The following is a 72089-nucleotide window of genomic DNA, read 5'->3' on the forward strand; positions in this document are numbered from 1 at the left end:
ATGTTTTAGCTGCAATCCACGTCTGATAGTGCGGCGTGTAACTAATCATATTCCAATTAAGTGTTCAGATGCAACGTCAACACATCTGAGTTGTATTGTTTCCAATCGCATTGAGATGACTGCACAATACTTGCTAATAAGTAAATGTATCAGCACATGAGATGTCTCCATGTGGCTTTGGAACACAACATATTATAGATGTAGTTTATATTCACACAGCCGTGTAAAATTTTGTCTACAACCCCAAACCTCCCATACTTCCACATAGTCCCATCTTCTGTTGCAGCCCAGTCCGGGTATAAAATATCATTCTGTGGTTGCCATTTACATTCACCCAGGAAGCTCAATCAGTAGCCAATTCTGTTTTCCCTCCTTTTGTAATTAGGCTCCAGGCAGTGTGGGATGAGGCTGAGCATTTTGGCTGAGAAGACCCTTGGAGATGGGAATTTGTGGTTTGGGAAGGCTTGGCTGGAAGGAACAGCTGTGTTTTAGAGCCAGCAACTTGCCTCTCTCTCTGATTTGAACCATGTCCTACACAGTGACAAAGTTCTCAGACAAGATGGGAGCTCTGAAGAGCTCCGACATATGCATGGCCAAGGACTGTCAGAAAGCCACGGATTGAGAAGCCAGCGCATTGACTATAAAAAGGACCCAACAGACTTGTGCTGAATATCTCCGCGAAGAACATTCCAGCAGTCTGGAACCTCTCTTGTTTAAGAGGCTTTGGATGAGTTTATGCTCTGCTTAAGTCAATTCCATATTATTTGCATTGTTGCAATTACCACACTCAATCTCACACTTAAGCACATTTACTCTGCTTTGACCACACTGACACAATGACATGTCTGCATATGGTTTCTACTTTTGTAATCAGACTTTAACAACCATACATTGTGGTTCAGTCTTGCCTTGAGTGAAACACTTTCTCAAGATCAAAAGATTTGCATGTTTTTTTTTGTTTGAAGGTAGGGTAATCATGAAGAAGGGATGAGTGTTATGAAGGTTACCCATGGAAGTAGTCATATTGCACTGGTAAGGTGTGAACTGTGGAGTAACTTCCAATAAAAAGGAACATCTTCATATGCAAAGTATGTTATATACAGATGTGATGTTAATTATCATTAGTACAACTCTACTGATGACGATGTAACATCTACGTATAGAAGGGTGTAACGTTGTTGTCACACTCATATCGTTTTACCAGAGGATCAAGATCATGTGGTATGGACATTACAGAATTTGGATCAGAGCTTACCTACATACCGTATTTTTCGGAGTATAAGTCGCACCGGAGTATAAGTCGCACCTGCCGAAAATGCATAATAAAGAAGGAAAAAAACATATATAAGTCGCACTGGAGCCCGGCCAAACTATGAAAGAAACTGCGACTTATAGTCCGAAAAATACGGTAGTCTTTTCTAGAGTAAGAGAGGTGAACTTGAAGCGAGAGGACTATTTGTAGTAATTTCCGTTTGTAAATATTCAGCTTCCTAATATTTCTTCTAGGCTTATAACACACTTTATAATGAAATGCAAGGCACGTTTATCAATAGAATATAATATTTCTAAGTGCGCTACAGATGCATAAAAATCACAAGACGGCAAATACAATTATGAATAAAAATAAAATAATCATGAATTGATTTTAATTAAATCAAAGTGTATAGATAACATACTTTTAGTTGTCATATACATGGTTAAATAAAGTGTTTTCAACCTGGATTTGAATTTTGCAATTGTTGTGGCCTGTCCCACATAGTTTGGAATAAATAATCAAGATTTTAGGAGCATAACACTGAAATGAAGCCTAACCATGTCCCTCCTAACTCTGGGCACCAGCAAGAAACAATTCCCTAAGGTTCTCAGAGCATGAGGTGGTTCATGTGGTTGGTTTTAGCATGTCGGAGATGTACTTTGTAGCAAGACCATAAAAATACTTGTCCACAAGCAGATTTTTTTTAAGCCAGTGCAATGATCTAAGCACTGGACTAATACGGCCATATTTCCTGGGTTCTAATCAGGACTCGAGCAGCAGCATTCTGTTTAGAGAGCCCAACGAGATGGCCATTACAGAAGTCTAACCTACTGGAGACAAAAGCATGGATTATTCTTTCTAAACCTGGTTTAGATTTGGCAATGTTTTTCATTGGTAAAAAGCTGCTGCTGTTATTGACTTAATGTGGCTGTTAAAGGGGAACATTATCACAATTTCAGAATTGTTAAAACCATTAAAAATCTGTTCCTAGTGGCTTATTATATTTTTCGAAGTTTTTTTCAAAATTTTACCCATCACGCAATATCCCTAAAAAAAAGCTTCAAAGTGCCTGATTTTAACCACCCGTCCATTTTCCTGTGACGTCACATAGTGAAGCCAACACAAACAAACATGGCGGAAAGAACAGCAAGCTATAGCGACATTAGCTCGGATTTCAGCGGTTTAAGCGATTCAACAGATTACGAATGTATTGAAACGGATGGTTGTAGTGTGGAGGCAGGTAGCGAAAACGAAATTGAAGAAGAAACTGAAGCTATTGAGCCATATCGGTTTGAACAGTATGCAAGCGAAACCGACGAAAACGACACGACAGCCAGCGACATGGGAGAAAGCGAGGACGAATTCTAACCAACGATTGGTATGTGTTTGTTTGGCATTAAAGGAAACTAACAACTATGAACTAGGTTTACAGCATATGAAATACATTTGGCAACAACATGCACTTTGAGAGTGCAGACAGCCCAATTTTCATCAATTAATATATTCTGCAGACATACCCTCATGTCAGCAGGCCAGGGAAGCTAGGGTCGATATTCTTCTCTTGATCATCTTGGGACGGTGTGAGCCAAGACATCCAGGGGGGTTTAGCTCGCTCGTCTGCGGGAACAAACTGCCGCCATTGCTGACCGTGCTACCGAGGTCCTTTGTCCCTGAATTGCTCACACACTCCGGCAGATTCAATGGGGGTCTGGCGGCAGATTCCTTTGACTTTATCGTTGGAAATGCATCTGCTTTGAGTGTCGCAGGATATCCACACATTCTTGCCATCTCTGTCGTAGCATAGCTTTCGTCGGTAAAGTGTGCGGAACAAACGTCCAATTTCTTGCCACTTTCGCATCTTTGGGCCACTGGTGCAACTTGAATCCGTCCCTGTTCGTGTTGTTACACCCTCCGACAACACACCGACGAGGCATGATGTCTCCAAGGTACGGAAAACAATCGAAAAAACGGAAAATAACAGAGCTGTTTTGACCCGGTGTTTGAGAAAATGGCGGATTGCTTCCCGATGTGACGTCACAACGTGACGTCATCGCTCCGAGAGCAAATAATAGAAAGGCGTTTAATTCGCCAAAATTCACCCATTTAGAGATCGGAAATCGGTTAAAAAAATATATGGTCTTTTTTCTGCAACATCAAGGTATATATTGACGCTTACATAGGTCTGGTGATAATATTCCCCTTTAAAGTTAAAGTCTGAGTCAATTATTACTCCTAGATTTCTAACTTGATTATTCGGTTCCAGAGAGGGTCTCAAGATAACAGAAGATATGTTCTTCTGCGGGCCACAGACAAATATTTCTGTTTTGTCTAAGTTTAGCTGAAGACATTTGCTTTGCATCCACACATTGATCTGCTGGACACAGTGACAAAGGTTACAGATTTTTTTCGAAATCGGATTTTTTTCCAGCTGACAGTTTAGTGAAGTGAAGTGAATTATACTTATATAGCGCTTTTCTCTAGTGACTCAAAGCGCTTTACATAGTGAAACCCAATATCTACATTTAAACCAGTGTGGGTGACACTGGGAGCAGGTGGGTAAAGTGTCTTGCCCAAGGATACAACGGCAGTGACTAGGATGGCGGAAGCGGGAATCGAACCTGGAACCCTCAAGTTGCTGGCACGGCCACTCTACCAACCGAGCTATGCCGCCCCATTTACACTGCAAGTAAAATGTTATCTTTATCAGACTCCAGTGTAAATGTGCAGTGGCCTCAATGTGGCTTCGACATCACTTGCATGCGCAGTGAGGGCAAAAAAAAAATCAGATTTGGTGTGCAATGTAAACGGGGCCAAAGTAAATCAACAGGCCATCATTTAACTGCTGCTAGTGACACACAGAATAAGTGTCATCTGCATAGTTATAGTAGGTCACTTGGAAACTACGTATCAGCTGGCCTAGTGGGAGCATGTACAAGTTGAACAATAAGGGTCCCACAATTGACCCCTGAGGGACCTAACATGTCATAGCCATTTGAACACTTACCAAGTCCAACAAAGTACATCCTGTGATACACATAAGACTTTAATTAGTTAAAAGCAGAACCAGATATTGACATCCAGTTTTCTAACTGTGTCCAATGAGCACTCAGGTCCAACAGAACTAACGCTGAGACTTTGCCTTTGTCTGTGTTCAGGCATAAAAAAGGGTTACTTTAAAAAAGTGTGAAGGAAAAGCTATAGTCCATCCATCCATATTCTTCCGCTTATCCGAGGTTGGGTCGCGGGGGAAGCAGCCTAAGCAGAGAAGCCCAGACTTTCCTTTCTTCAGCCAGCCACTTCGTCCAGCTCCTCCCGGGAGATCCCGAGGCGTTTCCAGGCCAGCCGGGAGACATAGTCTTCCCAACGTGTCCTGGGTCTTCCCCGTGGCCTCTTGCCGGTCGGACGTGCCCTAAACACCTCCCTTGGGGGGCGTTCGGGTGGCATCCTGACCAGATGCCCGAACCACCTCATCTGGCTCCTCTCCATGTGGAGGAGCAGCAGGTTTATTTTAAGCTCCTCCCGTATGGCAGAGCTTCTCACCCTATCTCTAAAGGAGAGCCCCGCCACCCGGCGGAGGAAAGTCATTTCGGTCGCTTGTACCCATGATCGTGTCCTTTCGGTCATAACTCAAAGCTCATGACCATAGGTGAGGATGGGAACGTAGATCGACCGTTAATTGAGAGCTTTGCCTTCCGGCTCAGCTCCTGCCTCACCACAACGGATTGATACAGAGTCCGCATTACTGAAGACACCGCACTGATCCGCCTGTCGATCTCACGATCCACTCTTCCCTCACTCGTGAACAATACTCCGAGGTACTTGAACTCCTCCACATGGGGCAAGATCTCCTCCCCAACTCGGAGATGGCACGCCACCCTTTCCCGGGCGAGAACCATGGACTTGGAGGTGCTGATTCTCATCCCAGTCGCTTCACACTCGGCGGCGAACCGATCCAGTGAGAGCTGAAGATCCTGGCTAGATGAAGCCATCAGGACCACATCATCTGCAAAAAACAGAGACCTAATCCTGCAGCCACCAAACAATATCCCCTCAACTCCCTGACTGCACCTCGAAGTTCTGTCCATAAAAGTTATGAACAGAATTGGTGACAAAGGGCAGCCTTGGCGCAGTCCAACCCTCACTGGAAACGGGTCCGACTTACTGCCGGCAATGCGGACCAAGCTCTGACACTGATTATACAGGGAGCAGACCGCCACAATCAGACAGTCCGATACCCCATACTCTCCCCACACGGTCGAATGCCTTCTCCAAGTCCACAAAGCACATGGCAAAGCTATAGCATAGATTGTTACTAGCTAGCTAACTACCGTATTTTTCGGAGTATAAGTCGCACCGGAGTATAAGTCGCACCTGCCGAAAATGCATAATAAAGAAGGAAAAAACATATATAAATCGCACTGGAGCCCGGCCAAACTATAAAAAAAACCTGCGACTTATAGTCCGAAAAATACGGTAGTTGGTAAACTGCTGTTAGCCTTAATGGTAGCGAATAATTCCAGTTAGGGTTGGTTGTCACATATACACATATATTCATAATTGTCATGGTTCTTGCTCACTTTGAGTTAAGAGGCATTAAGTTGGATATTTGTAAACTTGCAATTACTACATGTGGCATGTAGTAACTACAACTACATAATGACATTTAGATAGGCTTCATTTTTTCTTTTTTTAAAAAGCTTTTCCCCCCCATTAAAACAACATTGTGACAACCATCACCATTATGGGGTTGGTTGTCACTCTTTAAACTTCAATTTAATGAAAAAAATGCCTTTAGAAATATATTTTGATGTAAAACGTGTGACAACCAACCTCGTTCTCCCCTACTCATCTAATACAGAGGTTTTCACTTGCACACACAATTTCTACCCAATCTTAAAAAAAATATTATCAATATAGTGAACCATTATCGATTACCGATAAAGCTGACTATTGCACTATTACGACAAATCAAAAGTGTGCCTCGTTTACGACCACAAAAAAATCAATTACCTATTAAAATCTCACCTGAGATACATTTCAGAATATGACCCTAAATATAGGAAAGGTTAGTGGAATACATTCACGATGGCACCAGATGAAAAGTATTAGAAGCACTTAGGCTTTCACAATCTAACCTTACAGGATGATGAATGAGAGTATCAAAATTCAGGGTAAATTATCCAGTAGTTTCTGCTGTGTTTTAAGACAAAATATTGTTTTTGTGGACAAAGTAACTGAGCAGACCACCAAGTCTGGGACATTCATCTTCTGGAAAATATGAATTTCTATACATGTACAATCAAATTCACAGAGTAAAGTAATAAGACATTATACGACAGATGACAATCGAGAGTTAAGGTCATCTTTAAAGTCAGTCTTGTCATGGAAATTGTACTCATGCATCTTGTACTGTATGCAATATGTATATTGCTAATCTTGTTATATTGCTAATCTTGTGCAAAGGAGAAGAGAGGTGGTGTGATGGTGCCATGATCTTTGTTGACAAACAACAGAGTTTTTGTGCATTTATTAGAAAAAGAGAATGAAGGGGTATGGCAAGTAGAACAATGGTTTATTTAAACTATTTTTCTTAATATATGCACTGTGGTTGTTTTATCAGATTACTGTAACAGATTGATAGGTACAAAAACAATTAATAGCTACAGCACTATTAGGGTCACAAGTGAGCTGAAGCCTATCCCAGCTGACTTTGGGCGAATGGAAATGTACACCCTGGACTGGTTGCTAGCCAATTACAAAAACATGAAGTCTAACAACCAACTGACAGTATAACAGTCCACTATAACACTGTGCCGCCATCCTAAATAATATTTCAATCTGATAGCTGACAACAAAACAGATATATCTATTTTAGAGTTCCATTTTTTTAATGCAATCCTAGCTGTTGATTGCTTGTCAATAACTGGCAAGTGACATCATTAATGTACCCCCGAAACTTTTAATAAACCAGGCTTTCGACTTTTTGCTGAACACTGTCATCACCTTTGATACCGACAAACACAACCCTCCAAGACGGTTTTCTAAAAGCATACGTTTATCAACCCATAGCTCATACTATTCGACGAACCTGGTCACTCAATCTCTCAGGGAATCCAGGATTATAAGAAGCACTAACAGTGAAACTCTGCCATATAAATCAGATGAGCCAATGGTTTGATTAGTGGGTTTAAAAGTGTCTTTCTCCTTGACTGTAAATGACATTTGGTGACATTGTTGTCCCAGTGGAAATAACTGATGCTTTTCCTTCTGAGACCACTGTTCCATTTGTTCAGGGGGTATTGCAGACAAGATAAAAGGGGACGTCTTGCATAGACTTTAAATGACCGTTCAAAGCATGGCGGCAACAGCCAACTTCCAGATGAATAGTCACACAATTGTCACTGAAAGGTTCCACCTGCACTAACTAGTTCTTCATTCAGACTACAGATGGCACTATTGCCTCAGAATGTTTGTACTTGTCACTATGGGTGAGAAGTGCCCATCAGTTTTAACCCTTTTTATGCAGTTTACACTAATAAATGGCCTCAACCTACGACAAGTAATGTTACCCATTAGTCTGATGATCGTATCTGTTTCATTTAAGGTTATAATCAAATATTTCAAAGACCTAACCTATTCAATCCTGACAAATTGCATTTGTGCTTCCCAGCACCATGCCATGCGTTCAACACTTGATTTCTGGAGTGAAGGACTGGCATTATCAGGTAACAGACTTGAACATCACACATATTTGGACGCAATCATCAAACAATTGGAGCCATTCGATTGACAGCTGGGTGTATAAGGCTTGCACCTCAGAACATTCTGAATGTTCCCAGAATGAGGTTTTATTTTTGCTTTCAATTCATGGCTGACTGTTCTCTGCACTATTCCAAAAAAATTAGAGACGTTATACAGTGTGCTCAAGTTGATTCAGCTGCTGTCTGGGATAATTGAAAGAAAGAATTTTGGAATCAGTGGCCTGTTTAAACAATATTTCCAATCCTGATCCAGGATAGGTTAAATATCAATAAGCCTAACCCTTGGAACTTTTTCAAAAAATGGAACCAGACCAAAAACCACAATAACTCAAATGCAAACACCCAAAGAGAAAATGTAATGAGTTCACTTTTTATTAAGACATTTTAACAAGCTTGACTGAAAGGCAAGTTTTTCCATCAGGGTAGTCTGTATAAATACCATTTACTGTACAGCTTGCCATCTTTACTGGTTGCATTGGTGTTACCGGGAAAGGTTAAGACAGTGTTAAACAACTTGGAAGTTGGCCCTAAATATACAAGATGAGTGTGTGTGTGTGTGTGTGTGGGTGGTGGTCTCCCATTGTCCATATTCATTTCAGTCAAATACCAACCAGAAACTTGAAAGAAGACAAAAAAATCTAAAATATATTAAAGTTTTGCTTTAGGTCATTGGGCTATGTGAGCTGCCATATGGATTCAAGAGTGTGTGGTCACCAACATGAAAAGGGAGGAACGTATGGCTGGAGGGCATCTAGGACATGGTTATCTGCATGGATTCCAGCATCTCCTCCACTGCCTTCAAGGAGCATTTGTTCTCCTTGGAACCACGGCCAGCCAACTGCATGGTGTGAGAGAACCAATAAAATGGAGAAAGAAGGGGAGGTAAAGAGTAACATCAGTACAATTCTCTTGCTCGCCAAATAAATCAATACATATGATTTACCTACTAAAACAAGCAAACAACCATGATAGCCTAATTATCACACCATCAAAACAGCATACACCTTTTACCATATTGGTATAGAGGCACAAAGTAAGACACATCAGAGCTGATTAGCAGTCACACTGTTAACTGTTGCATAAATGCCATTTTATTTTAGTTCTGCGTGTGTGAGCTTTTAGGCAGGATCAGTTCTCTTCCGTGACCTCAAGCACAGAACACTGACTTCTGCTCATGGATAGGCTTTACAGGAAATGCCGCAGATTATAATCCCAAAACAGACACATATGGACATATTGTACACTAGACCCAATTATACTTTGCAGAAGACTGCGGCATAGCCTTAAAAAATATCAAATGAGAATCTCAAACTTCCTTAACCTAGGGACAGAACAAAAGGGCCAGTCCAATTAAGACAAATGGCAACTATTATGAGTCACACACATCTTAATGAATGACTATACAGGCAAAAACAAGAAAGTGAGCAAAGTGGTGATAAAATGGAGTTTGTGCTCATATTTCTAGTGTATTTGGACACATCGTTCTATTAAACCCATCATAACCGCATGAGTTCAATTTGAATTTAAAACATAAGAAGGGTGCACCAAGAAAGTTACACCACAATTAAGAGTAACTTCTGAACCAGTTTTTGTACCAAAAACTGTACAAGCAAATTCTTTTTGGGAATTCTTTCCAAGAAATCTTGAAAAAAGTACAGTACAATGTTTCAAAAAGATGAATAGCAGATCATTTAAGAAGGGGATTAAATGACGGTTAAACTGTGCTCCTGAACAAAAGAGCACATTCTTCCCACCTTGTCAGGTGAGAGACGAAGTTCCTCGGAAAGACTATACATTTGTTTCAACACAAACACTCATTTTGAAAAGTTAAAAAACACAAATAAATCTTGTGAGTACCTAAACACAATCTACATTATCTTATCAATTCATCAGTACCCTTTGAATTTGGTTAAAACCCATCCATCCATCCATCCATTTTCTACCGCTTATTCCCTTCGGGGTCGCGGGGGGCGCTGGAGCCTATCTCAGCTACAATCGGGCGGAAGGCGGTGTACACCCTGGACAAGTCGCCACCTCATCGCAGGGCCAACACAGATAGACAGACAACATTGACACTCACATTCACACACTAGGGCCAATTTAGTGTTGCCAATCAACCTATTCCCAGGTGCATGTCTTTGGAGGTGGGAGGAAGCCGGAGTAACCGGAGGGAACCCACGCAGTCACGGGGAGAACATGCAAACTCCACACATAAAGATCCCGAGGCCGGGATTGAACTCACGACTACTCAGGACCTTCGTATTGTGAGGCAGACGCACTAACCCCTCTGCCACCGTGGTTAAAAACCATCTTTTTAAAATGCATGTAAACAATTTGATCAGATCATGCTTGACTCAATTGGAAACCCGATCCCTCTTGCATGTACAGTGGGACCTCAGGTTATGAGTTTGATTGGCTCTCAAAACAACCAATCTATATTGAAATTAATTGCAATCTATTTAATCCATGCTGGGCATGCTTCTAATGTGGGAAAAAAAGACTTCTTGAAAATATTGTATTACAAAACAATACAACAACAAACAATTACAGAAGTTGTATGAAATAATGTAATAATAATAATGTACAGCATTTACTTTGGAGAGTCGACTTCTCTTTCGAGCTGCTTCCCTGTCAAACACACCATCAGCAGCTTCTTCATATTCTTTTGGATGAATGTTAGCTGTTTAGAAATTACATTAACACCCATGGCTGGCGTTAGACTTAATTTCTTCTTCATTATGATGTGGATTATCAATGCTACACTCATACAGTACTGATTCGCCAAGTATCATCTGTTCCCACGGTTGGAAAAAAAATTGTTGTGGCTCGCTAGTTATGAGCTTATGCACTACCGAGTGAAACATAAGATGTTTTGGTCTGATCTTATAGGATTCACTAGCCCCGTGTACATGGACAACATTTATTTAATCTGATCGTCATTCGGATTAGAATGTTACTGTGTAAATGGACCCTAAAAAAAATTATCTGATTATGATGTGCATTTTCATGCATCACACCTTAAATCGGAATACTTTACTTTGACATGCGCAGAACCGAACATAACAGAAAGGTGTGTTATTATCTGTGCTATGGCACCATCTTTTGGGCGAGTTCACTCACTGCAGGTGCTAAAGAAGCAATAGACTTCCACTGTAAACAAAGCTTTGTGCATTTTTCTGCTTGTCTGACATTATCACAGTATTTATTGATCATGTTTTTCTTATGTTCACTACTTTTGTTTTCCTCTCTTTTTGAAATGTAGGGTTGCGGCGCGTTTGTTACGACATTTTGTGTATGTGTATGACATACTTGCCAACCTTGAGACCTCTGATTTCGGGAGGTGGGGGTGGGGGGTGGGGGGCGTGGTTGGGGGCGTGGTTAAGATATAATATAAAAAATACTTGACTTTCAGTGAATTCTAGCTATATATATATATTTTTTTTTTATTACATATATATATATATATATATATATATATATATATATAATAAATTATTATTTATTTATATATATATATATATATATAAATAAATAAAAGAAATACTTGAATTTCAGTGTTCATTTATTTACACATAAACACACACATAACACTCATCTACTAATTGTTGAGTTAAGGGTTGAATTGTCCATCCTTGTTCTATTCTCTGTCACTATTTCAGAACACACACATTATACAAATATACATTATAAAATCAATAAGAAAACGGGAGCTCTAATTTGGGAGTCTGAATTAGGATCAGAAGTTCCTATATAAACATTGCGTACTCAAGTCGCCATTTTGTATTGATTACTGCAGCTGTGCACTGGATTCATTCACAAATACAAACTACAACTCACAAACACTTTAGAGTTAGGCTCCACCATCAGAATGTGTACTTAAACTTATAAAGATCACATGGATATTATTCAGTGAGTTGATTCACCAAAACTAACCTGTTATACAGGAGGAAAAAGCACACAGGACGTTTCAATTGTTCACAGACTGGTCGCTCTCATCAGAATGACAAGACACTTCCGGTCTGCAGGTGATAGCATTCAATTGGGAAGAAACACCCTACTGCCCCCTACTGACCAATGTGAATACTGATAAATGTGGAATGACAGCTCCAAAAACGAATTCAAACCACAAAATAAAATAAATAAATCAACACAAAAATGTGACACATTATGGGTGAGTCACATATGCATGTACAGTAGATGGCAGTATTGTCCTGTTTAAAAGAGTCACAACATTGCTGTTTACGGCAGACGAACTGCTTTACGTAGACGAAATGCTGTTGTTGTGTGTTGTTACCGCGCTGGGAGGACATTAATGAAACTGCCGTACAATAAAACCACATAAGAAACCAAGAACTCGCCCTCGATCATTAGCTGTTTAAATTGTGGGAAAGCGGACGTGTGAACAGGTTGTCAACACGTCACTCAGGTCCGCATGGAGCTGGAGGGGGCGTGGCCTCCAGCTCCGCCTGAATTTCGGGAGTTTTTCGGGAGAAAATTTGTCCCGGGAGGTTTTCGGGAGAGGCACTGAATTTCGGGAGTCTCCCGGAAAATCCGGGAGGGTTGGCAAGTATGGTGTATGAGGCTATATTTCAGTGAGTGAAAAGAATATCCACATAAGGTACAATTGCCCGCATAATCAAACTCTATCTGGTGAATTCAGAATGGAGATCTCTCAGACGTCACTGACATAAATGTATTAAAAATACCTTATTTGGTAGCAGAACGTTTGTTTTCAAACAGTTAAAGTGATCCATCAAAATATTTTTCATACACTCAATAAGAAAAATTGTACTTTTACTTTAAAGTATCTAAGTTGCATTTTGATCAAATAAAGTATTACGGTATTGTAAACAATACAAGATACTTCACTGGGTCTTCAAAGAAGTATAAACAATTAAGAGACCCAACTATTTCGAAAATCCAACTGTTTTAGTGCATGTAAACATAGTGACTGTGACTCATCGAGCTGGATTTATGGTGTGTAGCTATAATGATCATTGCATTTCATCGCCTTGCTGCCTAATACGCCATTACCCTGGGTTCGTAGTCAATTATATCTTCAACCTGAGGCATGACCACCATATTAACTTCTGCTCTGTTCAACAGTCAGAGCAGACAAGCCATCTATTGAGAGCATCTTATTATAGAATCATGACGCCTTGGGAGCTCATGGTCCGTGACAGAGGACCTCATCAGTAGCGTTGAACGATTTAGGAAAATAGTGTAATTGCAATATTTCCCCCCCCCCAATATAGCGGTTTGATATTTATACATGGGGTTTATTTGGTTTTTATTTTAACTCGTAATCCTATTTGTTCGAATCAATCAACATGCTTACTGACAATTTTATTTAACTGCTCATTATATACAAATATGTGGCTCTGATTTAAATGCTGGGCCAGCAATAGTTCAGTCAAAGTAATAAACATGTATGATATCAACAGTCCAGAATTTTCAAACATTACAGAATGTAAATTAAAAAAAAACAAATCATTATTATTATCATTAAATTAAGCTTATAACACAGTATAACTCAATGATACTTTAATTGGTCAAGACAAGGCTTGGGAGAATGCAATGTGGTCAGATAGGACAAACATTTAGCTCTTTGGCATCAAATACTTTATGGATATTTTTTATGTAAACTGTCTGTTACAATAAACATATCTTGGCAATTCTGGAATGTTCAAATTGGGTAAGGGAGTGAATTTACAAAAACAGCTGAGGATCATATATTTATTTTGCCCACTGTGGCTTCAAAACCTACAACCTGAGCTAAACCACTGCTAATAGTAAAACAAAAAAACCCAACTAAATTGTTAGTAATACATGTACGTGAAGCATTGTTTCGTTGAACTGATGACTACTGCATTACTTCTGCACATAATAACTAGTACATTTTGTAAATATTTTATTATAATATTTGTTCCAAATCAAATAACTCCAACCGCTCACAACCGTTCAGGAATTAAAACGAACCAAAGTAGCAGATATCAGAGCATCTTTAATTTGAATAAAGCTGTTTGCCAGATGAGGAACTATTAAATGGGCGGAAATGAGGCTTTGAACGTCATTGATGATGTCATTTCACCTCAAAGATACAAACAAGCCTTGATACAAGCTTCACATAAATGCTTTCTGGATTACTTGCCACACAATTTGAAGCCTCAGCCCAGTAGGGAGCCAGCATACAGCAAATCAAGGCATGCATGCCAATAGCTTAAGCCGCATTTATCTAATTTGCACTTTTGTACAGTATAGCATTCTGACTAAAGCATGAATGGGAGGGTATACTGTACCATAATCTAGGTATTTATCAATGCTGTAAAGCCAGTCTTGGTCACCATGCTGACAGGCACCAGATTGTTTGCAATGAACACAGTTATTGTGGTTTTCCTCATGCCACATACTCGACTCACTATTTCCTGTGACCGAAATGCGTACTCATTGCGATTAGAACGTTGTATTTTATCATATTATCGCAAATGTGAATAATCATACAGCCCATTTATAGAACAAATGTAAGCAATAGAGCAAGGCAGGGGCAGGCCCTGACTGTGCAATTTTTGCATCTACAAGCCCGTGTCTCTCGGTCTTTAACGTGTCAACTGACCCCACCGCTAATTACTTTTTTCCTTTTAATAAATGGGCTCTCGCCAACATGACCTCTTGCTGACGTCCACTCCCACGTGCACTCACCTGCCCACCTTTTCCTCACGCATAGGTATGTCAATCACCAGGTACCAAGGCATAATAAATGTGGACGACTGACACATTGCTTTAAAGAAGCCATCAATCAGCGGCATAAACTCACAGCAGCCTGCAGCTGTCTAACAGAGGCCCTCACCATTGCTCCCTTTAAAGAGCTCTGAAGTCTTTTAATGGGAGGTGAGGAGGAAAAAAATAAAGATGGCAACCTTACACCTTGTCATTTAAGTTGTCTGACACAGCTTTAAAAAAAAGACACACATACGTCCTAAACTACACGTGTGAGGCAGGAATTGCAAGCACCTACTGTAAAAATAGCAGCTGTGCTAATAAGGCACTGGGAATGTAAACAAAACCCATTGTGAACAAAAACACCTCTCAAATAATCTCACTTGAAGAAAATGGTGAAATTTGACCAAGGTCAACATTTTTTTATTTTTTTATTTTTTATTTTATTTGCCATTTCTCAAAAATCTTTGCATATTGTATATCATGCCTTCAGTAATCATTTGTGTACTTGCTGCAGTAACATCAATTATATAACAAATTCCGCTTTTAAATAAAAAGCTACATTTTGTATATTTATATCTCAAAATCTCTACCGAAAACCCCCTGAAAAAAGAAGGAATACACTTTTCCAGCACATATTTCCTGTTATTTATTCCAGCAGTGGGTATATTCTGTAATGTAAAAATAAGGTGCTTGTGAAACTGCCAGCATCCACACATTTTTGGAAACAAAAACTATTATAATGTTTTCATTCGCAAAAATATGTCCGCCAACAAAACCTAAGTAAATAATTAAGTCGATTGTGCACATTTTTGAGAGAAAGATCACCCTGGTACCGATCACATGGGGACAATGTTTACACTTGTAATTCAAATTCACCTGCCATGCTTCTTTCTGTGACTTCCAAGTGCACACTCAAAACTGTAAACCTGACTAATGTGATTAAACTAAAAGTTACTTCCGGATTATGAGCTACTACTTTTAATTTACGCTTTGAACCCTGCGGCTTATAAAACAGTGCAGCTAAATTATATATTTTTCTTTGCTGACAGCCATAAAGCAAATATTTAAAAAAAACAAGCAAAGACACTAAAAAAGGTGTGCTATGGTTTTTCCTATGGCGCCATCTTTTGGACGAGTTTGCTCACTGCAGGATCTGCAGTGCCCTTCTGTTCAGAGCTTTCAACTGGAAGTATAAGTGCCGTTCCATCTTCTAGCAGTCCATAGGGTTTCTACTCGTATGGATTATTCATTCATCACTCAAAGCAACGTTTAAGTTTTACAATATAACTAAAACTGTTTACTAAACAGTCCCATGTGTGATGTTTGTTGGAGTGTTTGTATGCATATCTGTACGTGCTATTGTAAATCAAGCTAGCATTGTTAGAATTAGCTAATAGGCTAAAACGTTTACGAGTGCCTCTGTAAGTATTATTACTTACAATGGCATTGTCTGTATTGTTCCAGCTTTGTAAATTCACCAAAATGTCACTGTGGACTTATTGAGTCTGTTTAGCTGATTGGAGAGCTAGCTTCCGCAGCTAGAGGGTCGATAACGATGACTTTTGTTTTGTTTGATCAGCCGTTTTATTGCCGTGGTATAGACACAATTAAGGTATGTAAATAAAACACTTAAACATATTTATGTGCAAATAACATATTTTGCAACATATCCAGTATATGGAAATACATTTTTTTCCTAAATTTGTGTGGGTGCTGCTTATGTACCAAGTAAGCTGGGTATCACTCCATCTTATCTGTCTTGTCTTTTAACAAAGAAACAAGGAAGTCACAATCTTCGTTCAATGGATGTTCTGCAATTTGTTGTCCCCAAAGTTAGAACTGAACTGGGCAAGAAAGCATTTAGGTTTTCAGCACCGAAGTCTTGGAATAACCTACAATCGAACATTAAACTTCAAACCCTAGTTACGCTGAATGAGTTTAAAGCTTCTGTGAAAGGACTGCAGTCTACTTTGTCTGTATGCACATGTGTCATGTGAGCAAGTTTTAATGTTGTAAATGTGATGTTTTATGTATTTGTTTACTGTTTTTAATGTAACCTTGCGGCTGCCCTCTTGGCCAGGTCTCCCTTGGAAAAGAGATCTTTGATCTCAATGGGATTTTACCTGGTTAAATAAAGGCTAATAATAATAATAATAATCTCTATATTAGGTAGGTTAGGGCTAGATGATTATGGCAAAAACAATAATCCCCATTATTTTTGATTGATATTGGAATCACGATTATCTACACAATTATTAATTTGAAAACATTAAAACTTTTAATATAGTTAGAAACACTGGATATAAATTGGTAACTGATAAACCATAACAAATACAATAATATTAATAGCAATAAGAAATTTAAATAACCCTGAAAGGGACAAGCGGTAGAAAATGGATGGATGGAACAATATAAATATAACAAACAAAATTTAGTTTTTCTGTTTTGATTATTTTTAATTCCTTTGTTTACCTTTTACACTTATTTTACCATCATTAAATGTGTGCTTTTTGTGTAAAATAAAATAAAATAAAATGTGTGTTAATTTAATGCAAAAATCCTCACATTTATTAGTACAATACATCTTTGGACAATTTTGACCAGTATTTTAGATCAACGCATAATCATTTTGTAAATGTATCAACGAGTGCATTATGCTTGTGCAAGGTACTTTTTTGAAACTTTTATTTTGTTAGCGCAGTCAGACCGGATGTGGCGCACCACGCCATTACTGTTAAGGGGTGCTGTACTGTTGTTCTCAGCTTGACGAGTAAAGCGGTGACTCACTTAAACAAGAGAGCGCCTCCCAAGTTGCGGCCACTGTTTGATCATTGATGTTACATCGATGATGCCGTTACAACAACACAAGCAGATGAGATGTGTTGTGGGTGTATAGATTGTTCTTGTTAGCTTTAGCTTTGTAGTTCATTTGCGGTTTTAAATGACCGTCTTGACATTTATTGTTTATAAGGATGGGGCGGTTGAGTGTGTCGTGGATGAATGAGCGTTACCGGACACATTATTTTCCCAAACAAATGTTTCTTCTCCTCACAATGACAACATTTCACTTACATTTATGACAATTTCCCAGATTATAATATGCGCTTATCAACGAATTACGTTTTATTGGCAAATTATGAGACTCTACACAGTTACGTGAACGCGGAAATCATGCCTTACTTGTTTAATTAAGTTTAGTGATTATTGATTAGGCATACTAGCGCTGTATCAAATAAAAAGTAGCAACCATGGTTACATCCCAAACTTCTCGTGGACGTGCTCTATTTTCACTTATTCGCTCGTCATCTCTTTCACCGTCACAAGCTCCGAAATTTGCATGAACGTTGCGCGGCCCATGAATTGATTCTTTAAACTTTGTTGTATTTTCATAATCGTGAAAAATCTAAATTAAAATTGTATTAATTGTCCAGCCTTGCGGTAAATGACAAAGAAAATAAGTGGGTATATTTTATTATATAAAAAATTGGGTGCTAAATATTTACCCGTATCAATTACTACATTCCCTGTTTTATGTTATTGCTACATACATTGCTACTATCATCTAGGTCATGAGACAACTTGAACTAGAACACAAATGGCATAATATAATTACATTGAGTGGCCAACTGCTAGCTAGTGGTGAGAACTTAGGGGACGAGTTAAAAACCTGTTCTAACATGATTACATTTAAAAGACTGTTTAAAAAAGAAGTACTGAAGAAGTACGAGGAGGAAAGAGAGTGATGCCCTCAGCACAGAGCGATGGGAGAGAGGTGTATGGTCAGAGAGTGTTTGGGCCTGTGTGTATGTGTGTGTGTGTGTGTTTTGTCTCGTCTTGTCTTGTCCCATAGTAACAGTGGTACTACTGTATTGTTAGTGTACAGGAGCTTTTCTTGTTTTTGTTTGTATAGTATTGTTCTTGTATTATATTGTTTATGTTAAATGTGGAATGAGTGAGAGGGGTTGGGATATTATAAGCATCTGCTTCATCCAACCCCTTTTTAAGCCTTGCATAAATGTCCCTGCCAAAATGTTTAAAAAAAAATGTGTGTTGTTGTACTGTGCAGGCTTGAAATAAATAATTCAATCAATCAATCAATTTTGCAAATCAAGACACATTTTGAAAAGCCAAAATACCATCTGCACATGCCTCATTAAAGCCAGCAACAACAAAAGACTCAAATATATTTGGTAGTGGTGGTGGTGATGTAAGAAAAACAAACAATACTTTTAGTACCAGACATAACTGGAGATATCTCAATTGGACAAAATCAACATGAGTGACGTAATCAACAATTAAAATACAATAAAAATACTTGATACCACTCACCTTGTATGCTCGGTTTATCTGAGTGGCAGCCCAAGCAGCATACTTTATGTTGTCCTTCTTCACTTTGGCACTAACCTTTGGGCTTGCGGCAATATGGCTTGCAGACTTGATGAAAAAGCACAAAAGAGAAGGGATGCTTTGTTCTATTAAAATGTGATCAAAAGACTAATACATGTGTACTAAATAATATACACTGTCGAAATAATTTAGACATCTTAACGACACAGTCAACCTGACCTCATTTAAATTATGTTCAAATAGTTTGGCTTTTGTATTTTTAGTAAGGATTCCTTCATTCGTCTTTTTCTAACTCAAGCGAAACCTCTATTTAGATGACGTCAACAGAGACAGGCTATCCCTGTATGACAAAGTGCACTATGCTAGAGGGGAATCCCCACACGTGTTGTAAATAACTTACCCGCAGCCCAACTGTGGTCAGTGCTGCCAGTTTGTGGAATTGTCTAAGTTGGTGAAAACTTGTGAAAGTTCCCTGCACTTTCACTGACCTTCTTGCACCTGTCAAGCTGTGCACCAACAAGACAAGCTGACAAAACATGCAACAGTATCAAACAGATCATCAGCTGATAATTTGCCTAAAATATTGATTAACGTGACGTCTTAAGTGGTGCCAAATGATGAAGGAATCATCAAGGTCTGCTATGTTGCCAGGCAAATGTAAATGTTAACGGAAGCAAATGTTTCCATCTGATCCTAATTTTTTCCTTTTATACTCACTGCATACTTACCCTCCAGAACAGTTTCAGAGGGTTTGCTGTTTTAAAGTGTTTAGATTGTATGAAAAATTCCAGTGCCGCAAAAAGGAAACAAGAGCTTTCTGTTAGACCTGCTTCTTCTCTGCACCTTAAATCCAAGCACTTTTTCGTTTGTGTTCTTATGTCAGGTCTCACTTACACATGATGCATGGGCTATAGCAAACACAATCCAGTTTCAACAAATGAATTTATGAGAGTGCTGTTTAACCAAGACCACAATCACAGTGGCACCTGGTTGGATCGTTTGCTTGGGACAAAATGCTAGCTAGATGCTAGCACTCTTTTTCGCTTTGTTACTACTTTATTTTTCAAGTCATCATCATAAAAATTGTCCCAGCAAAGGGGTATTATTACTTAAATAAAGAGCTCTAGTGGGGAAAACTTTCCAATGTGTGGGTTCACCATCTGAGTCAGCAATGATTTGACCTGTCTGACAGCCACTCTGTCTACCCTAAATACACTTGTACACACAACTGTACCTTGTTGTGGACTTGGCACACTTGGTGGCTAGCCTCAACAATGACAAACTATAGAAATGCATATTTATGTTTCTTCTCTCTTGCTTTACCCACCAATTGCTCATCTTTTAAAGCAGTACTCACCATGTAGAGACCAAACAATGCTCTCATGTTTCTGTTGTTCAGTCGGAGAGCCTGGGCAAAATATTTTCTGGACAGCTCCAAGTTTTCCAGCCCTCCCTGAGTGTACTTCACCTGTGTGAGGAATAGTTATACATAGCCAATAAGCTGTAAGTATGTGTAATACTAGTAAGTACCGGTAATGTTGGGAAAGGAGACACATGAACAAATGGATACCTACCTCAGCATACTGCTCACAATACAAGTGATTGTGAGGATTGGTCATCATCAGCTCCTCAAGACAAAATGCAGCTTTTCCATAGCTGTGAAAATCAGAACAAAAACAGTCAAAATTAACACAGGTGTGGGTTTGTTATTTTTAGGTTTGTGACCTATAAAGAAACGGAGAACAAGGATGACAGCGACCAAAGTTATCTTTACACACATATGTATTCATTAGGGCTGTCAAAGTTAACGCGATAATAACGTGATAATTATACATTTCAATAACGGCACTCATTTTTTTAATGGCCGATTAACGCAAACACTTCCTTTTGGACTCTTCTGCCGTGCAGTAGCTGGGGGAACTTGGGGGGGAGGGGGTGTAAATTATTTTATAACATGTTCTGGTCGAGTCCTTAATTACATAATGATTAGCAGGCTAAATATGACATGTTATTAATTAATAGAGAAGGTTCAAATATTGTCATGCAGCAAAATGAGGCCACCCCCCTAAAAATGATCTGTCTAGGGTACACTTATTAATGATGAAAAATTATACCCATCTGCGATTGAGATTAATTTTGACTTAACTATAAACAAAATGTGATTAATCACGATTAAATATTTTAATCTTTTGACAGCCCTACTATTCACAGATGACAGTGGTGCGGTATTTACAAGTTACAAGGTATTCACTGAGGCACAAACATATGTTTAGTCTCAAATGTATAGTTAACTACCTTTCTGAGGTCAGCACTAAAGTACCAGCTGGGACACTGTGCTGATACTTGGATGACATCACTTCTCAGCAGACTGCAGTGACTAATGCTGACTCCCTAACTTTAAGTTTGTTACTTTCACTTGCCCTGGACAAGACCAACACATTTATAAACTCATATACCAACACAATAAATCATGGTACACAGGTACTGTACAACAATAACCAACAACAGCTTCTGTGTGCAATCAGTCGATTAATTAAAAGCATGCATTCTTAAGGTACCCAATTCTTTAAGTTCAAAATGGTCTCATTCGAAACGTCTCCTTGCCTGTTTTATATTTTCTTTGAGCCAAATTGTATTGGATTTAGTGCAGTTATGCTACATATAACAAGCAGGGGTGAATTAAAATAAAAATAAAAATAAACATCTTCTGGGCTTTTGGTAAGTGAGTGATGGTTTTAAAAAATATTGTATACGCCATTGTATTGACTATGATGACCAGAAGCATTAGAATGGCGGCCTTTTCAGAATTCTGTTGAGCCAAAATGCACATGGCAGGCAGTGAATGTGTTTTTTTGTGGACAGAGGTTGTTTTTAATGTCACTGTTGTGGAGATTTTCTTAACACCTGAGTGGGGAAAACATCCATCCATTTTCTACCGCTTGTCCCTCTCGGGGTCACGGGGTTGCTGGAGCCTATCCCAGCTGCATTCGGGCGGAAGGCTGCACCTCATCGCAGGGCCAACACAGATCGACCGACAACATTTACACTCACACTCACACACTCATGTTATTAAAATGATTCATGTTTGTGTAGCCATAGCCTTAATCTTGAAGTGCCAATCTCTAAACACAGTATGTTGCTCAGCACTGGTGGACCTCAGGTTTGCTTGGATTTTGAAAAATATTTCCAGTCGAAAATAGTAAAAATAGAAATGTCTAATTGTCTAACAATTTCCAGGTTGCACTGCACCACTTTAACTGCCACAACATGAAGAAGTCTATTTAAAGCCTGCCATAGCAACTGGCTGAAAGATTAACAGCATAGGAGGGAAAGAAAGGTGGGGAAAGAGAATGAAAGAAATAAACAGGGGTGGGGGTTGCGCAAAGAGGGAGATCTGAGGACTCAGAAAGTTGGGGGCTGCTTACAATTACCACTTCCTCTACATAAAGACTTTCAGATGTGCTCGTGCAGTGGCCCTGGCCTGCAACAGTGAGTTCCATTAGCCCCAACAAGGATCTTGAAACACGGCCAGACTCTTACCTCTTCATTTCTCTCTAAGCCATCTAACTCAACCGTCCCCACGCCACTTTTCATGGCTGCTCTGAAGCTCACGCAATAACACAGGTAAAACAAGTCTGAAGCCGCTATATGAGCAATGCTTTACAATTAATATTTAGTCTCTGTTGGAGATTGATTTAAATCGTTAACAGCCCATTGCCTCATTCTCATTATCAGAGCTTGAGTGGTAATCTACAGATTGTGTGACGTGGGGGATGAAAATACTATAGTTATTTACTTGTCCGATTCCTAATGTTGCAAACTATTATACTTTATAAACAATGTCGACTCTGGTAACACTGCTAAATTCTCAGTGCTTTTGTTTTTTTTAAGTCCCACAGTGTAGCGGGAGGAGAGTTTATGTCTCTTCCATACATCTCCATTAGACTGTTTTTTCTAGTCGGGGAAAAAAAGGGCCACCACCCTCTCCTGAGAATTTCACAGCAAGTGCACTCTTTCTTTCCATCTGGAAAAAAGTGACGATAATACTATGCTATCCGGAAGGGGAGGTGGAGAAACAGGGAGGGTTTTTTCACATCACAATAAAGAAAACAATGAAAAAGGGGATGTGTGAGTGAATAGTGTGATATTAGAAGTGTTAGATTAAACTGTGAGATAATCCGATTACCACTGGATTTCCTCTGGCTACTACAGCAATAAAACCCCTCATACAAAAGCATGAAATACCCAATAAGTTGCCCCCTCACTGTGCTGTGCATTCCTGCCGCCACTGCCTTCATACCAGAGCAACCAATACACTATAGTGCTAGCATGAGCACACATACAAACACCTTTTAGATACTACCTTAGCATCTATCTAAACACTCACCTTGGTAACAAATATGTCAGTAGGGGGGCAGAGCGTTTTTTTAGTTTAATAAGTAGGAGGTACTATTAAACTTTCCTTATGTGATAAACCTATGGCAAGCATCTGCTTTGTTGTTTTAATGCGGTTTTCACAGGAATATTTTATATAGTAAAGAATGGGGGTGTTAAATATAACTCCTTCATTTCCAACATGATACCAATATTGCGACCTTGATTGTTGGTCGATATCGATATCAATCCGATACAATATCAGCTAGGGGTGTAACGGTACACAAAAATGTCGGTTCGGTACGTACCTCGGTTTAGAGGTCACGGTTCGGTTCATTTTCGGTACAGTAAGAAAACAACAAAATATAAATTTTTTGGTTATTTATTTACCAAATTTGCAAAATCTTCCACCAAAAATATGTTTCCTAGTGGAATATTTGATGTGGAGTAATCGGAACATTGGATAGGTCAATAATTCATAATAACATTGATTTTGATTCAATATTATGTTTTGAGCAATGACAGTTTGAAAGAAAAAAAACAGCTTTGTTTTATTAGTCAACATTGCAACTTTTTCCAAATTACATTTAACCTTTAAGCTTTTTTATTTCACTTTTGCTATGTTTTTATTTATTTTAATAGTATTTTTAGAATGTGCCGTGGGCCTTTAAAACATTAGCTGTGGGCCGCAAATGGCCTCCGGGGCACACTTTTGACACCCCTGCTATACATAATAAAAAATTAAATCTGACAAATCTATCGATAAAAAGCAGAGCCTGGTGACGCATGCGCGTTTATCATAACTCTCTCGCTCTCTCTGTCTCTGCCCCTCCCTCACGAATGCTGCTGTGTGCACAATTTGATTTGTTTTTTAACCCCTTCTTAACCCTGAACGTATATTGAAAATACACGCAACCCTAACTCAAAATGCCAGACATTTGAGGCATTTAAGAAACTCCGCCAGGACAGCCCCGCAAAAGATGACATGTCCGGTGAAAAGAGGACGTATGGTCCGTCTATCGTAGCTCGGTCGCTGCTAGCATGCGTGTGCATTGTTTACACAACGTGCGGTAAGCTACTTAATATGTCCTTGTGGAAACTCGTTCGATACACCTCCGAACCGAACCGAAACCCCTGTACCGAAACGGTTCAATACAAATGCACATACCGTTACACCCCTAATATCAGCACAAATCATACATACTTTTATTACTTATTTTGTAGGCAAGGTATCTGCAAATTTCAACAAGTCAAATTTAAGACGTTTTAGGACCATAAGGCATACAATTTAAGACCCGTTTAAGTACAAAGCATGAAGGGAAATTGTTTCTGTTAATTTCCAGTGCAGAAAAAGAAAGAAATGCAACAAATGGGGCGCCACTTCGACACATATTGTGCATTAAAAACGCTAAAACCAATCCAATGTAGATCAATATACTGTATTGTAAGATATATAATGTAACCTTTGTGTTACAGATAATAAAGTAATATCTAATAATACATCGCAATATTGGAATACTGGAGTTTACTGCTTATATCGGCAGCTAGTATCAGACATTTTTGATAGATGCCAATATATTCCGATTTGGAATGTTTTTTGATGATATCGGATCAGGACACTCCTGATAAAGACCCAATTAGTTAAATTGTAATATGGTAGCAGTACAATAATAAGGTAGCGATTAAAATACCCAGCACCTCACAAATGAGAACACCCTTTTCATCTTTTCATTGGACAACACTGAAGAAATGACACTTTGATACAATTTTGTCAGTGTACAGATTGAATAAAAGTACACCCTGAAGTGAAAATGTTGTGTGGTTACTAGGGGTGTAACGGTACACAAAAATTTCGGTTCGGTACGTACCTCGGTTTAGAGGTCACGGTTTGGTTCATTTTTGGTACAGTAAGAAAACAACAAAATATAAATTTTTTGGTTATTTATTTACCAAATTTGTAAACAATGGCTTTATCCTTTTAACATTGGGAACACTATAATAATTCTGCCCACGTTAATCAACATTAAACTGCCTCAAGTTGTTGCTCAGTTTAAATAAAATGACAAAACTTTTCTTCTACATATAAAAAGTGCAACATTAAACAGTTTCAAGTCAACTCATCATGCTTAATTTTTTACAGCATTTGGGAAGCCTGTAGTTGATTTGTATTATGTAAATGTTATATTTTTATCAACATGTGATAGCAGGAACCCTGCCATTCAAAACTAGGCTGCTACATTACTAATGATTACACACACACACGCACACACACACACACACACACACACACACACACACACACACACACACACACACACACACACACACACACACACACACACACACACACACACACACACACACACACAAACACACACACACACACACCGCAAAATGAGCTAACATTACGCTAAAAGCTAATTAGCCTTCACCTCAAGCCAGGACTGCGAGCGAGATGAGCTGCAGTTTGTTTCTAGAACGTCAACGGGCTCATAATGATGTTACTCGTAGTTGACTGGGAGGTGTTTATTTTAATTTGGGGAGAGTTCGCTGCCTGATGCTCACCTGCTAAACACCTATCTGCTAACCCCACCGCAGAAGCACTGACTACATGCTCTCTGAATACGCACTGCTGATTGGCTGTTACCGCTCTGAATACGCACTGCTGATTGGCTGTTACCGCTATGGTTGTAACCAATCAGATGGTTGTGTGGGTGGGACAATGCTGGGTGCTGTGCAGGAGACAGAGGCAGAAAGCAGAGCAACTTGTTAAGACTTTAGCTTCATATCACGCTACTTCATATGTTCGTGTGGAAACTCGTTCGGTACACCTCCGAACCGAACCGGAACCCCAGTACCGAAACGGTTCAATACAAATACACGTACCGTTACACCCCTAGTGGTTACCATTTTTTTTAAGTATTGCTTGAGCATGAAGTTTATACAATTCACAGTTGCCATTAGAGTCCTCTTTTTCTCCTCTGTGATTACATTACAGAGCTTGAGAGTGTTAAGAGACCTTGCACTCTTCCACCTTCCATTTGTGGATACCCTAAAAATGCTCAATAGAGCTCAAATCTGTAGACATGCTTGGCCAGTTCATCACCTTAACCTCCTGCTTCTTTAACAAGGCATTTGTCATCTTGGAGGTGGGATTTGAGGTCGTTTATCATGTCGGAATAATCCACTATAGTTTCGTTTTTGTTTGATTTTGTTTTCTGAAGTGCCATAGACCTCAAATGGGCCCTTGGTTGTACATTGGACAGTCCTGCTTTTATGGCTCTTTATTTGTCTTGTTTTCTTCCCGTTGTGGGCAAGCTATGGTGGTTGATGAAGAGTGGGAGTGTCGCGTGGCTGATTGCTTAATGCCATGCAACAGCCAGGCTTAACAATTAGCGCCACCTATGCAGTGTGAGCTGGTGTGGCATGCGCTGGCCCATTGTCCAGGTTTCCGGGACTGAGCTCGGGGCTAGGAGCGACAGGCTGAATGCTTAGAGAGTGGCTTGGCATACGACCGTGTTGAAGGGGTGAAAATGCGTGCCTGTTGGTCACTTTCTGGAAGGGGAGGACACTGATGTGATAACGCTTATATTTTGACCTCTGCCAGGAGGTTATATATTCACCCGCATTGGTTAGCTAGTTAGTGAGCAACATAATTCAAATAGTTGCAAGTTTTTAATGAAACTTTCAGTAAATGTCAGAAATTGGGATAAGGAACTAGCAATTAGATTTTGGGGGTTAGTCAAATCACTGTCTGATTTAAGCTTTTTTAAAGGATTCTTTACTTTTGGGAGATAGGGCTAAGCGGATGTCTGCGGTCTCCGAGTGATTTACTAGTTCCTAACATTTTCTTAATCTACGGGTAATGTACCAAAGATCGCCCGCTCGATCGCAATTGACAGGTTGGCAACACCATGCCTGAACCGTCTTTTTGTAGAGCAACAATTATCTGTAATAAAAAATGTTTTTTGCCATGAGCTACAATGCTTACCTTCTGGTAACAAAGATGAGTGTGTATCAGAGCAATAACATGTATGACACCTGTAGGGATGATGTTTGATAAGAAATTATCGAGTTCGAGCCTATTATCAAATTCCCTTATCGAACCGATTCCTTATCGGTTCTCTTATCAAGTCCAGATAGGTTGTTGTATATGGAAAAAAAACCCACAATAATTGGTTTAACAAAAGCTCACTTTTATTATATAAGAAAACAATTTCATGTAATAAATAAATAAATATTGACTGTTACCCCCCTAAAAAAATAAAATAAAATAAATAAATATTGACTGTTTTTACCCAAAGTATATTAAGTGGGATTTTTCAAAAAAGCAAATATATACAGTAACACAAAAACAACCTGTCTCTGTGATCACTATAGGTGTATAAATAATAATATAGTGTTAAATAAAATCAGTCCCTTGGGCACAAAACTGAAAATAATACAGCTCTCCAAAAAGTGCACTTCTGCTGCTATTTGACATAACTGTTTGTTATGATGCTTTGACATTTTTGCACTTTATTTCTTTATTGAAAGAAAATTCTATGAAGAGAAAAGTTGTTTGCAAATGTGGTTACAATACTAAAAATGAAAAGTTAAAGCTAAAAAAAGAAATACCCTTTATTGAGTTAACATTATTTCTTTATAGGGGGAAAGATATGATGTTATGAGCTAGGGAATATAACAACTACACTACCCAGCATGCAACGGGAGTGACGAGCATGCACAGTAGCCCCGAAAAGTGTTGTTGCATGTGCCACCCGGCAGCTAAGAATGAGGTTATGAGCATGCTGTGAAAGTAAACGTCAAGAACTCAGCCAACACGCCTCGACTGCATTATTTATAATTAGACAGACAACACATATACTGTGTGATTTTGTTTTGTTTACAAGGAAAGAAAAACAAAAGTTAAAAAAGGGAGATCATGTCATATATGTTGTATATATATGTATGTGCTGCGGTTGCTTTAAGAACGTTGCGACAGCTGCCGTAAAGGAGTACGTTGCTAGCCTGGTTGCTATGTTTCCGGTTGGTCGTAAAAGTGTTCGTCATGTGTTTGTACTCTGCTAAAATCTCTCAGTAAAGTTATTCATTGGATTATACCTTTTGTTTTGAACTTTATTACACCTTGGAGCGCTTTTTCTGGTCCATTTTTTCCTGCTTTCGCTATCTGCGCCTAATGACTGAGCTACGTGACGTCATTTCTTGTGATGTCACACGGACTATTTCTGGTCTGGACGGGATTCGTTCCCAGAGATTCGAATAAAGAACCAACTCTTTTTCTTTACTACAGTGGTCTCGATAACGGGTAGCGGTTCTCAAAAAGGGATTCAAGTCCGAGGACTCGGTTCTTTTCTTATCGAACAACCGGGAAAATCGGTTTCGAGTATCATCCCTAGACACCTGTTCCCCATTCACACTAGAGACCTTGTAACACTAACAAGTCACATGGCACTTAGGAAGGGAAAATAGCTAACTGTGCCCAATCCGGACCACTTGAACTTTTTTTTTTTTTTTTACTTGGGAGAGAACTCACTTTTGTTGACACAATTAAGGCATTAATGGCTGTTATTTTGAGGGGACAGAACATTTAAACTGTTAATCTGTACACTGACTAATTTAAAGTGTAACAACATGTAATGCCTTCAGTGTTGCCCCCTAGAAGTATTTATAAAATTGTAAAAAAATAAAATAAAAAAGGATAAAAAAAAAACAGTTGCTTAGAGAATGCAAAAACACTTACTCATGTTCATTGATGTATAGTTCTGACAACTCGTGCCATGCTTCTTGGTCCCCAACAAACCTGTGTACACAAAAGTAACTATTACACATGCAAGTTCATCAAACTACCTATTTTACATTGAGAGAAATATTCCAAGATTAAGTCAAAAAAGGCGTTATTAATACGCTGCCATCCAATCTGAATTAGGCCACGGTTGGTTTGTTTATAAGTCGCTACTTTTTCCCCATGCTTTGAACCCTGTGTTTTATACAACGCTTCGGCTAATTTAAGGATATTTCAGGGTTGTCATACTTCACATGCCGCAATACATTTTTAACGAGTTATAAAGTGGACCAATGACATTGTTTACATTAAATCAAACGAATTGATACAATCATTCAGTCTGCCATCTAGTGCGTTATACACTCACCCTCATTATAAGACAAGACACAACACAATGCACACGGCACAGCCCCAAAGCTCATGAAGATCGACCCGGCTAATGAAAAAGAAAACAACTGCTGCACGAAATGGAAATGCACTACTACTAACAGACCCAAAAAGGATGAACTGTCACACGCCAAAGAAGATGACTACAGAGGTTTAGTGCGCAGGAAAAGGACAAAGAAGACAGCACTCTCTCGTAGACTACTGTATCAAATCAAATCAAATCAACTTTATTTATAAAGCACATTTAAAATTTACCACAGATGTCGTGTTACAGGCACTGTCTTTTGTTAGATTAGTAAATGAATTGATTGATTGATTGATTGATTGAGACTTTTATTAGTAGATTGCATAGTAGAGTACATATTCCGTACAATTGACCACTAAATGGTAACACCCGAATATGTTTTTCAACTTGTTTAAGTCGGGGTCCACGTTGATCAATTCTTGGTAGAACACAAGCGCCTGTGTTTATTTATTTATTTTTTCGGTCAGTGGTCAAAAAAATAAACAGTTTTACATTCATAAATTGACAATTTTGCAGACCAAAAGGGTTTAGGCTGTAATTGAATACTTATTTCGCCTAACCCTAGAAACAATCTCAAACACAAGATGTAGTAAAACCAAGACACATTGTGTCAATATTTAATGAGTCAATGCGTATACCTGTGGCTAATTATCTTATGCAACCTATATATGTATAAAATAAAATAAATGAGGTGGGTGCGCTCCAATAGCCTGGAAATTACTGTATTTGAATGCACTGAAAATAGATGATTTATCCATTCTTCCATCCGTTTTCTACCGCTTGTCCCTCTTGGGGACAAGTGGGGTACACCCTGGACAAATGTTGCTTCATTATGTTTATTTTAGAATTCATGAGAAAGTTCATGACATTGTTGCCTGTCTTCCAATTATTTAGAAAGTAAGTAGAGTAATTGTTTTCTGGTATTGAGTAACGTTAATTGGTTAGAATCCATTTTACTTGTGTTTTTAGTGATAGTGTTTTATTAATTATTTACTGATCTCTAATGTGCAGCACTTTGTTGTTGTTAAAGTGTGGTATGAAATAATGTGTAAGGTATAGACATCAACATATAAGCTGTGCAAGGAGAAATAATGAGACTTACTGCTCTAAATACTCATTGAGTTCCCGAATGGCTTCAGTGCTCTTCCCCTGGGCCTTCAGTATAGAGATCTTACGTTTTCTTGCAGCCTGTATAGGAAACAGAAAACTCAGTGTCTGTCTGAGAGTGTGAGAGAGAGAGACTGATTTTTACGGCATGTTACAATACAAAGCAATCCTCAATATTGACATAATTATTTATGGAACAAATACATCAGCAATTTGGTGCATTAAAAAAACCGACATGTAGATGAATGGGAAAAGCCTCAAACAACCGATCAATGTTGTAAAATGCATTTATTCCATTACTGGGGTATTTAAACAAAGAAGCCAACAAAGACATTAGAGAAGAAAGTGGCAATGTCCAATAAATGAGCTCACAGGCAAAGATAAAGGGGTGATTCATCCCAGAATCATTTGGGGAAAACTGCACTCTTCTCAAACCCAATGTCTGTCTTCCTACTGGCACAGCATGAATCTAGAATTTCACTAGCTCAATTTATATTACAAACCCCGTTTCCATATGAGTTCGGAAATTTTGTTAGATGTAAATATAAACGGAATACGATGATTTGCAAATCCTTTTCAACCCATATTCAATTGAATGCACGACAAAGACAAGATATTTGATGTTCAAACTCAAACTTTTTTTTTTTTTTTTTGCAAATAATAATTAACTTAGAATTTCATGGCTGCAACACGTGCCAAAGTAGTTGGGAAAGGGCATGTTCACCACTGTGTTACATGGCCTTTCCTTTTAACAACACTTAGTAAACGTTTGGGAACTGAGGAGACACATTTTTTAAGCTTCTCAGGTGGAATTCTTTCCCATTCTTGCTTGATGTACAACTTAAGTTGATTAACAGTCCGGGGGTCTTCGTTGTGGTATTTTAGGCTTCGTAATGCGCCACACATTTTCAATGGGGGACAGGTCTGGACTACAGGCAGGCCAGTCTAGTACCCGCACTCTTTTACTATGAAGCCACGTTGATGTAACACGTGGCTTGACATTGTCTTGCTGAAATAAGCAGGGGCATCCATGGTAACGTTGCTTGGATGGCAACATATGTTGCTCCAAAACCTGTATGTACCTTTCAGCATTAATGGCACCTTCACAGATGTGTAAGTTACCCATGTCTTGGGCACTAATACACCCCCATACCATCACAGATGCTGGCTTTTCAACTGTGCACCTATAACAATCTGGATGGTTCTTTTCCTCTTTGGTCCGGAGGACACGACGTCCACAGTTTCCAAAAACAATTTGAAATGTGGACTCGTCAGACCACAGAACACTTTTCCACTTTGTATCAGTCCATCTTAGATGAGCTCAGGCCCAGCAAAGCCGACTGCATTTCTGGGTGTTGTTGATAAAAGGTTTTCGCCTTGCATAGGAGAGTTTTAACTTGCACTTACAGATGTAGCGACCAACTGTAGTTACTGACAGTGGGTTTCTGAAGTGTTCCTGAGCCCATGTGGTTATATCCTTTACACACTGATGTGGCTTGTTGATGCAGTACAGCCTGAGGGATCGAAGGTCACGGACTTAGCTGCTTACGTGCAGTTATTTCTCCAGATTCTCTGAACCCTTTGGTGATATTACGGACCGTAGATGGTGAAATCCCTAAATTCCTTGCAATAGCTGGTTGCGAAAAGTTTTTCTTAAACTGTTCAACAATTTGCTCACGCATTTGTTGACAAAGTGGTGACCCTCGCCCCATGCTTGTTTTTGAATGACTGAGCATTTCATGGAATCTACTTTTATACCCAATCATGGCACCCACCTGTTCCCAATTTGCCTGTTCACCTGTGGGATGTTTCAAATAAGTGTTTGATGAGCATTCCTCAACTTTATCAGTATTTATTGCCACCTTTCCCAATTTCTTTGTCACGTGTTGCTGGCATCAAATTGTAAAGTTAATGATTACTTACAAAAAAAAAGTTTATCAGGGTTGAAAAGGATTTGCAAATCCTTGTATTCCGTCTATATCTACATCTAACACAATTTCCCAACTCATATGGAAACGGGGTTTGTAGTTGAAAACTGATTTTCGTTAGTTTTCATGTTGTAACCTTAAAGTGAATAAGGTTGTCAATCAAGTATTAGTTTCACTGCTCTAACATTTCCAATTGTTGTACTCGCCTTATTCTCATTCTAATGGTAAATGACTGAAAACCTTAACAAGAGGCTGCTGCTCCATTAGAACGGCACTACACCGCCACAGCTTTATTTATGGACTGGCACTTGATTAAGTGGGGCTGCCTCTCCTCCACTCATTGCCAAAGCAATTGGGAGCAATCTCTGAGTCATGTCAAGGGGCTGTAAATTTAGGCTTATTTCTGACATGGCAACAAAAGAAATCCACTTATCTATCAAGCTGTGACAGGAACCTACAGAGGCACTGCAGTTTACACTGATCAGAGCAGCAATATTTGGGCATATTTAGTACTGTACATGACAACAACCTAAAAAACAGAAAACATGTTTTTTGTAGGTTTTCGGTACGATTGTCAAGACGATCCCTCATTTGGACCAGCAAAAAAAGACTACACAACTTGCAACGTGCATGCTAGGCCAGTAGTTTGAAATGGCACGTTGTAACAAAGCATGGACTAGCAAATGTTAGGCTGAACATTTAATGTACATACACATTGACACATCTTCCATTTTCAAATAATTGTCTCCTTAAAGGTGCTGTATAAATGAGCAGCCAAAAAAGAAAATACGTTTTAGTTATAAACTGTTCTATTTACCAGTGTACAAAGCCAATCAACTGAAATCAATCACTATACATTTTAACATTTGAATGATTCTGTAATGTACAGCTGTTACAGACTAAAAATGTCATGCAGGTGCAATTTAGCACAATCGTAAATTTCACACGTGTGACCGTGCTATCACAACGTCCACACCATACTTTTTCCTTCCAAAATAAAGAACCACATGGGATTGAAAAGAACATGCGCAAATTGGTAGCTAAAAAGGCAAACCGCAGTTTATTAAAGTGAAAGGCAATTCCAAACCACTTCCCAGTTTTCTCTATTCAAATAATATTTTAAACTGACAGTGAGACCTCTGTTGTCATGATTCTTTTATTTTTATTTTTTAAAAGTGCTCTCTGGAGACTGGATGACTCATCACTCTACGTCTACTTACAAGAATCCGCTTTGGCTATTATTGCTATGTTCACAGGGATGATAATACCTGGACTACGTTTACATTGAAGGCCCGATGTTGCCCGAATCGGATTTGTTCCAAATCTGATTTTTACACTGTAAGTAAAATGTGATCTTTATTAGACTCTAGTATGAACATACACAGGCCCCAATGTGTCCCCACATTACTTGCATGCGCATTTTGATAAAGTGAAAGCAAAAGTAGTTGACCAGATTCCATAAATGAACAAGAAAGTCGAAACTACTACAAAATAAAATAAAATGAAAGTTGCCATATATATATATATATATATATATATATATATATATATATGGGAGGGTTTTAATATTTTAATGGTTGTTAAGTAGAGACGTCAGACATCAGCATGGATCTACATTAGCTTAATTTTTCAAGTCACGTACGGGGTTTCTACAAGTATCAGTATATCTATTGTAATGCCATTTTTAATGGCATTAAAAAAAAGTATGACTATGTCCGACCCCATAAGATTATTATTTATAATCAAAAGCTTACAATTGTCTGTATAGACACAATTGTAAGCATTTGACAATAATCTTGAATAGTTGAAAACTTTACATTAAATGCTACTATCTAGTGAATAAGAATTGGTTCCAGACTGTTTAATCTGCGAATGTATTTGTATTTATTTTTCTGTAGTTGCATCCGGTGTTCTGACTTTGTGCACCGGCCGCAGGCCATAGCCAATCATCACACTGTATCTTCAAAGTATTAAAGTGGACCTTCACTTATGCCCTATAAATAAACATCTAATTCTGAATTAGTTGATTGATATAATATACCCAGAAGTCATGTTTTAAAAATGTTCTCTTTAAAACATGCTGTAAAAATGCATCCTCAGGCCTTGCAAAAACCATCTTGCAAGGCACCGTACAAGGTGGCAGGAGACGAGGGAGACAAAAGAAAAGATGGGAAGATAACATCGGAGAATGGACTCACTTGAAAATCACTGAGGCAATGAGAGCTGCTGAGGACAGAGAGTAATGGAGAGAGCTGGTGAACAGATCCTATGTGGTGCCACAACGACCCTACGGGGTTATGGGATAGGCTAAGGCTAAGGTAAAAATGCATCCCTCCATTTTATACCACTTGTCATATCCTCTGAAAACATGCCTTATAATTGCCACAAAATGGAGGATACGTTTTTAATCAGAATACAATTAAAAAAAGGAGTTGAAATGTTTTATGGAAAAACAAACATACATCATGCTAGGAATACAAATGATGCATGTGTTTGGAAATTGATGATTGATTTAAACATTTTAGAAAAATACATGTCATGATATTTGGAAAAATGGCAAAAACATGCATTAAAATTAAACTGAGTCAATTTAACACATTGAATAGATTGTATTCTACACCCTCAGTTGTTTAAAATGGGTACATTAGCTAGCAAGTTATGTATAAAGTGTCAGGCAGCCGAAGGAACTCTTATTCATTTACTGTGGGAATGTCAGAGAATAAAAGAGTAGGTTACGTGAAGTGTCACAAGAGTTGCTAATGTGCCAAGTTAGCTCATGTGTGTTGAACTGGCGACTGAAATAAACAAGTCTGTATGAAACAAGCTTAGCTTCCTAATTAACATGACATGGTGTCAGAGTTTGACTTGTCCAGGGTGTACCCCGCCTTCCGCCCGATTGTAGCTGAGATAGGCTCCAGCGCCCCCCGCGACCCCGAAGGGAATAAGTAGTACCGGTAAATGGATGGATGGATGAGTGTCAGAGTTAAGGACTACAAGCCTACAGTCACCAGAGAATGGCAAAGTTTGGGCACCCAGAGCTAATTCATTTTGCCGCCCAGCGTAGCAGCCGCTATGGAGGCAGCGCTTTTTGCTTTCGTACCTTACAAGACCTCTTGTATCCAGTATTGAAGACAGAGACAAAAAAAAAGAAACAAACAGAGAGACGTAGCAATGTATCGATGACGGCAACATTCTTAAATTAATTTTCATTCATCGTTTGATGGATTGACATATTTAACGGCCAAGTCCTACAATTGTATTACATTTTTAATGCCCTCGACATCACATTTAATACTTTTTAATGCCATTTAAGGCCCTAATTTTCGCAAAATCCATTTAATGACTTTTAAAGCTTTTTAATGCCCGTGGAAACCCTGACGTAAACAACTTAAATACTTAGCTCACTGAAACCGGATGTTGTGATGACGTTTCTACTTCCGCTAGCGGGGTGCGTCTTTCCCCGTGCACACACATGACGTAGTTCGCCCGAAGATGACGCAAAAGTCACATTCAGGTCGCATTTCCGTTTATACTGGAGTCACATGTGAAAAGATCAGTTTCCAATCGGATTCGGACTACCTCCTGATGTGGACTAAATCTGATGCGAAAATATCAGATTCTAAACATTTTGAAGCATTTAGACTGGCAAAAAGTTCCTTTGTCACTTGACAGCAAAACAAATATAAAATAAAAATCACTTTTAGTGTGCATTTTTAATGGGGCCAAGCTATCCACTTTACCGGTACAAAAAAGTGATGTAACTGCATCAAACAAAAAAAAATGCTAGAAAAGGAAAGGATTAGTGTACACACCCCAATTGCTGAAGCCATTATAAAATGTACATAAAGAAAGTTAAAAAAAATGTTTGAACAAAAATGTATCTACCTTTGGAGACATACATTTTGCCAGGTTATTGCTTTAAGCGATAAAAGTTAACAAGCAAAGTAATGAGTTTCAAACATTTTTGGACACCACCATGGCAAAAAAGGGAAAAAAAGCAATTTTTGTTGATTCCACAATTTTGGTTAATGGGTACCACATCTACTCCACAGCCTGTAATTACAACAGCTCAGTTTCCAATCTCTGCTGGCATGCTTTGCGAGTCTTCCTTGCGGTCACCATTTTTCCAATTTCGAAAAAAGGCATATTCCCTGCTGATTCTTGAACATGCAGGATAAAATGCTTGATAGCCCTTGCCCTAAGACAGTTGACTCAATGATGAAGCTAATCACTGCCCCAACGTCTGTCACCAAACCCTTTCACAGTGTGCAAAAATGATAGAAAAAAGGTTTACAGTTAACGCCCCACAGAGAACTGATATGTTTTGTTCTACCGTATTTTTCGGATTATAAATCACAGGTTTTTTTTATAGTTTGGCCGTGGGTGCGACATATACTCCGGAGCGATTTATGTGTGAAATTATTAACACATTATCGTAAAATATCAAATAATATTATTGATCTAATTCACGAAAGAGACGAAGCAAAATGTCAGCAATCGTCACACACACGTCAACCAATAAGAATTCGGCGGGGGAGGGTCATGGCAGAAGTGCATTGTGAGTCATGGGATGCTAACTGCTAAATGCTATATGCTACTGCCGTAGCTATTAAAATGGATCATTTCTACATTGGCGGTAACTTATAAAAACTGAAAAGGGCTGAACAAAAATGGTACCGAATAGGAAATCATATACTGCAGATTACAAGCTGGACGTAGTGAAATATGCAGCAGAAAATGGCGATCGTGCAGCAGAAAGAAAGGACGCTAGCAGTGAACAACAAGCTGAATAAGTGTACGCCATATGACGCACAAATAACCAACTGAGAACGTGCCTGGTATGTTAACGTAACATATTATGGTAAGAGTCATTCAAATAACTATAACATGTAGAACATGCTATACGTTTACAAAACAATCTGTCACTCCCGATCACTAAATCCCATGAAATCTTCCACCCCGGTGTCGCCTCTGGTATGTCCTTTCTTTCTGCTGCTCGATTGCCGTTCTCTGCTGCATATTTCACTACATTCAGCTTGTAATCTGCAGTATATGATTTCCTTTTTGGTGCCATTTTAGTTCAGCCCTTCTCAGTTTTTATAAGTTACCGCCAATGTTGATGTGATCCATTTTAATAGCTACGGCAGTAGCGTATAGCATATAGCAGTTAGCATACCATGACTCACAATGCACTTCTGCCATAACACTCCCCCGCCGAATTCTTATTGGTTGACGTGTGAGTAACGATTGCGGACGTGTGTGTGACGATTGCTGCCATTTGCTTCGTCTCTTACGCGAATGAGATAAATAATAGTATTTGATATTTTACGGTAATGTGTTAATAATTTCACACATAAATCGCTCCGTATTATATGTTGCACCCACGGCCAAATTATGAAAAAAACTGCGATTTATAATCCGAAAAATACGGTAGTTATTTGAATGACTCTTACCATAATATGTTACGTTAACATACCAGGCACGTTCTCAGTTGGTTATTTATGCGTCATATAACGTACACTTATTCAGGCTGTTGTTCACTATTCTTTATTTATTTTAAATTGCCTTTCAAATGTCTATTCTTGGTGTTGGATTTTATCAAATAAATTTCCCCAAAAAATGCGACTTATACTCGAGTGCGATGTATATGTTTTTTTCCTTCATTATGCATTTTTGGCCGGTGCGACGTATACTCCGGAGTGACATATAATCCGAAAAATACGTTATTTTAAAAGCCTTGAGAAGCACCGCCTGGGCACAAGTACATGTTAGGCCTATAGCCTTTCAGTGTTTCCCCTATTATTGTATTAGGAAGGCTTAAAAAAGGCACTGTTGTACTATTGACGTGGACTAAGTCATGATAGCAATGAAAGCTACAAGTTAGCCTTTCAGTGTTTCCCCTATTATTGTATTAGGAAGGCTTAAAAAAGGCACTGTTGTACTATTGAAGTGGACTAAGTCATGATAGCAATGAAAGCTACATAGGGGCTGATAATCAATTTATTGTACGATAAATGAAAATCAACTCGATAATTTTGTCAACATCCCCAGTATTAGGAATACATTCGTGCATAATTTAGTCTCAAAATAATGCTGACAACAATATGGTCTCTTGACAATAAATTGTGGGGACAATATATAGTCCACGAAAGCCTGTTAGTGGCCCAGACCTAGGGTCAAAATTGTAATTCGCACTAGTATTAGGGAAAACTAAGAACTGGTTTGATAATCGAATAGTCATCAACTATTGAAATGATTAATCAACGAGTCATCACACATATAAAATAAATTGCTCCTATTTAGCCCCAGAAATAAAATTTTAAATATATTTTGTTGATGCTCATATAACTTCTACATATTGTATCTGAATGTATAAACAGGTATTTGGTTCCCTCACAAGTATCGATATATATATATATATATATATATATATATATATATATATATATATATATATATATATATATATATATATATATATATGATATATAAACACACATGTATATATATACATATGTGTGTTTATATATGTATATACATACATATGTGTGTTTATAAATCATATATATATATATATATATATATATATATATATATATATATATATATATATATATATATATATATATATATGAGATAGATAGATGGATAGATGGATAGATGGATAGATATATAGATGGATGGATGGATGGATAGAGTTGTGGTCAAAAGTTTACATACACTTGGAAAGAACATAATGTCATGGCTGTCTTGAGTTTCCAATAATTCCTGCAACTCTTATTTTTTTGTGATAGAGTGATGGGAGCACATACTTGTTTGTCACAAAAAACATTCATGAAGTTTGGTTCTTTTATGAATTTATTATGGATGTACCGAAAATGTGACCAAATATGCTGGGTCAAAAGTGTATATACAGGTAAAAGCCAGTAAATTAGAATATTTTGAAAAACTTGATTTATTTCAGTAATTGCATTCAAAAGGTGTAACTTGTACATTATATTTATTCATTGCACACAGACTGATGCATTCAAATGTTTATTTCATTTAATTTTGATGATTTGAAGTGGCAACAAATGAAAATCCAAAATTCTGTGTGTCACAAAATTAGAATATTACTTAAGGCTAATACAAAAAAGGGATTTTTAGAAATGTTGGCCAACTGAAAAGTATGAAAATGAAAAATATGAGCATGTACAATACTCAATACTTGGTTGGAGCTCCTTTTGCCTCAATTACTGCGTTAATGCGGCGTGGCATGGAGTCGATGAGTTTCTGGCACTGCTCAGGTGTTATGAGAGCCCAGGTAGCTCTGATAGTGGCCTTCAACTCTTCCGCGTTTTTGGGTCTGGCATTCTGCATCTTCCTTTTCACAATACCCCACAGATTTTCTATGGGGCTAAGGTCAGGGGAGTTGGCGGGCCAATTTAGAACAGAAATACCATGGTCCGTAAACCAGGCACGGGTAGATTTTGCGCTGTGTGCAGGCGCCAAGTCCTGTTGGAACTTGAAATCTCCATCTCCATAGAGCAGGTCAGCAGCAGGAAGCATGAAGTGCTCTAAAACTTGCTGGTAGACGGCTGTGTTGACCCTGGATCTCAGGAAACAGAGTGGACTGACACCAGCAGATGACATGGCACCCCAAACCATCACCCAACCATGCAAATTTTGCATTTCCTTTGGAAATCGAGGTCCCAGAGTCTGGAGGAAGACAGGAGAGGCACAGGATCCACGTTGCCTGAAGTCTAGTGTAAAGTTTCCACCATCAGTGATGGTTTGGGGTGCCATGTCATCTGCAGCCGTCTACCAGCAAGTTTTAGAGCACTTCATGCTTCCTGCTGCTGACCTGCTCTATGGAGATGGAGATTTCAAGTTCCAACAGGACTTGGCGCCTGCACACAGCGCAAAATCTACCCGTGCCTGGTTTACGGACCATGGTATTTCTGTTCTAAACTGGCCCGCCAACTCCCCTGACCTTAGCCCCATAGAAAATCTGTGGGGTATTGTGAAAAGGAAGATGCAGAATGCCAGACCCAAAAACGCAGAAGAGTTGAAGGCCACTATCAGAGCTACCTGGGCTCTCATAACACCTGAGCAGTGCCAGAAACTCATCGACTCCATGCCACGCCGCATTAACGCAGTAATTGAGGCAAAAGGAGCTCCAACCAAGTATTGAGTATTGTACATGCTCATATTTTTCATTTTCATACTTTTCAGTTGGCCAACATTTCTAAAAATCCCTTTTTTGTATTAGCCTTAAGTTATATTCTAATTTTGTGACACACGGAATTTTGGATTTTCATTTGTTGCCACTTCAAATCATCAAAATTAAATGAAATAAACATTTGAATGCATCAGTCTGTGTGCAATGAATAAATATAATGTACAAGTTACACCTTTTGAATGCAATTACTGAAATAAATCAAGTTTTTCAAAATATTCTAATTTACTGGCTTTTACCTGTATATATATATATATATAACAAAGCTTGTTTATTAGACTTTATTTTCATTATATATATATATATATATATATATATATATATATATATAAAAATAACAAGGCTTGTTTATTAGACTTTATTTTCATTATATATATATATATATATATATATATATATATATATATTTATAATGAAAATAAAGTATATATATATATATGTACATATATATATATATATAGTGTTTTTTTTACCAAATGCTATTCATCAATGCCATAAACCCAGGTTTGATCTTTATCAATTGACTTATTGTTCTATGCCTATTGGCTATTTTCAAGACCCTTCTTAAAACCCATTTTTATTCACTGGCTTTTAACTCAGCATGAGACTTTGAACTGTTTTTAGCTTTTAACTTTTTGAACTGTTTTTAACTTTTAAACTGTTTTTATCTAACAAACTGTTCTTAGGGTAATTTATATTTGCTTTTTAATTGTGTATTTTTATTTCTGTTTTAAATGTTATTTTTTAGTCTGTCCTTTGCCTCTATTTCTTTGTGGTGTACAGCCCTTTGTTTTTCAACTGTGCTTGTTTTTAAAGGGCTTTATAAATAAAGTTGGTATGGTATGGTATGGTATGCCTGACGGAAATACTTTGCATTAAACGTCACATTACCACCCTGTCTAATTTAGTTTTTTACCGTTTTACTTACAACTTTGTCATTACAAAAATGCCTCTCACCTTTGAGGATTTAAAATGTAATGCTGACTTTTAAGATGGATTATTTATGAATGTGCTCAATTCTGACAACTCCCCTAATGTATGACTTGATCATTTGGTTAGATCTTTCAGTTTAATATGGGTTATAAATTACACCTCAAGCTCTGGTTACACTTTCTAACAGCCAATATATCTGCTACTGAATAGGACCACAAATAACCCCGTATTCACAAAAACCTTTCCCTCTCTTATACTCTTATTAATTAAGTATGTGGGTAACAGGCAGAACAGCTCATTGACGGGACAACATGTTGTACCTATACATTTATGGAACAAGAGTTCACAGCAAAAGATTACAAAAAACAATATTGGCATTACCGTATTTGTGGGGTCATCCTGAAGAATGGCATCATAGTGCTTGTTGGCCTCGTCGTACCTTAGGAAAAAGACAATTTGGTTTTTACACAACCATTTTTTCAATCCTGTAAAGTGAAGTGGTGGAGAAAATCAAACAGAGCTTGAGATGATCAAGTTTCTGTGTGTATAGCATGGGATGGTTCTATGGTTACAGCAAGGCACTACAGTAATCAGTGTTGATTTTAAGGACGGAATAAACACTCATGTACATGTAGGATGCTGGTCACACAGCTAACCTTGTGCGAGTCTGTATGGTTTCACAATGAGTCATGAAATCCATGGCAAACAAAGCTCTATGTTTTGAATGTTCTGTTTGTGTTTGATTGTATCCAGTTTGATTTACCTTTAAACAAGATCTGATTGCTGATTTGTCATGTGTTCAGATCTGCAGCCAAGTTGTTAACTTGTCTGTGTCTTGAACTGTGCATAGTACCACAACACAAGCAACCTTGAGCACCCTATACTGGGGGCTTGAGCCAACATAATTATGTTTGAAGTCAATTGCATGTGCTAAAAATATCAAATTGTACAGTAAACAAAACTGGAAAGATACGTAGTCATGTGATCTCCACTTGTCATATTTCATCAGGTACAAAAAGATCATTTTAAAACACTTGTCTTTTACAGTTATTATGAATTTTAGCTTTGGAAAACAAGGTCTAGTCTGTGATCCGACAGTGTCCAACCCAACACTCTACAAAAGACAGAAGTAACTCTGGTTTCCATTAGCACTGAACTGCCACACTTCCAGCACTACTGCCTCTTTCACACTCAGTTTATTGCTCAGCCACACTTAGGAAAATTTCAGATGCACAAGGCAGCAAGCCACTGTGATTTGAAAAGGTGGGGGTGTTTGGAAATAACTGTTTGAAGCAGTCCTGAAGTCTAAATTTGTCTACTACCAATGAGCTTCCGCTGTGCAAGCTACTAAATCTGACAAACACCTGAATGTTACTCCATACATCAGTAAATAAAATAAATCATTGAGAAAAAGGAAAACACTTTAAGTAACATAACATTTACAGGGCCAAGACACTAGCTTGACCAAAACCAGACAGGAAATAAAGTTATGAAACCAGTGATTGAGGGACCCTGAGAAAAAACAGTGGGATGTGACCTCTTTCTTACTGGGAAACCCTTACACAGACTGGAGGGCTATACATGGCAACCCCACGTGAAAGCTGTCTCTACATTATCCAATTCAGTGAGTTAATGCTGGGTAATCCAACATAAATGTGGCCAACTCCAAACTCATTTTGGACATATACACACTCTGACTAATGTTTCACATAGAATCTGGATATTGTTTCTCATTTTTTAACCTTCCTAAGTACAATTCATACAAGTGATGCTGTTTTGTCCCATCTTCCCAAAATGTGGTGTCCTGTGCTTACCTTTCCAAAGCTTCCAGCCTCATGCCCGATAATCGCTTCACTCTGTGGCTATCTGGAAACTGCTTTCTCAGTTCCTGTAGACAGGTCTGCAAGGATGTGGCCAGACAAGAGACACCAATTATATTTGGCTGCATCTACTATTTTATGCTCCACTCACTCACTTCCCCTCTCTTTCTCTTCTACACACACACACACAGACACTTCGCAAAAAAAATAAAAACATTGATTTTTGCCTTCATAACCTCAAACTTACCAAATACACATCAGTGTTTATTTTGTACTCTGTTGTCCATTTAAGTGAGTTTGCCCTACAGCCCATGGTAACTGCTTACTTCTTTTTTGTCATTCTTACTTCAAAGCTCAGATACCATCTTACATTGAACAAATATACGTAAATGACATAGCTACATTGTTGTCTTAACTACCGGTAGTCTTCAGATGGTTTGGCTGTGAGTTTGGTTTAAACACTTATCTCTATTAAACAACCCATCCACAACCTGTTTGTGGTATTTTTAATAGAACAATTGATAGTAAATTGCTGCAGACTACCATATATTATCCCAATAAGCATCCTCTAATTCTGTTGTGATTGATACTTTGTGAAAAAAATATGTACAAGATAAACTGAAGGACAAGATTTGTACATACAATTCGGAGGAAAAAAATATTTGATCCCTTGTTTTTTTCTAAATGTATCCAGATAAAAATACATGAACTCTTCATATTCTAGGGTAGAATTATTTAAACAAATTATCAACAAAGGAACCTAAAAAAAAAACATTATATAAAAGGTGGTATATGATTTTTGTGAAGAGTGAAATGAAGGAGAATTTTGTTAAGAAAGTATTTTGATCCCTACCAAATGACAATAATGTTGCTCCACACAGACTGGTACTCATGAAGCACACATCAGTCCTGTCCCTTCAGGAGCTTGGTAAGACAGTGACTACAGTTAGAGTGATAATTCCAAAACGGGAGAAATAAACAAGATACAAATCAAAAGTCGGTGAGCTGGGACTATGGTCACCAAGAAAAACATAGGTAACACTCCCCAGTAAGGGCATGAGCCTTTAGTGCATTCAAGAACAGACCCCTCTAAAGTATCCCTTAAAACCCTGAATGATACAGGGAAAACCAGGGAGAAAGTGATGTAGTGGGACCAAAATGGAGCTCTTTGACATTAACTTGACTCTTAGGGCCTCATTTACTAAGATCCAAATACCTCACGCAAAACAACATGTGCAATCTATAAAATAAAGTGTACTGTTAGTGGGTGTGTTGCTTGTGATTTACTAACACTGCGTGTAGATTGGAAAATAGTGCACACCGCCTTATTTAAACAGGGATTTTGCGTTTACTATATAGGGCATTACCATGGAGACGCTCTCATTTACTGCACACGATGTGCAGTCCTGCATGGTTTTGAACATGCAGGAGACATGAACTACTTTTTATGGGCATTTTAGAAGCAGTCAGACTCCTATAGTGCATCTACATTGAAACCACTATTTTATTTTATTTTTACTACTGAAGGTGCGCTCATTGTTGAGAGGCTGCACTTACTTCCCTCGAGACGAAAGAATCCGCAGTTAAAGAAGTTTTTTTTTCATATAAGAAATATTTTAATAATACATATTCTGTGTGAGGAAAACAAATGTCATTAAAAAAATACTAAAGGACACCAAAACGCATCAATTGAATTTGTTTTAATCAGCCATGTAAATCCTCGAGCAGCCATAACATTATAAAATGATGTTGCTAAATAGGAAGGAAAATTATCTTCTGTTTATCGCCTGTGCAGCACAAGCACTGATCCTGCAGCCGTTTGTGGAACTTTCAGTTTACACATCCTTCTGACCCGTGCTAAATAAAACGCTAAATAGTGCTCGCAAATGGTGATGAGTGTTGATAAATTACATAATGCGTGTTAAACAGTTATACTTGCATCTTCTCCTTCCAGTTTTGTGGGTGTTTTGATGATCAGCGTATATTTCGCATATTAAAGAAGACAGAGACGCAAAATGGATTGCACGTCTTATTCTTCTCACTAAACAGACACAATCCACTTTGCACACGTATAGTAGATCAGCTTTTTACTAAATCAGGCATTTACTGATTTTAAAGTACCAGTAGAATGGAAAAACAAGTTGCCTCTATATTGAAGCTATTACCCTTGTATATCTGATTTATGACACCAAAAGACTTCCAAAGTTTGCGAATCCATAGATATAATCCCGAGTGATTTTTAAAGATAATGAGGAAGCCAGTCAGGTGTTCCCGTGACGTTGCGCCAGCAACCAAAGATCATTTCCCCATCAACAACAATGCGAATCAAGCAGACATTGTGAGAATTAACGATTACTTTGGGAAAAATTATGACCTTATATTTCTGAGCCCGTACACAAAGAGGATGACCAATAGGTTTTAAGAAAGCCGACTGCTACTTGGATGCAGCTTTATTGTGCCACTAGCACCCACAGCATTGCTAGGTGCTGAACATACAAACTAACTATATTAAACCTTAATAAAATAAACACTTACTGTAACATTTCCACTCTCGCTAGGATGTCAACTGACAAGACGCTCACAAAGTTCCATTTAGATGAAGAGTCAATCACAATCCACACAAAGGGTTGAAAACAAGCGTCTTTGTGTGTCTTTTTCGCTACCGCTGGGAAGTGATAGTCGACCTGTCCTGTCCATATTTGTCTACTACCAGGTGAAAGATGCATTAATTATAATCGACAACAAGCAGCGTATGCTAGTATTAGCTCACTGCTACCAATGTGCAGCTAATATTATTCATATTTGGTTAATTTTTAGGTCACGACATGTCAATGGAGTATTGTTGGCTGTTTCTGGATGTTTTTAGAGAAGTTACAATGAGAGCACCCTTGATCTGTTGACTCAATTGTTAGCTATTTATTTACGATTTCAAATACATAAAAGCCAAGCATATTTGTTCTTGACTTACATAAGATTTGTGAATAATAAAACAGCACATTGTTTTCAAATCTTTGTGTATTTCAAGTTTGACTGATGTAATAACATGGTCGGAGTGCAAAAGTGTTACTCAAGTAAAATAGAATATATACGGAAGTGTTCGGAGCAGAATATTTAAAATGGCTGACTGAATTTGTGGCTTTTTGTGACATTTTAGACGGTATATTTACATACTTTGCGGACTGGAAATACAATTGGATATGGTTTTAATGGATACAATGAAACACAAATAGGCATTTTAAAGTAGATTTGTTTTTCCCACTCTACCGGTACGTTAAAAGGACATTAAATGCAGAATAGGAAGAACACCAATTCCTTGTTCAAAAATGTAGGTTGAAACATCCTGCTTTGGGGCTTACTCTCTATTAAGGGTACAGGAAGACCTTATTGCATTGAAGGGCCAAAGAATGATGGCATGTACCGCAGCATCTTGAATGAGAAGCTCCAGCCGTTTGCCAGAACCCTGAAGATGGGTTACAGATGGGTCTTCTACCATGACAATGACCCACAACATATGGCCAAGGGAACAAAGGAGTGCCTCAAGAAGAAGCATATTAAGATCCTGGAGTGACTTCACCGATCTCTAGACTTTAATCCCATTTCTGTGGAGGGATGTCAAATCTTTTGAGTTGCCAAGTGACAGACTCAAAACCTTTAGGATTTGCAGAGTATCCTGCACGTAGCCCTGGTGACCTACTACAAAACAAACATCAGCAACAAGGGTTTCTACCAAGCACTAAACAGAATTTTTTAAATACGAGGGTTGTACGGTATACCTGAACTAATGAATTCTAAAAAAGATACTGTACTGCCTTGAGGTGGTGACTTGTCCAGGGTGTACCCTACTTTCTGCCCGAGTGCAGCTGGGATAGGCTCCAGGCCCCCCTGCAACCCCAAAAAGGACAAGTGGTAAAAAATAAATGGATGGACTATAGTGCCTTTGAAAAACGCCGGTAGTTTATTTTCGTGACGCTGCTGGTACTATAAGCCGAGTCAACATACACACAGAGCACATACAAGCGGAGCCATAAGAGGAAGAAAGGCAGAAGCGGCAATTCTGTTAATACAGAGGGCACACAAAGCACAATATGGAGGTATTTTGGCTTCAAAACTAAAGATAAAGGGGAGCTAAAGCAATGAAGTGCCACTCTGTAAGCAGTGCTTTAAAACATGCCTCACCAAAGGTGGCAATACTTCAATCTAGGGTTCTACATTATACTGGTCCAAATAAAGTACCTCGGTACTAATGAATTCAAAACAATACTATACTGCCTTTGAAAAATACCGGTACTTTTTTTCCATCCGCATGCTGCGGTGCGGCGGTGACATACAGAGCCAAAGCTCATGATGTTGAGTGTCAGCACACACACACAAAGCCCATACAAGCAAAAACAGTGTGGAGAGGAAATATGGCAAAAAAACTGCATTTCTACTGGTTATTAAAGAGGGTGCGTGAAGTGCAATATGGAAGTGTTTTTGAGCTTCAAAACTGCCGATAAAGGTGACGCTTTATACACGGAAGCGCCATGCTGCAAGCAGTGCTTTAAAACATGCCTCCCCAAAGATGGCATTCAAGTATTACAATCGTTGCTTCAAACTTAGGTAAACATTTAAATAACAATCACCCAGACCTGCACGAGGAGTTTGCTCCCCTGCTATGCACATAGATGCGCACACGCAATAATTGGCAAGCTAGTTGCCACTTATTAGTTCAGTCCAAACCACCCACATAACGTAAACTGATACTTGTGAAATGACAGAATTTTGCTACAAATTCCTACAATTTGCGTTTTATCTTTAACAATGTGTGTTTTACCTGCTACATGTCTTAGCGGTGTACTTTTAATGCTGGTGAAATTACATAATTTTGTTACAAATTCCTACAAGTTGTGTTTTATCTTTAACAATGTGTGTTTTACCTGCTACATGTCTTAGCTGTGTACTTTGAGCCCTATAGTTTTTTGTATTTAGTAATGCTTGTATTTGTCATAAAGCACAGACCAAGAGTGGCAAACAAAAAACATTGTCAATAAAACTGTTCTATTCTATTCTAAACTAATCCTAGATTATGACAGGCTATATGTAATAAAGAACAATTTACAATTGTGCATGAGTGAAATAAAAAAAATGCCCACTGTGTTTAATGACTTTTAATTTTTATTTCAATCTTCTAAAATTGTTCTTTGAGTGCAATAGGAAACATATGTTTAATGTATCGTAAGACTTTGTTAAAATGAAACCAATAATGGCATTTGTTTGTGGTCTCTTTTATTCTGAAAAGTATAGAAATACATTTTGGTACCAGTACCAAAATACTGGTATCGGGACAACCATATTTCAAACTTAGGTAAACATTCAAAGAACAAACATTCAAACCTGTACAAGGAGTTTAAAGGCCAACAGGTAAGAACGTAGTAAACTAGCTGTAGCTCCTGTTGTGCCCAAATAGACACGTAAATGCCGCATACAGCTGATTGGCCCGTTGCCAATTATTAGCATATTAACGGAGTCAAAACTGCCCAGTTAGCGTAAAATAATGCAAATGAATTGACTGAATTCCGTAACAAATCCCTAAAATTTGTGTTTTATCTTAAACAATGTGTGTTTTACGTGCGAGCCATAGTATTATTTTTAGTATTTACTGATTATTGTACTTGTCTTAAAGCACAGATCAAGCAAGAGTGGCAATCATAAATCATGAAGCATTTAATACAACGTCAATAAAGGTTTCTATTATATTACAACCTAACCTTTAATTATGGAAGGCTATATGTAATCAGTCGCATCAAAATATAATGTAGGTTATGTATATTAAATTAATTAGTGCCACTGCTAGTATGACAAACGTATCACGATCATTTACTTTTTCAACTACAGAAGTCTGCTTTTGGTGTTGGTTTATGGAGAGTGACTCCACCCAGTGCCACCTATTCACAAGCAACCTACCATTCAAGCTGTTTTTGAGCAGCATGCGAAGTACTCAAACTGAATTTCCAAAGATGCTAAAAGGCTCAACAGGGCAGTGACTGTACATCTGTATGAATCAAGTGCCAATTATATACAATTGAGAAAGCTGAATTCAGAAACGTTTTATCTTATCTATATTTATATCTTTGAGTGCAATGACAAATGTATGTTAAATGTTTCAAAATATGTATGCTAAAATGAAGCCAATATTGACATTTTTGTGGTTCCCTTTTTCTTTTTTTTTTAAAGTATCAAAAATAATCAAATTACATTTTGGTACTGTTACCGAAATGTTGATATAAAGAAAACACCACTGTATACACTGACCGGCAAGTTTATGACCACCTGCACAATATAATACAGCATAAAATATTTACCTAGTGAAGTGATGACTCACATTTTACCATCCGAAATGCAGTTTATCCATCCTGTCAAGATTTGACCTGATTGTGTGTCTATTACCTTAATCTGAAGCTATCTTTCTTGGCTTAATTATCTTAATGTATGGCAAAAAGAAAACTAATTTTAATGACTAAGTTACACATTCCCTATATCACATATATGCAGAGTGGAAAATAATATTTCTTTAAACAGTTTAACTAATGAAGACTAACTTAAAAATGTCAAATTTTGCTCTAGGTTGCTGTAACCCCAAAGAAAATGTTGTGTCCCCTTTTAGACTGACCCGCATCTGTTTTTTTCTAAACAACAAAATACTACCATTTGGCCAAATAACAATTGTACTTACACATTTGGCAAAGACACAGATGGAAGTGGGGATGGCTGTAAGAGAAAAAATGGGTGCATAAAGAAGCGCTATAAAACTTACCAGAGCCAAGTCGTCCCGACTGCAGTCCAAAGCTGCAATCATCACCTGCTCATAAATAATCCATACTGGGCAGAAGAGAGACAGACAAGAGAGACTGTGTTAACACCCTTTCCATTCCCTTGCTTGATACAACGTGGCATAAAATGTGACATGTTGAATTGTAGAATTCACATAAAAACTTAAGACTGCTTAACCCACCAGCTGCACATCTTTTAACTCACACAAACTTCCATGACGCAAAAACAAAGATTTCAAAGTATTTTGGAAATAAACTTTCCACATTGGGGAACATGGTTAGGCATGTGGTTAAAACGTCTGCCTCACAGTTAAAAGGTGGTGGGTTGGATTCTAAGCTCTGACCTTTTCTGTGAGTAGTTTGTATGCATGCATTTTGGCATTTGACATATAGTTCTGTCCAAAAATATAAGTCGCAATGAATTTAAAATGAAGATGTGAGTGTAGTTACCGTCATTTGCAAAGGCTCTTAAACAATTTGGAAAATTGCCATTTGAATTTCCCATTATTATGTGCCATCTATAGACATCGATGTATTATGATATATTATGATATATATATATATAGTATGATGGTTACCATAATAGGGCTGACGGGGAGTGATTGCATTACAATCAATCCATGATGATGCAGCAGTGCATGTGTCGTGTTTGGGAAAATGTAATCTCTTATCTGCCTTTCGCACTACCCACCGCCCCAGAGCTGGAGTTAATTTCACCTAGCATCTAGTTTGATATTTCTTATATTTTCATTTATTTGTCTTTTTCATTTGTTTTTAGGGCAACAATTTGAATGTTTGATTTTGTTTTGACTAAAATTTTGATCCATTTCATAAATTTGGATACATTTGACCTTTTATACCGAATCAGCTAGAACGTGCGGGGATATGACTTTCGAGCCACCATCGCTCATCTCTAATGTACACGCAAGTATGCCACATTCATTCATGATTGGTGGAATGCAGGGCTATAGTATGTAGATTACCAAAGACAATAAGATTGATAATACTTGATAAAACCAAATATTAGGGGTGAAACAACGTCATAAGCTTTGTTTGGTTCTAATGTCACGGTTTGGTTTTGCACTGGAAAGGAACAAAATACAAAACATAAAACTGCTTAGTTTTGAATACTGGTAAAATATTTTTGTGTGCAGACAAATAGTTTTTTAGCAAATTAAAGTCTCTTATTGGCTAAAGCGCAACATTAGTGGTAATAGTTGCAGCGTGTGTCCTCGATCACGCAGTGCTTTTTGTATTTTATTTTTCCTTTAACATATTTCACCTCTAAGGCCAAATAGAGGCTATATTAGATGAATGACTGAAGAATGTCTTCAGGCTCTGGCTTCTGCTTGGTCCTATAGCTAGCTATGACTCCCGCTATCCAAAAGCTAAACCACTGTATTTGATAAATAAGTGGATTTTAAGACACGGGGCAGTTATACTTCTTGTCCTTTCATATTTAAATGGGTAAGAAACTATTTAATATGGTATAAAATTGGATTAGTAATACACCCCAACCAGGGTTTCCCCGAGATTGCCAATATTGCTTGTATTCCGTGATGTGACGTGATTTATTCCGTGAAGTGAAAAACAGTGGTGGTCAACAGCAAGCAACGCGCAAACTATCTGAGTACGCAAGAGACCTACTGCCAAAAGCAGATACGAGCAAAAAATCAAACTACGCAATGAAATAGATCCCTATACTTCATCAAAAAAAAGATTGTTGAGTAATATCCGGGATTATTTGTCGGTCGTGTTCCCAGACATTTTGAATTATCTGGTGCTCCGGACACCATTCTACAAGACACAACAGATGACAACTAGGAAAAGCATGGAATTCTACAACTTCTTAAGTGTGTGGCTGGGTCAAGGAAATTGGTATCAAGACTATCCTGGATAAATATGCATCGTTTTTGTTTGGGTAAGGTTGCATTTCATAATTTATCTTGGCTTCAATGTTTGTTGTTGTTGTTGTTGCATGCGCTGTTTACGAGTACACACGTTTTTCCCCGTCTTCATCAAAATAGAACTATAAATGTCAACATTGTGAATGTACTGAAAGCTTCATTTATGTTTGCTGCTTTGGTAAAAGCTTAACTCTCTTAGGTTTCACTTACATTCGCTTTCTTTTATTTAGACTTGCCGAGCTAGTGCGTTTCGAAACACTTGTAGCAAAAATATGTTCTTACAAATATCATCCCTACAGGATGAGGAATAGCTAAACATGCTTCACTACACACCGCAGCTCACCGACATCACAATGAAAACAAACGCCATTTGTGGATCTCCACCTGCCATCCACTGTAATGATACCAAGTACAGGAGCGATACTGCTATGATGGCGACTATATTAATTGGCATCACAACATCTTCTTTCCTTTTTTTTAAATTTATATTATGTTTATAAACTCAGGAAATATGTCCCTGGACACGAGGACTTTGAATATGACCAATGTATGATTGTGGAACTACTTGGTATCGGATTGATACCTAAATGTGTGGTATCATCCAAAACTAATGTTAAGTATCAAACAAGAGAAGAATAAGTGATCATTACATTTTAACAGAAGTGTAGATAGAACATTTTAAAAGAGAAAGTAAGCAGATATTAACAGTAAATGAATAAGAAGATTAATAATTTATTTTCTACCACTTGTCCTTAATGATGTTGACAAAATATTAGAATGATAAATGACACAATATGTTACTGCATACGTCAGCAGACTAAATTAGGAGCCTTTGTTTTACTTACTACTAAAAGACAAGTTGTCTTGTATGTTCACTATTTTATTTAAGGAAAAACTTGCAATAAGAAACATATGTTTAATTACCATAAGATTTTTTGTTAAAATAAAGCCAATAATGCAAGTTTTTGCGGTCCCCTTTATTTAGAAAAGTACGGAAAAGTATTGAAATAATTTGGGTATCAGGACAACACTAATATAGGTTCCAAATTTCTGAATTTTTCCAAAACAAATATGCGATACCTTGATTTGTGCAGAATTGTATCTCTCCAATTTAACAATACCTAATACTGTATCAGAATGTGAGTGTGAATGTTGTCTGTCTATCTGTGTTGGCCCTGCGATGAGGTGGCGACTTGTCCAGGGTGTACCCCGCCTTCCGCCCGATTGTAGCTGGGATAGGCTCCAGCGCCCCCCGCGACCCCGAAGGGAATAAGCGGTAGAAAATGGATGGATACCATGAATTGATTGACGTGGATTGATTAAAGTTGAAAAACGTATTCGGGTGTTACTATTTAGTGGTCAATTGTACGGAATATGTACTGTACTGTGCAATCTACTAATAGAAGCTTCAGGACGGCGTGGCGACCACCTTCTACCATCCTAGTCACGTCCGTTGTGTCCTTGGGCAAGACACTTCACCCCTTGCTCCTGATGGCTGCTGGCTGATGCCTTGCATGGCAGCTCCCGCCATCAGTGTGTGAATGGGTGAATGTGGTAATACTGTCAAAGCGCTTTGAGTACCTTGAAGGTAGAAAAGTGCTATACAAGTATAACCCATTTATCATTTATCAATCAATGTATAGATAATATGGTTCTGTACTGCAGAGTGGACTTCAATTGACGACTGGCCTAGTGAATTCCTGATGCCCAATTATTAACAAACAACACACTTACTGTCATCCCCCAGTTTCGATGAATGTTCACTGATGAGTTCTGAACCAACATCCACTATTTGCTCGCTGTTTCTGCAGTTCTCGTCTCTCCATTTGCGCAGCTTGTCTCTCATCTCTGCGGACACAACCGTGCAGCAATAAAGCGACTGGGATTTGCAACTTCTATCAATCGGTAAGGCAGAATGCAGTATTGCACCGAATGTCGTGCAAGGATGTGAGACAACACGTAGCATACAACTGTAATAAAGACAGAAGTAGTCAATTGCATGTGCTTCACTGTTACTATATTGATGTGTAATACTTGCATGGCAAAACAACCACTGCTAGGCGGCTAAGGCTAACGGTTGCAAAGGCAGTCTCTAGAAGATGAGGCCATTGCCCATACCATAATCAATATAATCGCTGATAACACACAACCCATTCTGGCAATACAATACTATATCCATAAACCTCAGTGAGTAGCCGCTATTAACCTTGCATAAGCAACTGTAAGCATGACAACGCTAAAGCTAGCATCGCTGTTTGCTAGCGGCTAACTTCCCCCTGCAATGTTACCTTAAATCACAAACCAAACGACCTTGTTATACTATTGAACAAACCGAGTGCCATAATAACCACCTAACCATCAAAAAACACTCCAGAAACAACTTTTTTGGGGGGGCTTACCTTCCCAGCCGACATCGTACATTTCTGAAACCGACGCCATTTTTTATTTTTGACAACAGACTTGCCCTACGTCATCCAGGCTTTAATGGTGGGCGTGGCCTGATATGGCCGCGTAATCAGATCGGGTATCATTTTATATATTACAACTGATGACAATCGGTAGAAAATGGATACATGGATGAGACAATCCACTTTAATTCTACAGTGCATTTTACGAAGACAGTTTCCAAAGTACTGCACAACATTATCAAAACAACAAATAGTAATAACTCAATTTAACTTAGCCTGTTCAAAAAAAAAAAAATTAAACGTAAAAAAACAATGCATTCAGAATATCAATAGATTAAATAATAAATAAAAAAACACTAATATATATATATATATATATATATATATATATATATATATATATATATATATATATATATATATATATATATATATATATCCATCCATCCATCCATTTTCTACTGCATATTCCCTTCGGGGTCGCGGGGGGCGCTGGAGCCTATCTCAGCTACAATCGGGCGGAAGGTGGGGTACACCCTGGACAATTGTCGCCACCTCATCGCAGGGCCAACACAGATCGACAGACAACATTCACACTCACATTCACACACTAGGGCCAATTTAGTGTTGCCAATCAACCTATCCCCAGGTGCATGTCTTTGGAGGTGGAAGGAAGCCGGAGTACCCGGAGGGAACCCACGCAGTCACGGGGAGAACATGCAAACTCCACACAGAAAGATCCAGAGCCCGGGATATATATGTATATATATATATATATATATATATATATATAAATACATAGTCCTAAAATACAGCACGTATGAGGTGGCAATGCAGCTAATGAGAGTAAACGATTACGCCCGGAAAGCCCTCTAAACACACATCCAAAAATGCCAACAATACTCCATCTTGTAAATACCTGAATATTAACAAAGTATTAGCTAACACTGAAAAAATATTTTCAGCTGCACCATGATCACAGAGTGCTAACTGGCTTGTGCTGCTATATTGACATATTGAGCCGGTGAGCTCCTGCATCGCCTCTAAATTGGTGAAAGTTATTTCTAGATTATAAATCATGCCTCTCACCCGGATTGTAAAGGACGTGGCCATAAACCGAGAAGTTGGTGAACTTTGACATTCAATTTATACATACTTGCCAACCGTGAGACCTCCGAATTCGGGAGATTGGGGGGGACGGGGTTGAAGGGGGCGGGGTTTGGTGGTAGCGGGGGTGTTTAATGTAGCCCGGAAGAGTTATAGATGCAAGGGGTTCTGGGTATTTGTTCTGTTGTGTTCATGTTGTGTTACGGTGTGGATGTTCTCCCAAAATGTGTTTGTCATTCTTGTTTGGTGTGGGTTCACAGTGTGGCGCATATATGTAACAGTGTTAAAGTTGTTTGTACGGCCACCCTCAGTGTGACGTGTATGGCTGTTGATCAAATATGTCTTGCAGTCACTTACGTGTGACTGGGCCGGCACGCTGTTTGTATGGAGAAAAAGCGGCCGCGTCGACAGGTTGTTGAGGACGCTAAAGACAGTGCCATCACGGCACGCCCTTAATATTGTTGTCCGGGTGAATATCGGGAGAAATTCGGGAGAATGGTTGCCCCGGGAGATTTTTGGGAGGGGCACTGAAATTCAGGAGTCTCCCGGAGAAATCGGGAGGGTTGGCAAGTATGATTTATACCTGGAGGAAGACAGGAAATATTTTTTTATTTGCGGCCCTTTTGTGAGGATTATGATTCATTCTTCATCTAAACTGGAATATATTAATAGGCCATCACTCGGCACCCCCAGTGAGAGCAGACATTGTACAGTAAGTAATAGTGTCATTATGTTCGTAGTTTGTATATCTTGTTTAGCACTTAGTAATAATGCTTAGTGTTTCACTAAAGCTTAATCTGTTTAGCACACAGGTTCTAAAACTTGTTGCTCATTTTCCTTATATTCAGGCTTAAAAATATAAGGTTCTAGCTCATTATTTGTCCCTAAGTAGTCGTTGTTGGCTCTCATGAAGACTGCATGAAAAGTAATGTTGTTTGTGTTCAAGGGAAAAGCGAACGTTGTGAAATTCATGCGCCACATATGCTTAAAATGAGAAAAATACGTAAATATTACATGTTATTGTGAATGTGCCTGTTACTTTATATACAGTATATACTTACAGCATGTATATAAAACCTTGATGGAGTGCTTTATAGGCGGAATGGAGTGACAACCATTAATTTCATTGTTAGCTGACTTTTGCTAATGTGAATTTACGAGATAAAATGCATAAAAAAAATAGAAAAACATGTGTTTTTGTCTTACATAAGGATTGTGAATAATAGGCAAAATTCTAAAAACGCAGAGTTCCCCTTGAAAAGGGATCTTATTGTGATTTTTTTTTTTTTTTCGACATTTAAGACACTTCCTTGTAGTCTACATAACATGGTTAAGAAACACTGATGTAAAGCATTTAAACACTGGCCTCTGAGTGCGAAGGTTTCCTTTTGTCTGCCAAGGTGCCACTGAAAGTCAAGGCCCCAATTAATAGCAGTGCGTAATAAACACCACACATCATGTGCAGGATTTCAAGAGGATGTAAAGGGCACTGTGAACAAGTTACTTTGAAATACAGCTGGATGCGGTGGAGAGTGGTATAAAAGAGCCTCATTATATCAGACGCCTGTTTACATTGGAGCTGCAGAAATGTCACAATATGGAAGATCAGGAGCAGCCTTCTCAAACCAAAATTCTGCTGCTTGACTGGTGCTTACGTAGGCTTCCACACTCTGGGGCTACATAATTTAGTGTTAAACACAGGACATGCGCATAGTATAGAGACAGTGTATTTTCTTTAGCTGTCTGTGTTTATAAAAACAAATATCTCAGCATAATCACTTCACAGACATCATATTTTGATTTCTGACTGAAGCAATCAGAGCCATCAGTATTTAAAATAAAATGAACAGTCATGGACTAAAATTGAAGTAAAGTAGAGTTCCTCTCTGTGGTTTCTTTGCTATGTAGATTTCATTTTCATTGGTATTGTAGGGTAACCTGACTCTCGCTGAGCTCCACACAAGGATCTGGGACTTCTCAATAGGAGATGTATTTCAGAAGGCGGGGCTTTGTAAAAAAATCATTGAATGTGATTGGATAAACCGCTTGTCCGTTATCTTGAAAGACGTGCTACTTCAACCACTCACATCGAAATCAACCCGTGACGCTGATGATAGCGACGCTGGGAAATCCAAAACAGAACAGCCGACATATTGGATAACGACAGAGAGAAAAGTTAGAGAACTTTTACTGAAACAACACAGCAATGTCAGTAGACGATCGATGTCGCAAAACAGTTGCAATAACAGAATCAATGCCAGTTTGAATCAAACAGTCGCTTCTGCGCTACGTCACATCTATGAAATCCCGCCCGATGATCCTGCTTGGTTCATTATTTTTTGCTATGTTGAAGGAGTTTGCAATGCCCTCGAGCCCAGATCTTTGTGTGGAGCTCAGCGAACTACAAGGATCTGGCGAGAGTCAGGTTAGTTGTAGAGTGAGTTGCAGAAAATAAAGACAGATACAATTAACAACCATGTTTGGAGAGAACCCTCTGTAGCCAGCAGCATGCTGTTTTTTGTTTTTGTTTTTTTGATTGGTCCACTGTCTCAACCAAGTTGCTTTCACCAAATCGCAAATAAGTCCAGACGGATGACTTCAACACGCTTACGGACTCCCTCTATTGCACCTTTGACCTCTCCCGTATCCGGAGGTAGAGGCCCGGAGCACAAATTAACGGCACACTTCTTCAGTCTCCTGCTCTTTTTTGGTGCCAAGAACAATATTCAGATTCATGTCAGGGTAGCACCACATTGGTAACTAGTACACAATTACATTGGTGGAGTAATAACACATGCTGTTCATTGATGCATTAGATGGAGTGCCTGTTCCTTATCCATTATTAAAGCTCGTCTGGAACTTTAAAATCTCAGTCCTACCATTTTTTGTAAAAAAACAAATCACAAATTACATTTCAGCCAAATCATACATTGCGACCGTACAGTCAAATGATGTTGTTCTTGTGAGAAAGACTCTTGCAGCGATGTGATTTTGTGTTAACACAATGCAGAGCCAAAGTTGTATCCAATATTTTCTAAGGCAGGGGTCGCCAACCTGTCCACCGTGATGGACCAGTCGATTTTGGGGACGTCACTGCCATTGCTCGCCTGCGATGGGAAGTTAACAGGGGTGTCAAAAAAATATTGCGATTCTCTTTTGTAACGACTCTTTTTTTTTTGGTTTGTTTTTTTTGTTATTATTTTAAACAACATAAGAAACACAAGATACACTTACCATTAGTGCATCAACTCAAGAAAACCCTCCCTCCTCCATCCACACTCATCCACACTCATTTACACAAAAAGGGCTGTCTCTTTCTGTTGTTAAAAACTTCTGGTTCCTACAATATAGAATAATAAAGCAGACTGTATCTGCAAGAGATACAGTCTTTAAAGCACACATGATTGTGTGTGCTGCTGGTCCACTAACATTTTCATTAATTACTATTTTTTATGTAATTGTTTTTATATTGTTTTACTTTCTTTTCTATACAAGTATTTTTTTGTATTATTATTATTTTTTTATTTATCTTATTTTATTCCACTTAAAAAATAAATAAATAAATAAAACAAAACAAAACAAAACAAAACAAAAAAAACCAAACCAAAACAAAACAAAACAAAACAAAACAAACAGAGGACCTTATCTTCATAAGACCAGGTTGTCAATGAAATCAGATTGTTCAAAAGGGTTCTTAAAACCAGGGCCAGTTCAGATTACGACCAGATCGGGCTCAGCAACACACACTTTCACCCATGTACACTGAAAACCAGGGAACACAACAGGTTGCATACAATCCACAAACAAAAACACATTTTCAAATTAAGCACCCATGTACAGTCCAGATCACATCCAAGTCGGACTCAGCAACACATACCTTCATTTATGTACACTTAAAATAGGGAATACAACAACAGATTGCATATCATATATAAACAAAATTCCATTTTCAAAATAAGCCTTTGAGGACTTCCCATCTTTTTTTTTTAAGTTTTTTGACATCCTTATCGTTTTCAACCATATAGTTTTCTATAGTTAAAAAATACTGAATAAATGTTTTAAAGAAAGAAATACTAAGTGAATATCTGTTTTTGGCCTTAAAAATAAACCTTTTACCGAGTACTATAATTAAATTGACTAAATCATGACGTAACGACTCTTAATCCATTCATAACAATAAAAAATCGAGTAAAAACAAAAAAATATATATATATTTTATTATTATTTTTTTTTAAATCTGTCCTGTCCTGCCACTCAAACAAATCATATTTTTTATGAAGATGCTCATACCTGCTGTACAGATTTACTTAAGAAAATAAAAGTGTAGAATATTTCTCTTGTTGCCTTCTTTGTATTTAACTTCATTAAATGTTTGGGTACAATTTTTCTAAAGAAAACCAGTTTCATTTTAAGCAAAATAGAGATCTATTACAGCTGTTTATCTATTTTATGGAAGAATGTAGTTAATCATAAAACTGTCACCCGATGTCATTATAAAGTATTACATTTGAATCCAAAATCATTTTGAAACGAGAATCGATTCTGAATGAAATTGTTACCCCCAAGAATTGAATCGAATCGTTAAAAAGATTCACAGCCCGAGAAGATAACAAGCCAAATAGAGTCTGTGAAGAATATTCCAAAGTACTGATTTTCTGTTGATTTATTGTGGATACAAAACAAAGCACTTACATTTAAAAAGTACGACTGTAAAAAATAACGAGTTAACTTGTGAATCCATCCATCCATTTTCTACCGCTTATTCCCTTTTGGGGTCGCGGGGGGCGCTGGAGCCTATCTCAGCTACAATCGGGCGGAAGGCGGGGTACACTTGTGAATAATCACAAAAAATATTGCATCAATCATGCATTTACACAAATTAATCATGCCATTTATTTTAACCGTGTACATGCTCCTCTACCTTAACCTCGGATGGTTACCTGAAAGACTGCATAGCTTATTATACGGTCAGTGATCAGGTCAATGCATACGTCAGTGCAAAGATGAGTGAGGAGACAGACTGTTGTGTTCGCTGGAAAATCTCACTCCAAAATATAGCCTGACTGGACTTTATATACAAATAAAACCAAGTTTGGAACAAGTAAATGACATGCATTCAAGTAAAACATTTTTTAGAAATACTTGAAATACATTATGACAATTAAATTGCATGTCCAAATATTGGGGTCTTTTTTTGAGTTAATTTAACTTATGCAAGTGACTCATACTATGTGAATAATCATGATTAATCCAAATTAAAAAATGTGTTTAATCTGATTTAATAAAACATCATTTGGCAGCATTAGTAAAAAGGCAGTGACATATGATAAAACAAGGCAGTCAGCTAAAGCAGGACTTCCCCATCTGCCCCTTCTTAATAAAACAATAATAACTTGCCCCATATGTGACAATACCATTCAAAAATATACAACACTACTCAGACTGTTGTGTACACAAAGAGCTGGCCTCTACAGCAAGGGTGCCCAAAATGCTTACGTGCAGTGATTTCTCCAGATTCTCTGAACCCTTTGATGATATTACGGACCATAGATGGTGAAATCCCTAAATTCCTTGCAATAGCTGGTTGAGAAAGGTTTTTCTTAAACTGTTCAACAATTTGCTCACGCATTTGTTGACAAAGTGGTGACCCTCGCCCCATCCTTCTTTGTGAATGACTGAGCATTTCATGGAATTTACTTTTATACCCAATCATGGCACACACCTGTTCCCAATTTGCCTGTTCACCTGTGGGATGTTCCAAATAAGTGTTTGATGAGCATTCCTCAACTTTATCAGTATTTATTGCCACCTTTCCCAACTTCTTTGTTACGTGTTGCTGGCATCAAATTCTAAAGTTAATGATTACTAGCAAAACATTTTTTTTATCAGTTTGAACATCAAATATGTTGTCTTTGTAGCATATTCAACTGAATATGGGTTGAAAATGATTTGCAAATCATTGTATTCCGTTTATATTTACATCTAACACAATTTCCTAACGCATATGGAAACGGGGTTTGTATGATCTGATTATATTTTAAAATATCCTTTGCTAAATAACAATTGCAGTCCCAATAAGTATTACATAAATAATAAGCTTAAATATGAACATCTCGATCAGTTGGGAGCCTGTACCAAATCAACATGCAGTTTTGCAATTTGAACTCTCTTTTCTGGTAAAGACAGTTCATACCCTGAGATTTGGAGATCATAATGTTCCGTCCAGAAAGGGATTTTCTTTCCCCTTACAGAAGACAAGTGAAAAGAGACAAGCATTGGACAGAAGTGAAGCATGTAAAAGGTCAGATATCGATCAACTCTCAGTTGCCTTTGAGTAGACTGGATGCGTTTTGTGCTGTCAAATCTCCTGCCAGTGTATATTGAACCAGATCTTGGCCTAAAGGCCATGTCTATCACCTTCACCCCACTGACATCAAGTGAGACAGTGATGGAGTCAGCACTGGGCTCCGAACCAAGAGTGTGGGATGCTGATTTATGTCAGGACACACACCAGGCACAAGATGATGCATAAAAATGTACAAAAGAACTTTGAAATCCATATGAGATTTTGATATTCAGATTAAAAACAGAAATGCTTGGCTTTGCAAAAACCCAGCACAGTCATTTGTCTTGAGATCTTATTGATTTATATCTTGACAGATATTATAATGAAGCCAGTAGTGGGTGCCTTTGGCTGTGTCATCCCCTCTTGCTCTGTTTGGATGCATTTGTTGACCAAGAAAGCTTTCAGGGAACTGGAGAAGCATAGCCTTTGCATGAAAAGTGAGGTTGAGGTTTGGTCTCATGGAATGTTTCAACTCTAGTGCCGTCTACATTTAACTTATTAAGGCAGAGGATTATTTTCAACAACAGAAACATTTTCAAGACAACCCCCTATATACAAAAACTTAATGTATGAATCGGTGTGCTGGAATGAAATGTGCCAACAGTGCAATAGCGGTTTAACTCACTTTCTATGGTTTTGGATCAATATTAATCCAAACTTCAAATGCTTATATAAAACTGGCATAAAATAAATGTAAAAAGTGGAGTTACAGCATGAAAGCACCGAGGAGGTCGAATGTTTTCAGCAGTATCTTTGATGGTATTTCTGGTTAAAATCTTGCTATAGTGATCGGCCAACTCCAAATAATCAATCAATCAAAGTTTTCTTATACAGCCCTTAATCACAAATGTCTCAAAGGGCTGCACAAGCCACAACATCAGATCCCACATCAGGGCAATAAAACACTAAACCTAATGTGAACAATGAGAAACTGTGGAAGTTCTCTACATCTCCCCAATCTTGTCTCAAACATTAGTGCTGGAAATGTTTTGTTTGGGCCAATACGGTTTTTAAATATTCTAAAATACATTTTCTCAGTAGTGATGTCATCCAACTTGTCAAAAACACCCCATGTCCAATTTGTTTGACCACATTTTTTTGCAGCACAAACCAGCACAAATGTTGCACAAACGTCTGAGACAAGTTTGGGGCGATTTGGGTAAGGACTGGAGCAACTTCGAACAGGTAAATTACTTTGACACTTGCATTTCTTAGGTTGCGGTCGCATTGCTGCAATGGCTGTGTTCTCATATACTCCGGAGGACAAGCAGGAAGCGGCAGAAGTGGCGTTTAGGTGGGAATTCATATTTATTCCAATGATGAAAGCAAAAAGTTACAAAAATATCAATGTGCCAAGGACACGAGAAGCTAAGGATACACTTTACAAAGAACTTAAATCAAGGGTAACTATCAACATAGGACTTACTCTGTAGAGGAATCAGAGGATGACCAAAAACAATCGCGAGCTGTCGTCTGAAGCGAGCATTGATCCAGCAACAACAGAATATATAAAGGGGCGTTATTAGAGGAAGCAACCGGTGAGGAAACTAATCACTAAACCGAAACAGGAGTGTCTGATCAGTGTCCAAAGCAACAAAGAAAAGTAAACAAAGGGAAAACATGCTGGAAGAGAACTAGACACAAACCTAGGTAGAACCACAACAAACATAATATGAGCCATGACCTCTTAGGTCCTGACGGCATTGACCTAATCACTGACTGTACAACAACCCTATAGGCTTCTTTCAGGTAACCATCTGCGGTAAAGGTAAAGAAGCATGTTTGGTCAAAATATTAATCTGCGAATACCCATTAATCAATGCAATATTTGTTGTCATAAAATCACATGCGTTAACTATTGTAGTTATTTTTGGGTGTTTTGTGTGACACCAAGGATTCAGAATTTAATGAATTCAGTGATGTCAAATGAGATTCAGAGCTTGGTGAACTTGCTTACTGGCAACTTATTGTTCGACGTGTTTGTTATGCAAATTTTTGGTATTCCAAGTATGTTCTTTATGCTGTTGTGTGGCACTGTAGCTGAAAAATGTGTTACATTACCGTAAACATAATTTCGAAACATACCTTTCTAAATAAATGCAACCTACAGTCCAGTGAAACTTATGTTTTTTTCCTCTTAATTTTTTCATTTTTGACTGATGCAACTTATACTCCATAGCGATTCGTTATAATAGACTTAATTTTTATAAAAATATGCTACCTCCTCTAGTGTGGCTTTATGTATCCCCATTTGAGAACCAGTGCACTAGACTAGACCATGTAAGAGTGAAAGGACAATGATTTGTTGTGACTATTTAACAATTTGTTATAATATTAGGCACTCATTTCTGATTCACTTTACACTCTGCATATTATATATATTGTGTTGTGATTGTGAACCTTGCAGTAAAGGCCGTACGTCTTTCCTAATGATATTGATAATTATTTGTTAATGACTCATTTGTTTCTACTCTCACACAGATTGTGTGTATGAGAAACCTGCAACAATATGTTATATTTTATTTGAGAGTAGAAGACAGTTAAAGGAGCCATATGTAATAATATGGCCAGAAATTATACTGCAATCACGGTCACAATTCTGTAGTCCCCTCCCTCTCTCCCTGACCGAGGTTGCCAGATACACCATAATAGCTGAATAGATAAGTGTTTTGTCAATAACAAATCTCTAACCAACACATTTTACACAGAAATTAGGCTATTTTCAGGAAGAAGTACGTCAAGCCTACGTACAATATCACAACAAATGGCAATCATATGGTTATTGTCAGTACTATCAGAAAACAAAGACTAAAACAAACTACAACCAACGCTAGCAATGATTATACTGGTGAAAATAAGTAGAGCATGCTCAGCTGCCTAATGTACGTCCCAAAACTAAAGAGGAGACATTTTACCAAGGCTACACGAATGAGGAATTACTTTATCATGTGATTTGGCTGTCTCCATTTGTTTCACATTGCCATGATGACAGCCGTGCTAATGTTGGAACCCATTTCCTTAGCGTATCAGCATATTGAGAATGAAATATGCACTGAAATTATCCATATCCATATCCACGTAGGTTTTAGTTGTCGAAAATATATTTTGCCCTGTCTGTTCGAATACACATCGACATACAGGCTAACGGGCATATATTTCCCCCGTTAGCCTATATGTCGATGTGTCATTGACCGGGCTAGCATGCTAAGGATTACACTAGGAGCTAAACACCATCACACTAAGCCTTTGTTGCACGAACATACTAGCTTTGTTAGACAAGATCATAAACTGTATTTGGCAATATAGTTTACATATGAAATGTCCATTTCCATTTATTACAAGTAATAAGAAAACGTACATGCCTGACCTACTTATCTAGGAGGAAAGTTGCAAGTTTGGCCTCAAAAGAAAAAATCTTCTCCGCCTTCAATTGTCTCCAACTTACAAAGGCATCCCCGATACAAATACTTTTTTTGTTCCTGGCTTTGTCCTGAATAAATTGACAATTGTAACGACGCCTTTTAGATTTACTAAGGTCTGACATGATTAGTAACTTTACCAGTGGCAGTAGCCAGACAAAGATGGCGGTGCGTATCTGGCAACCTGGATGTGACACACTCACAGACTTTCTAATTGGTCAAACGGTAGAGGGCGAGACATCGAAATGAAAACAATAACAAGATTTCGGAGCTGTAAATCTAAATTTGAAATGAGCATATCCCGGCTGAACTACTATTATCAGTTATAAAGATATTCGAAAATAATATGATTTATTAATGCCTTTTGACATATCAGGGCCTTTTAATGATGACTTGACATGAAATTATTACATATGGCTCCTTTAAATGTAAATACATGTTGATTGTTAATTGGCCACTTATTAAGTAACCAGGGGTAATACTGCTGACATGCACGTGTACACTAACAACATTTACAATACTGTGAAAAGTCAAATGGATAGAAATAAAAACACAAGGCTTGTTAGTGGGCGTTCATAATTCTATTTTCCCTTGAACGTGTGTACCTTCACAAAGAAGCTATGCATGCATATAAGAGAAAAACTGGAGGTGGATGGAGAAAAGTTTGGAAAACCTCCTGGAACAAGTAAAGGAAAATTGGCCAGTATATACTGTTAAACACTGTTTGCCATACAAAGAAATAATCATTGCTCACTCCGTCATAAACTATATTTATTCTGGTACAGGTCCTTCCAAGCTTATGGTAACCCACACAACATAACTCCACTACTACTAATTTAGTCATTATTATTTGCAAAACATACTACCGGTATTCCAAATTTGATATGAAACTAATATGCTATGATTGCATTGTACCCTCTGAACTGATCACCTGTCAAACACAGGGATTGTGTACAGTCGCACTTACGAGCAATTGAAAGCCTTTAAACCGATTTAACATAGGTGTTTATGTACTGTAAGAAAAAGCCGCACGGCGCACCCACACAAGGGGAACATTCAAAGTCCACAGAAAGGCAAACGCTGATTCGAACCCGGAACTTTCTTGCTGTGAGGCAACAGTGCTAACCACCATGCTGCCGCCTCTACCACATCTATCCACGTTATGATGTTTCCATACCCCAATGACATAGCTGAGGCAAAGACAGTAAGTTATCACATCACAATGACTACCCACAGTCTGTAAAGAAAAATGTGAGGAATTCCACCCGCCTGGTAGACGAGTATAAGGAAGTATGGGGACACAGATCTGAAGGGAGAAAAGTGGATTACTGCGGTGTCTGCGAAAAGTGGTAAAATCAATCATGGGGTGAGGAAAACCCACTAATTGATTATGTTAAAATACAGCAGAACATGGTGACTGAAAGTTCAAGAGCCACACTTGGGCTAACCAATATGGAAAAGCACGTACGTTCAAATTGTATGATTTTTTTTTTTTTTTTTTAACGCATATTTAAGTTAGCAAGTCGTCCTCCCAGTTCGGAGATCGAAAGTTTAAATCTCTGTTGGAGTGTTTTCATGAGAAGCTTGCAAGTTCTCCTCATGTGTTTTCTGTGGGTACTCGGACTTCCCACACCCTAAAAACATTGGGACGCGTAATTGCTCATATAGGTGTGAATCCGAATGGTTGCTTTTTCTATATGTGCCCTGTGATTGACTGGCGACGAGTCCAGGGTGTTCCCCGTCTCTCGCCAGAAGTCAGCTGGAATAGTCCCCATACTGTCACGGTTGCACATGAGTTGTGGTTGGCGTGATCCCAGGACGCAGAGAAGGCATGTGATGTGCAAGTAAAAGGTCCTCAGAACATTCTCCCAACACAACCTCTTTTATGAATTTGTGATCAATGTTTTATGTGTTCCTTTTAACCTTGGCGTCCAAAGCACACAATTGCAACAAAAATGGAAAACCACAAAATTTATGTTTTACTCATTTTATACCACACAGACCTAAAAACAGACGCTAAATGGCAGTAAAAGCGCATACTCAGAGAAAATTGACAAAACACAGTTTGAATTATTTCTAACTAATAATAGCAATAATTACGTATATTTACAGAAAGAAAGACCACCAAAGAATTCTTTCTCCGTCTCTGTCTGATCTATTGTCCACAAGTTGCAGACATTCTCTGTGTGCTTAAAATGTGTTTGACCATCTTAAACATTCATTTATGTTCCAACATTTTTACTTCTATATATTAAAAGCATTTGTGAACTGATCTTATGCGGACATTTTTGTTGGTAAACGAGAGCCGATGAGGAATTATCATCACACTTCAACATCTCTGACTTGTAAATACCAGTGACGTGCAGTCAGGGGAGGCAGGTGAGGCGGGGCCTCACGTGCCAACATGGAAAGAAAAAAAATGTAAAAAAAAAAAAAAAAAAATTGTTAAATTGTTATATGTATCCAGTGATTATACTATAAAGTTATTTTCCATTTAACTTCACCAGTTTTAGATAATTTTTATTCAAAATCGCAGAATTTTCACATTTGCCGTTCAAATACTGAGAAGAGACTTGCGGTGAGTCACCAGCCAGTTGAGGCACGTCACTGAGTTGAGCCTCACCATGGATTGCGCAATGACTCGGCTAACTGCTGGCCTGCTGTACAGCGAGACCGTATTGCTATATTAATTATATTATACATTTCCATAGTTTAGTTAGCTGAGGTATATAATGTACAGTGTATTTTGTCAACAACTGTATGTGTGTAACGTATTTCTTGTGCTGACTTAGAAATATTTTTACAATGTTGGTTACGCGTGTTAAAACGGCTGCAAAAGACGCACTGGCTGAGGCTCGCAGTAATCCCGCCTCCTGGTGGTAGAGGGCGCTAGTGATTCCAGAGATCATTCTTGCGACTACTCGGCTTCAGAAGAAGTGACAACAAGCAAGCAGCAACAGTTAGCAGTGATCGTTTATTTTTTCCTCTTGCCTGGACTATTAACATGGAGGATTACATATCTAAAATAAAACAGTGTTCTTAACTGGACTTTCAATCGAAGCAGGAGGTAATAATTAAAGGATCATCTCCATCGAGACAGAGAGACTTTTAAAACTGAAGAAAAGATAAGGAAGACTTCTATAAACAAGTTATCGATGCTTTTGTTCAAAAGGAGCTGCGCATGGACTTCATTTATAAGTAAAGGTAAGACCATAACAATGTTTTTTTTTAATTAAATGTGCTTTTTTGTGTGCTACAGTTTGTATGTGAAATGTTAAAGTTAAATTAAAGTACCAATGATTGTCACACACACTAGGTGTGGTGAAATTTGTCCTCTGCATTTGACCCATCCCCTTGCTCACCCCCTGGGAGGTGAGGGGAGCAGTGGGCAGTAGCGGCGACATGATGATTTAACCCCCAATTCCAACCCTTGATGCTGAGTGCCAAGCAGGGAAGAATACTGGTATGAGCTTTTAAACATAACCCGTTAACTGCTGCCAATCAAATGGGGAATAAGATACTCTTTAGGGTTCATATGTTTGTAAATCTGACTGTGATGAAGTCAGTGCCTCACCAGCCATGAACCTCACCGCACGTCACTGGTAAATACTGCCTCTTGGCTAAACCGGCATTGCAAATGACAATCTGTTCTTAATGGTCTTATCCTAAAGGTTGAATAAATATATAAATACACGTAAACTAGGTTATAAATATTTGTATACTACATTACCGAGAAGGCTTACCACTGTGGACGAGGTAGGTCTGAGCAGAGCTGTGTATAGAGAGTATGGCCAACTCAGTTTCAAAGGGCCATGTAGTCACGTAAGGAGCTGTTGACCAATGAGGGTATGGCCAGATGATCTCCTAAATGATTGGTCAAAAGCCTTTCACATGTCAACAGTGCGCCATGTTTGGTCTCAACTTTGAAACCGAGTTGGCTATATTCGCTCTATACACGGCTCTGGGTCTGAGCTATGTGGGAGAATGACAATTGTGGTATTTGAGCAATAAATAGATGATATATTGTCATATTTTATTCCTTCTTTACACAAGAAACAAACATATGTTTTCATTCGACAGTTGACGAGCAAGTTTGAGCGCCGCTCAGAGACAAATTCGATTGGCAAAAATGACATGGTTGTCCAAAATATGTGGGTAAGTTGGGGGCATTTGGCCGTGCATAATACGCAAGGATTGATTGAATTTGCAGGAATTAGCGCGTTTACGACAGAGCCAAATTCCAGGGGCATGCCTATAGTGTTTTGTAGTAGTGGGTTGTTCACAGGTCCTGTATAATAGCTGGACACATTGCACCAATTGGAATGTCATTAACGATGAATTGCTCACAAATTGTGGCAGACAACAACCAGTAGAATCGAGAAAAAATATTGGGGACGGTGTGGCGCGGTTGGGAGGGTGGCCGTGCCAGCAACCTGAGGGTTCCTTGTTCGATCCCCACCTTCTACCAACTTAGTCATGTCCGTTGTGTCGTTGAGCAAGACACTTCACCCTTGCTCCTGATGGGTTGTGGTTAGGGCCTTGCATGGCAGCTCCCACCATCAGTGTGTGAATGGGTGAATGTGGAAATAGTGTCAAAGCGTTTTGAGTACCTTGAAGGTAGAAAAGTATTTACCATTTACATCCAGTACATTTTAAACACAAGGATCAAAAAATGGCATGTATTAAAAACAATACTCAAAACAAAACAAAACCAAATACTGTAAACTGGCCAACTTCGAACTGTGCCTCTCAAAACCATGTGAGATTGTGGTTCCGTAATGTCTGATTCATGCCAGCAATGACAGACATGTGTGCCAGTAAGTTTGTCTTATTGTCATAATATTGAAACATAGCTAGCCTGGCATTCTGACTGGTTAGGAAATATTGTGGGGAATGTAGTCAATAAACTTGAAAGACTAAGGGATTATCTCATCGGTCTTAAATAACCAGACACTGCGAAAAGAATGTTAAAATAAATAACAAATACTTAGAGGCTTGTAATTATTACATAATTAAAACACAAAGCATGAGTCTTTGCAAAAAAGTTTGATCGTGGTATGCTAATGTGTGTTTACTATTTATTTGAAGTGCTACATAAATCTGGTATGTTAAAGAGTCACTACATTGACAGATAAACCTCAGTGTTACAAACATTTATGCTATTGGGGTTTTTTATTGACACCTTGTGTGACAAGTGTGCCACAAAGTCTACGCAGTGAGCTTGTTATGGACTCACAATTGTTTTCAGGATTTGAGGGGGACTGCCGAAGTGATGGATATCATTCTTCATGTGTCCCAAATATTATGACTGAATAAACGATCTACTAAGTCAGCAACTTACTCGTCATCCTGGTCCTTACCTTATTATTGAAAATTGGTAACCTGGTACATATCAAACACAGAAAGTGAATAATATGTATCAGTGACTGATGGGACTCATTTTCGCACATGTTGAATTATGTAAGTGTTAAGTTGTGATATGTCTTGATTGTATTTTGGATTTGTATTCTGCTTTTAAATATTAAAAACTTCAAATAAATAAATAACACAGACCCACACAGTTGTATTTGAAATTTACTTTTTCAAATACATTTTGTTTTCTGTGTTTATTTGTGCAATCCTTTTGGAGATTTCCGATCCAATATTCATAAAATACCCGTGATTTAAGTCCGGTTTATTATTTTATGACAATATTTATCGAGTTTAGTAACTTTGATTTGCAGCCTAAAAAGTCATAAAACAACAATGACTTCTTATATTCACCTAATACTCAATCTGAAGGGGACATACTATATGATGATTTTTTTTTTTTCTGACTTAGAAATATTTTTACAATGTTGGATACGCGTGTTAAACAATGCCAAAGTGTCAAATTGAGCTTGCACAGAGTTTTGAATACCTATGTTCGCAGGGTTTTGCAGTCTGTCTATGTTGTGACGTTACAAAGGGATGAACATACTTATTTACACATTAGGTTAAGCTCTCAGTCTCGGAGGAGCTCCTCCTGTTATTTATGCATGTCTGAATCTATCGGAGAGAGTGCAGGTGTACCCAATGTTGTGGTCGTGTGAATCCATATAATGTTCATGAAGACTATTTTCAACTGTGTCGGGGAAAAAACGGCAATGACGACTTCAAGATATATACTTGAATAATCAAAAATATTCACACAAGTATTGAGCGAAATCTCTGTATCATCAATACTATACACAACATTCCAGTCAACATTGTTAACACCCCCCCCCCAAAAAAAATAATCATTATCAAATCTAACCTTCTAAAAATCTGGCCCTTGTTTTAGGAATTTTAGCCCTCCTAGTGAACACAACTATATTGTGGTCACTGAAACCTACTGATGCAGATAATGTATTCGAACACAGCTCAGGGACATTTGTATATATGTGGTCATTGCATGTAGAGAAAGTGTGACCTG

The 72089-nt window shown here is 38.1% G+C and overlaps 1 protein-coding gene across 1 annotated transcript; it reads right to left on the reverse strand.

Moving 5' to 3' along the window:
• Positions 1 to 8372: 8372 nt before the first annotated feature.
• Positions 8373 to 54873, reverse strand: emc2 (ER membrane protein complex subunit 2). The gene is made up of 11 exons (XM_061949729.1): positions 54776 to 54873; positions 54111 to 54224; positions 50454 to 50518; positions 43655 to 43740; positions 42222 to 42279; positions 30757 to 30842; positions 29201 to 29260; positions 20658 to 20739; positions 20441 to 20551; positions 19066 to 19170; positions 8373 to 8854 (listed from the first exon to the last, which is right to left on the reverse strand). Exons 1-11 carry the CDS (start codon positions 54813 to 54815, stop codon positions 8768 to 8770), a joined length of 894 nt encoding a protein of 297 aa, XP_061805713.1. The 5' UTR covers positions 54816 to 54873; the 3' UTR covers positions 8373 to 8767.
• Between the last annotated feature and the right edge of the window lie 17216 nt (positions 54874 to 72089).

The sequence above is a fragment of the Nerophis lumbriciformis genome, linkage group LG04 (genome assembly GCF_033978685.3).
Source record: "Nerophis lumbriciformis linkage group LG04, RoL_Nlum_v2.1, whole genome shotgun sequence".
NCBI classification, from domain to species: domain Eukaryota; kingdom Metazoa; phylum Chordata; class Actinopteri; order Syngnathiformes; family Syngnathidae; genus Nerophis; species Nerophis lumbriciformis.

Coding starts and splice junctions, on each gene's coding strand:
- emc2 (XM_061949729.1), bottom strand. CDS start 54,815: ATGGCGTCGGTTTCAGAAATGTACGATGTCGGCTGGGAAG. Junction 54,225..54,775: donor GTACGATGTCGGCTGGGAAG/GTAAGCCCCCCC, acceptor TTGTGTCCGCAG/AGATGAGAGACAAGCTGCGC. Junction 50,519..54,110: donor ATCGAAACTGGGGGATGACA/GTAAGTGTGTTG, acceptor TCTTCTGCCCAG/TATGGATTATTTATGAGCAG.